Source organism: Phyllostomus hastatus, unplaced genomic scaffold, assembly GCF_019186645.2.
Source record: "Phyllostomus hastatus isolate PE091 unplaced genomic scaffold, TTU_PhHast_1.1 phas_contig_150, whole genome shotgun sequence".
NCBI lineage: Eukaryota > Metazoa > Chordata > Mammalia > Chiroptera > Phyllostomidae > Phyllostomus > Phyllostomus hastatus.
In genome coordinates, this window is record NW_025333611.1 from 3,596,088 (window position 1) to 3,665,102 (window position 69,015).

General features: G+C 62.4%; 1 protein-coding gene across 1 annotated transcript; it reads right to left on the minus strand.

Moving 5' to 3' along the window:
- Positions 1 to 12,366: 12,366 nt before the first annotated feature.
- On the minus strand, positions 12,367 to 46,657 carry HRH2 (histamine receptor H2). Its single transcript, XM_045828958.1, is given in 4 exon segments — positions 12,367 to 14,706; positions 14,708 to 14,785; positions 30,279 to 31,848; positions 46,479 to 46,657. Coding segments are annotated over 3 exon segments (1,245 nt in total). The 5' UTR covers positions 31,355 to 31,848; positions 46,479 to 46,657; the 3' UTR covers positions 12,367 to 14,615.
- Between the last annotated feature and the right edge of the window lie 22,358 nt (positions 46,658 to 69,015).

Genomic DNA, 69,015 nt, shown 5'->3' on the forward strand with positions numbered 1-69,015 from the left:
TTGCGCACCCCAGGCCAGAATGATGATGATGATGGTGATGATGCCCGGGGCCAGTGCCCACCCTCAGTGAGCCCCCAGCGCCACAGGGGGACACCCACGATGCAGGAAGGTGTGGGCACCGCGAGGCCACACGGGGGCACCCTGGGAGCCCTACACAGGACAGGGAAGGGAGCGGCGGGAGGGTCCATGGAAAGGCAGGTCCAGGAGGATGACAGGTGAGGCGGGCGCGGGAGGGCAGCTGGCGCCAGGTGGGTACCGAAGGGAGAGGCGAGTCTGCTGTGAAGTCAATGGCTCAAGGCCCGGGGCTCTCGCTTCCCAGGGCTCTGGGCTTCCGGTTGCACCATCATTGTGGTCTTGCCTTCAGGGAACCGCCCCCCCAAATTGTGTCAGCTTCAGGGGGTCTGCCAGACTCGGCTCTGCCCGGACACAGGAGGAGCCACGGCGGGGGAGGATAAAAGGACAGAGGCAGAGCGGCAGGTTGGCCCCGCTGAGAAGTGTGCACCCTGTGCTGCGGGCAGTGAGGCCCCGTGAAAGGTTTGGAGCAGGAGAATGGCCAGGCCGCTCCTGAGGCAGAAGTCGTCTGCAGAACAAGGAGCTGCCCCAGGGCCACTCCCAGGCCCAGGCGGGGGACCCCTGCCACGGCCCCTGAGCCATGCTGCCCCCCACGCATGGAGACCATGGGCTCAGGATGGTGCGCCCACCTGGAGCCACCCCCACGCCCTCTCCCCTGGGGAATTGGGACCTGAGTCCAGGGTCTTTGCAAGCCCTGCCCCAGCTCCAACCTCCAGAGGGTGCCCGTGCTGAGTGTAGGCATGGTCTGGTCCAAGGAGAGCTCTTCTGGGGCGTGGGGGGAGTCAGAAGATGCCTAACGGTGGGCGGCAGGGCAGCTGGGGCTGCTGACAGGTAGGGGAGGGTGGCTGCCTCTGGGGTCTCCCCTCGACTTTCGTTCTCTCCACAGTGATTTCTGAGCACCCGAATCGTGCTGTGTGCTGGGCTCACCCAGGGCCGGGCCGGGCCGGGCTTCCTGGGCCAGATGTGCTCTGCAGGCCCGGGTGCTGCTGGCGAGAGGTGCCAGGCATGGTTCCCGCAGGCTGGTTGTGGCATCCGGTGGCCAGGGCTGCACACAAGCCAGAGGGGTGTTCTGAGAGGAGGCGGAGCCCCAGGGCTGACCTGCCTGGTGCGGAGACATGTGGGGGAGGGAAGGGCAAGGGAGGGGTGGGGCCCAGACGCTGGCTCGAGGAGCCCACTGCTCCTGTTCCGTGGTGTTTGGTGTGTAGCGCAGGAGCAGGGCCAGAGTCCGGGGCTGGGGCAGGAATGCAAGGGGAGAGGCTGGTTTCAGGGCCGGGAGCATTATCTGGCTGGGGAGGTGGGGGCCCGTCTTTGGCAATCTGGTTTCTGGGACGCAGGCCAGAGCTGTTCCCCCAAGAATGGGATTCCCACCATGTCTACAGCCCCAGGAGGCAGCAGGAGGCTCCCCAAAGGCGGGGAGAAGGCGCTTCTCTGGCCCAGCCTGGTAATTAGACCCTTCAATTGCAATTACTTTTGCAATTAGCTCAGCTGGCAATTGGAACTGGAGGTGGTAATTTCTGTCCTTCACGGGAGTTCCCTCGGAATTGGGCTTCGCTCGTCTGTCCGGGGTGCAGGGCAGCACCCTGGGGAGGCCGAGCTCTTGGGTTGAGTGGTGCCCGCGCAGGTCTGGGCTTGGCTCGAAGCGAAGCTTTCAGCTTCTGCTGGACCCCCAGGGGGGACATTTGGGGCGTGGCAAGGGGGTGCTTTTGCGCTCCCCCCTTGAGTGTGTCCTGGCCTAGCGACTTGCTTGGAACCAATAGAATATGACAGAGGTGAAGGGGGTCGCTTTCACGATTGGTTGTAAAGGACAGCGACTGCTGGTTTCCCGGTGGACTCTCTCTGTTGCCTCCGGCTTGCACACTCTGACTGACGCAGTCAGCTGCCCGGCGGGGGAGGCCCCCACGTCAGGGAACAGCCTGCGAGGAACAGAGCACTGCCCACGACGGCCGCGAGCCTGGCAGCCAGCCCTTCCCTAGTCGGGCCCTCAGATGAGGCCGTGGACCCTGGGCAGGCACCGAGCCTCCTGGGACCGTGTGGCGGAAAGCCCAGCGGGGTGGGGCGGGGCCGGGCTTCCTGCCCCCAGACGCTGTCAGGGAGTCAATGCGTGGTTTTGAAACCGCCAAGGGTCGGGGTAATTCCTCGTATCCCAACAGGCAACCAGTATACACGCTATTAAATTACATGTGTTCTACCTTTGACCTTGACAAAGTATATTTTAAACACTACCTGGAACGTCAGGCTCCAGTCTGGAATCTGTGGACTCTGGAGTTCTGCACCAGAGCATGGTGGGAGGGGGACAGTGGGCACTCGCATGAGGCCACCCCCCGCACTGTTTTCTCTTACCCGGGCTCTGACCCCTGCACCCCAGGTCTTGCACGTGCCCCAGGGTTCAAGTTCCACACACATCCCCTCCCCTGTGCAGACAGCTGCCCCTGCGCTCAGCCAGGCACACACCAGCGACACCATCCGCCCGGGAGAGGTCGAATCTGGGGGAAGGTCCACACAGGCCCTGCAATTGGGCTTTAGCATCCTCTGGCCAAGGAAACCCGGGGTCCCAGCTGAGGTTTAGGAAGGAGAGGCAGGCACATCGTCTTGGCCCTACGGACGGCTGGCGCTATGAGGTGCCACTCTGGGGCCGGGGCAGGACTGTACAAGACACAGGACCCACAGCAGGGGCCCCTCGCCTGGGTGGTCCTGGGAGAGCCCCTTGTGCCACCTTCTTAGGTGGGCAAGCCCCAGCCCTCTAGGGGCATGCCTGAACAAAAGCAACCCCAAGAGGCAGGAAGGCTTATAGAGGCTCAGATGCTACCAGTCTGGGGTTCAGTGGGGCCCCTGCTGGGCCAAGTGCTTGCCAGGCCCTGGCAACCAAGGATTTGGAGGAAACGGCCCCTGTCTCCCCAGTGGGTAGGGGAAGACACACCTCCAACACCCCCAGTCCTTCTCTCCAAGAAGATGGGTTCCTGAAACCCTGCACCCAGCAGAGCTTTCGGTTCCGTGGGCCCTCCATTCGGTTAGAATTCTCTGAGTACTTATTACGTGCCGGGAGCTGGGTATTAAGCGGAAGGTGTTATTTAGCTCAGGGGTGATGAGAGAGCTTACAGATTGGTGGCTGGACTGTGTGGCCGGGGCCTGTGGCTGCGTCACCCGCCAGGCTGGCGCACGGCTGCCTGAGACAGCCCCGTGCTTTCTGCCCGGACCCTGTTTTTAAGTCAGAGGTGCTCGCTGCCTCGGACAGGGCCGTTAAGTCACGTGCGTGCCCTGCCCCCGAAGGGAGAGGAGGCTGGGGACCGCAGACGTCTGCGTTTCATGGGGGGCGGGGGGCCCGCAGGAGGGGCAGCCGCGAGAAAGAGAGAGCGTGCTCCCGGGTTTGGGCAGCCGTGACTGACAGCCGCCTGCCGCCAGGACACACACTGGGGACAGCGAGGTCGGCGGACTGAAGCCAGCGGTGCACTCAGCCGGGTGCAAACGTCAAGTACATTTTCTTCTAACGACGTGTCAGCTGTGTTTTCAGAGACCACTGGTTTGAGGAAGAAGGACGGGTCTGATCTTGCCAGAGAAAGGATTTTCAAGTCCCTTCCAATTTTTGCCAAGTCCCACTCTGTTTACATTTGGGGTAAATATTTAAACAACTCCCGAATGCTCCTGCCACAGAAGTCGTTGCAGTTTATACCGCCCAGCTCAGGGCTCCCTCCGCGCCTCACTGAGCAGTGAGTCCCCCTCCCTGTGTCTGGGCTTGGCCTGCATTTTTTTTTTTAAAGTTGATTCCAGGATATAAAAATAAGACTTCAGAATCAAAACCAATCACTGTTTATATTTAAACATATCCTGCAAGCAGCAGTATTATGCCAGCTGGGGAGCTGCAGTGGGGTTCAACCCCTCAGGCAGAGCCTGACACCTTTCAATGTGCTGCTTCTCTGGGGGTGGGGGGCTGGGGGCCTCCCAGACTAGCGGCTTGTCTGTGCAGGAACGACCTCCTCAAATGCCACATTCCATTTAAAAAAAAAACAAAACCCGTGGAAACCATTCCTATCTTTTTTTTTTTTTTTTGTAGCATGTAAAATAGTTATGGACTTAAAATTGCAGGACTTGCCCTGATTGGTGTGGTGTGGTTGGGCACCATCCCACAAAGCGAAGGGTCGCTGGTTTGATTCCCGGTCAGGGCACGTGCCTGGGTTGCAGGCCAGGTCCCTGGCAGGGGCGCGTTCGAGAAGCAACCAATCGACTTTTCTCTCCCTCTCCTTCTCCCTCCCTTCTCCTCTCGTTAAGGTGAACAAATAAATACATTTTTTAAAGATTTTATTTATTTATTTTTAGAGAGGAAAGAGAGGGAGAAAGAGAGAGAGAAACATCCATGTGGGGTTGCTGGGGGTCATGGCCTGCAACCCAGGCATGTACCCTGACTGGGGATCGAACCTGCGACGCTTTGGTTCGCAGCCCGAGCTCAATCCACAATAAATAAATTTTTAAAAAAATAAAAAATAGATAAAATTGTGGGACTTTCAGAGCATATATTTACCAGGCACTGAATAGGTGCTGGGCACTCAGTATACATCATTTCATTCCGTCCTGACCTGATTTTTACACGGATGGCCGGGCCCATTCTACAGGTGGGGAAACAGAGGTACAAATGAATAAGAAACGGGCCCCAAGGTGCCCTTGGAACTTCAGCTAGAGCCAGAATTTCAGCCTCAGGACTCTGAGGCTGAGAGAGGAATGGGGGTCCTCCTAATAAAGCCCTTGAGACCTGCAGCTCGCGTGTTTGCTATCTTCTGTCCCCTGGGGGCGGGCAGGCTGGAACCCGGCTTTGTCTGCACGGCGGCGGTGGGCGCGGCGGGTCCGAGCGCAGTTTCAGGGCAGTGAGGACAGGGGCCTTCCTCCCTGCCCCACGGCTGGAAGAGAGATTGGGGGGGGGGCGGTGCTGGCCCGGAGTTTCTGGTGCCGGAACAGGCAATGCTGTCTACGGTGGGCCACCTTTGATACTTCTGGATTGTTCAGATCTTCTGAAACACAATTCGTGACCTCGTCAACATGGCGCTGTGACATTCCCCTGTGTGGGCCGGCCTCCTTTGCCCTGAGGGGTTACCATGGATACTAACCGGCGAATGGTCCCCTGGAAGAAGCCCCGACCAAGCCCTTCTTAGCGCCAGGTCTCCGCAGCCTGCAGCTGGGACCCGGTGAGGCCACGCTGCGCCGGTGGGTGACTGTCGTTGTCAGGCAGCGGGAGGAGACTCCGGTCGGTCCGTTTCCCCTCAGTTTGGTGGGGTGGCCAAAAATGCAGGTGGTCTCTGGTTGCTTAGGTGGGCAGCTCACTGGCGTCCAGACCCCAGCCCACCCCAGGGGCCCTGAAGCATGGCGAGGGGCCACAGAGAGATGGAGGAGTGTCTTGGTGACGTGGGAAGTCACGGGAGGGCATGAACCGTGTCCGTCCTCTCTCACCAGATGCGGGGGGCCCAGGTGGGCTCAGCAGGGGACCTGGGTCTCTGTAACCTACAACTGATCTCCCCTCAGAAATGGGGCAGGGAGGACTGCTGGCCCTCCCAGAGAATGTCCCTAGTAACTATTTTAATTTCCATCTCAACATTCAGGGAAACCGACACACAGAATGTTTCTTCTCCCTTTGTCTCGAGGGATCCCCAGCATCCGTTGTGACTGCTGAGACTGTCCCACATTAAAAATAATTTTTAAGTAATTGTGAGCTGAGCTGTGGTTGACAAGTTACACTTCACAGACATTTAAAATACGGTGTTTGGTAGGCATTTATCTAAGCACTTACTCATTTTTAAAAATTTCCTTTTTCTTTTTATATTTTGGAGGCTCTGAATTTTTTTTCAGGCCTCAGATATCTCTGTAGGCCTTGGAAAACCTTGGGCTTGTAGCGTCAGTGAACAGAACGACCCTGCCAGCAGGGGGCACCCTTGCTCACTGGCTGTGGGGAGAAACTCAAGATTCTGTCAAAACGCAATTTTCAAAAGATTGGAAACACGCGCCAGACACATGCGTGGCGGGCACGTGACGGGGACGAAGGTAACCCACTCTCGGGGGAGCGAGCGGGGCGGCAGAGTGTCTGAGCACCGGTTATTCCTCTAGAGAGGAAGAATCTTGGACTAAAGTCGCTAAGTTGGGACACACCGGCCAGGGTCCTGCAGGACAGTCAACTGTGACCTTCGGGGTTATCTTTCCGACTGACTAGAAACCATTTGCATTTCTCCTTTGCCAAAAGAAAACCGTTTGCAACCGGTCGGTCTTCCACAGCTTACCGTGTGACTCTGCAGAGTCCTATCCCTCGCAGTAAACGGTGAATCGGAGACGGGGGGGTGGGGTGTCCCCCTGGAGAAGCAGACAGCACCCCCACATGACACCCAGATGGTGTGCTGCAGCACTTTGGCCTTGTTCCCAAGTTTCGGATTATTTTCTTAACCAAAGGAGAGGGGTTTTCTGAGCAAGTCCTCAGGACTCAGGGGTCAGGGCTGGACCTGGGTGCATGGGTGCCCAGGCAGGCAACCGGTCTGGCGCCCCTCCCGACCCGTGCCTGTCCATCTCTGTGCAACATTTATCCAGCAGGGCCGAGGGGAAACGGGTTTCTGTGTTCGCAAGGACTGTGCACAGAGAGAGACTCACTCGCTCCGGCATGTCGTCCCCGGCCCCAGCTGAGCCAGGGTCCAGCAGAGACCCAGCCAAACACGCCCCATGTTTCGGTGGCTATTGTTCCCTCCCCAGGCCGCCCTCGGGGCACCTCCAAACCAAATGGCTCAGCAGGAGGCGCAGTCAAGAGCTTTAATTTTAGGTAATTCATATTTTGCGGGTGAGCAGCAGGGAGGACTGGGTTCCTGAATTTCAGCAACTGTCACCGGGGCCTCCGAGCTGCCGTGTATGTGGCGAAATGTCTGGAACTCGGGTGAACCGGTGGAGGGCCGAGAGGAGTGGGGTGGCCGCCGGGGGCTGGGGGAGCGCCGGCCCCCGGGCATGGGGTTTCTCTGCGGCACGACGGGAGTGTTCTGTAACCAGGCAGTGGTGATGCCTGCACAGCGTTGTCAGTGTGGGAGAAAAGACTGAACTGCGTACTTTAAAAGCGTAGGTTTTAAGGTATATGAATTATGTATCAATTTTTAAAAAAGAGAAGGGTCAGCACAATAAGAGGTTTTTAAAAAATCCTGTCCCAGCGGTCAGTGTGCACGCTGCCAGCAGAATGGCCCTGGGAAACTGCGGCAGCACATTTGTGGTTTGTCTCTGTGATGTTTCAGGGCTCAGACCCGGGCTGGTTGGCTCAAACGGTAGTTCGGCCTGGGCGGGGCCCACTTTAGGGGCGTGTTTCGGTGGAGACTTTTCTTGAGGTGGTGGTGACCGTGAAGAAAACCCGCCTGGAGTACTTGTGTCCTCAGGCATCCATCAGATGCTTTCCCTCATCTCTCCTTTTCATTCTCCCTGCGGCCTGCACCGTAGATGTCACTAACCCTGTGCAGCCAAAATGACCTCCGAGGCCTCCCACTCTCTGGAGAGCTGGGCAAAGCTGGCTGACCCACCGGTCCCCCAGCCCCTGGGCCAGCCCCGAGACCCTGGTGACTTTCCAAAGGGCCCAGGTCCTCCGGCGCTCCTGGTCTCCTTGCCTCTGAGCACCTGCCTCCTCCAGGGCCCTTCCACTGCGTTCCGTGCGGATCCAGATGTGAAAGTCCACCCCCTCCCCTGACTCCCCCGGAAGCCACTTGTACAAGATATTCACGGTGCAGCGGGCCCCCCTGGAGCTCCTTCTGCAGGAGGAGGGGGTTTGCATCGCCCGGCGCCCCCGGCTCTCTGGCGAACGCCGGGCATGCCCTTCTCCTCAGGGGCTCGTTTCGGGAGTGTGCGTGCTCCCCATCTCGGTGGCCCTCGTCTTGTTCCTCTTTTCCCGTCCCTCCTCCTCGCTGTCTGCTGCCCCGGACTGAGCCTCGGGACCCCCAAATCGTCCTCTATCCAGTACTCGGATGAGCGACTCTTCCCAGACCTCCGGGTGCGCCGCAGAACACAGGGGGCCCGTGAACCATGGAGGGTCCCCTGCTGGAACAGGCCGGGTAGGCTGTAAGTAGCACAGAGATGAGTGGTGCAGCCCCCTGGAGCAGGTGTGCACTGGAGCGCAGTCAGAATGGGCTCCACCCCCAAAGCGATATGGGACGCTGGGTGTCCAGAGCAGCCCCGATTCGCTCTCACGTCCTGGACTGGGCTCAGGATGGGAGACGTTCCCCGGCCTTGAGGGGCGGGTGGCCTGCCGGGGCTTGGCGTTGGGGAGGCTCAGAGCTGACCGGACAGGAACGCACGGCCATTTGGAGCAGGGTGTGTGCCTCTCGTGGCCGGCACCTGCGTCCGCCTGGGAGCATGGGGTGGGGGACAGCGCGGCTCAGGTCGGGCGGGGCGGGGAACGCCAAGCTGAGGAGCCTCGCCTGTGTCCGCAGGTGGTGAAGCCGCACAGTGCCGAGACCTGCGTGTTCGTGGTGACTGGTTGGCATTCACCGAGTGTGGCTGGTGTCCCTGCTCTTCCAGGCGAGGTTCTAAGAACCTTGCAGGCGCGGACTCATGGAGCCCTCCGACAGCCCCGTGCGGTGCTGCGATTGTCCCCTTTGACAGAGGGGGAGACCGGGTGCACCGAGGGGAGGTAACGAGTTCACGCAGCTGCATTTCAAAGCCAGGCAGACACTGTGACTTACCCACACTGGGGGCTCGGTGAGGTGGCAGCATGTTCGGGGAGAAGGGAATGGGGGCTGGGGAGCTAGTCAGGGGCCGAAAGAAGCCCCAACAACGTCCGACTCAGGGTGCTGCCGGAAGGCGGGGGCACACTGAGGACCCTTTCTGAGGACCGGGGGGCTCTTCGAAGCTCTCGAGCACCGCAGGGGACCATGGTGAAGACAAAGCAATTCACGTTCTCTCTGTGCCCTTCTCCTTTGCCCTCCCTCCACCTCGCCCAGGGGAACAGGGAGGGGTGGGAGTATGTGTGTGGGGGGAGTGGGGGCGTCCACAGTGGCATCTGCTCTGGGTGGGAGGCCACCTACCGCCTCCCCGCTCTCTCCTCCAGGGGCTCTCCCAGGGAACAGGGTCCCTTCCTGTGCCCGAGGCTGAGGACTGGCCGCCTTCTGGGCAGTCCCAACCCTTGGCCCACGGGCCGCATGCAGCCCAGGAGGGCTATGAATTTGGCCCCAACACAAAATTGTTCATTTACTTAAAACAGTATGAGATTTTTTTGTGTGTGTGATTACATGTCACGATGTATTTAATGTGTGGCCCAAGACAGCTCTTCCGGTGTGGCCCAGAGACACCAAAAGTCTGGACACCCTTGCTCTGGGGGACGAGCGAAGCCGCAGGCATGGTAGAAGAGACACAGGTGGGCGGTGGGGCTGTGGGGAGGCAGCGCCCCCCCGTGCTGTGGGTGGGAGCCTGAACCAGCCACGCCTCTCAGGAGGGCCCGTCAGCAGCACAACCCCCCCCTCCCACACCCAGAATACTCGTGCTGGCGTGCTGAGCACACATGCCTGCGTGTGCCCACCCCCCCCCCACCACAAAACCCACTCACACAAGGGCACGAGGGAACATTGTCCCATGATCAGCACATTCGTGCTTAGACAGCTGAACATCAGAAATGACTCAGCCGCCTACGGCCGGGGGTGCAGCTAAATGAGCCGTGGGCGGCCAAGGGCCTGGCGCAGCCTCTGGAGGCCCCCGCTGCTGCGGGGGGCCTCTCTGCGCCGGTGTGCGTGACCCCGAAGAGGGTGACTGAGGCCAGTTCCTCAGATGCAGCCGAAGACAAAGGAACCAAGGCCCATTCAGCAAACTGGGGAGTGTGGCTGCCTCTGGGGGGGACCGCCAGGGGTGAGGGAGGGGGTCGCATGGCCGAGGAACTCGGGCTTTCCCTGGCCGGCCATGGTTTTGGAGAGAGGCAGCTGTATCTCTGTGGTGCCTAACCCTTAAAAGTTAACTTCAGAACCTGAATGGTAAAGAAGAGGCAGGACTCTGGAGATAGGAGGTTCGGGGTTGGAACCCTGGCTGTGTCGCTTGGGTGTTGGACTTTGGGCGCCTTGTGTTCAGGCTCCGTCGCTGGGGGTGTGGCCCTCCGCCTGGCAGGAGGTCGGGGCTGCGTTCACTCGGCCCCCAGCCCCCCCCCCCGACCCCCGCGGAGGGGCAGACTCGACGTCTGGGTTCAGGGAGGGGCTCCGAAATGTAAATGTCACTTGAAAGTGAGGGACGGGTTTATCTGGGAGTTGCACAGCCCAGACCTCACGCCAATCCTGGGCCCTGTTTCCCTGGGACGCCTGCCAGGCCCCCGGGGCACATGAGAGCCTCGGCACAGCCCCAGGGAGCCAGGGGTGTGGTCCGGCCCGGCCAGTGCTCGGCATGGTGGCACCTCGGGGGCGTGGGAAGCATGCCGTGCTATGTGACCCTGGCACCGCCATCGGCGATGACCTCCAGCCTAATGAATGAAGAGTCCCCAGGGCTGCTGGCGGGGTGGGGGGGGGGGCGGCCAGGGCCTCCTCCCAGCCACCCCGCAGCCCGCAGCCCGCAGGCGCCAGTGGCTGTTGAAGGCCCCTGAATCACCACCGCAACAATTGGGGTTCTGGTGGGGTTCTGGTGGGAGGGGTGCATCCTCGCTGTCATTTCCTGTGTGGACGACCTGGAAAGGGCTCCCGGGAAAGGACAGTAAAGGTGACAAACCTTCCTCCAAAGCTAGTCGTCCCCAGGACCAGGTGGCGGTGGCTCAGCGAACGTGAGCTGCCAGCCACTTAGCTGAGACGGGACCCCACACAGATCCCCTCGGTCCGGGCTGCCGGGCACCCCCCCCCCCGCCCCGCCCACGCTTCCACCCCGAGGTTAAACACAGCCGGGCTGTGCACACCAGGAACGGCCCCCTTTGGGAGCTCACGGCGGCCGTGGCCCACGTCCTCCCGCCTTCCACACGCTGCGCCTTGTCCTGCCCTTGGCGACTTTGACACTGGCCCCCGAGTCCCCGTCCTTCCCTGCTTCCCAGCTGATGTTCGGGTGCAAGCCCGGGTCTCCGGAGGGCGGCGGGAGCCTGGTCCCCGTGGGTCCCCAGCGCAGAGGGCGAGGTCCGCAGTGGAGTTGGGAGTAGGTCCTCACCAGATGCGGCCGTGGACCCTCCCCTGCGTGGGGCTGCTCACACTCTGCCCCCTGCCCCCCCAGTTCATTTTCTTCATTTCAGCCCCCTCTGGATGGAGACCTTGCAGAGCTCTCCCACTCGCCGCGACTCCTGGGGTGAGCCGCCTTGCCTAACGCCGCTCCTTGCTCCTCGAGGTGGCCCCTCTGCCGCCCCGTGCCCGTCCCCTCCTCCTCCCGCCGCCCCCTTGCTCCTCGGCAGGGCTGGCTTCGCTTCTCCTCCACGTCCCGCGGGTGCGGTCTGAACCTGTCGGGGCGGGAGTCTGGAACTGGACTTCCCAGGCCCCGGTCCTGGCTGGTTCCCTGTAAAGTGCTCCACGTCCCTTGCACCCTGGGTGATGCTTCAGGGCACCCAGGTCTGCCCGACACCATCCATGGGCCCAGCGCGCTGCTTCCCGGCTTCCCTGCTTCCCGGGCCGCCCTGCGCACGGCCTGTCCCTCCTCTGCTGAGCGGCGTTGAAACCCGGGCCGACCGGCTCCCACGGGCCTTCGCCGTGGCGGCGCACAGCCTCTCCGCCGCCTCCCACGCACACTCCTGACCGTGTGTCCTTTATGCCTCTTCCTCAAGGCCCTCCTCCCGCCCCAGGGGGCCCTGCTCACTGCCGACACTGCGCTCATCCCGCCACAACCCTGGCTCTGGTCAGCTCCCTCCCCACGGTTTCCAGACCCTTTCCTTGCTCCCTTTGGGGTTCAGCCCTTGCACAGACACTGCGGGTTCGCCTGGGCCCGATTTCTCCCCTGCACCTCCCCCACCTGCTCTCGACTGAGGACTCCATCTACCGACAGGGCTCCATTCCACAGGTGTCTTTCCCTCCCACCGAACAGAGGCGTCTCTGAGGCTGGCAACTCGGGAGACGTTCCCGTCCACAAACACTGACCGCGCACCCACCGCGCACCTGGCTCCCCGGGTGAGCCCCGCGCAGGCCCGATCCTTCCGACCAGCTCGTCCCTCGTTTCCGGCGGGGCGTTTTCAGATGAAACACAGTTTCCTGAGGATGCCTTCACTTTCCAGGGCAACTTCTGAGCTGGCCTTTACCCCGTAGACACTTTTTCATAGAAAAATTTTATCGTAATTCTTTTTCTAAATCCAGACACAGTGTCTGCTGACCCTTGGGGAGTGTTTCCTCACCAGGAAGTTAAAAATAAAACTGCACGGCAGCATCGGTTTTGCATCTTTATTGGCGTATCGGGGTAACAGGAGCCGTGGATTTGGGGGCCGCCACCGAGGGTCCTCCTCCAGGCGGCCCGTGCCCGGCTTCCGCGGCCAGCACAGGCGGCACCAGGGGGCCTCCGGAAGGGCAGGGCAGCACGGAGACAGGCCCGAAGGAGGCCCCTGGCGTGATGAGCGGTGCACCGCGGGCACCTGGACCGCAGCCCCCACCAGCCGGGTCTAGGAGCAGCCAGACCAGCCTTACGCCTCCCACCGCTTGGCCGAGACTTAGAGACCCACCCGCTTTGGACTCTTGGCAGGACTTCCAAGGGGGAGAGGCAGCCAAGAGACTGAAGAGCTGCCACCCTCAGGGAAAGTCATGCCTTCAGGTGCATTGGCAGGCAAGCTGCATAAAACTCCTACTGTGTGCCACATGGTCTTCTAGGGCTGGACGTAAAGGGGTCAGCAGACCCAGGCAGGGCCCATGACCTCCTGAGTGGACGGGCCAGGAAGTCACCGACACTGTGCGTTACGACCACGCCGACCACTCCTGAAGACAGTTCAGGGCCTACTGGGGAGGGCTGGGGAAGGCTTCCCCAGAAGTGCTTTTTCGGCGGAGATGTTGCGGCTGAAAGGGCAGGAAGAGTGTTTCAAGTTGTGCGAACAGCGCCTGGCCCGGCAGGTGGACCGAGCGGCGGCCGTGCGAGAGACGGTTTCCTCCGCGTGAGCCGCAGCCGGGCCTGCCTTGGCGCCGGCTGTGGGCGGGGCTGGGGCGGGAGGAAGGAGAGCGAGGAGCTCCCAGGGCTGCCGGGAGGCTGTTCCGACGGCCCTGAGAGCGGGGGCAGCAGTGGGACCGGGCGGTGACAGGCCGGGGGGAGGGGATGCCGGGACTGACCCGCAGTCTTTGAAGTCTGAGCCAGGGAACCCCGGGGGAGGAGCAGGTGTGAGGAGAGGGTCAAGGGCAGTGGAGACGCCCAGGTGAAGGTGATGTGGGGGCAGCTCCCAGAGGGCTCCGGGCTCCCGGGACAGGTCTGTGAGCAGTCTGCTAGGAAATAAGTCTCTGGGTCAGTTCAGGTTCAAGGGTGTAAATGAGGCCACAGAGGGAGAGAAATTGCCGTGGGGAGGCTCGGGGAGCAGCCACCCTAATGGCCAGGAGAGGACAAGTGGGCAAGGAGGGGACACCTGGGGGCGTTCTTGGAACGAGGGGAAGAGTGGCTCTGGGAGGGGCAGTGGTCAGTGAGGAGAGTCCGGGGACACCCTCACCTCTCTGGGGCTGTCACCGCCCACCTCCTTGGGTGCCTTCAACACCCAGTGAATAGGACAGGGGAGCAGAGATGCCCAGAGGGTCCCGCCCCGCTCAAGGTCATGCATCCCAGCGGAGGGTGCTGCAGGGTCAGCTGCCCCGCTCACCTCTGTTGCGCCCCCCACCTCCGCCCCTCCCCCTCTGACACCCCGCACGCCTTCCCCCGAGAGCCCCCTCGTGCTGTGGTGTGAGGGCCCCCAGGCTCTGCTCTGAGCCCCGCAGGGTGGGCTCCGTCGAGGAAACACTCCGACCTCCCTCCCGAGAGGCGGTGTGGTGTCGCGTCAAGCACAGGGGCTTGAGGCCGGGCTTTGCGCCCATCGTCCTGTCTGTCTGTTCGTTCACGCGTCCCTTCGACGGCCGTTGCTCCAGGGCCCCCTGTGCGCCAGGTGCATGTCCCAGCTGAGCGGCCTTGGGCGGGCCCCTGCTGCTCTGAGCCTCAGTTTCCACCTCTGCAAGGTAGGGGGGCGGCGACCCTGGTCGCAGGCGGTGAGGGTTACGGGAGCCCGTGCAGGTGAGGTGCGTCACTCACAGCGGGAGCCTCGAAGACTGGTCTCCTCCTCTCCTTCCCTCCATCCTGCAGAGCCCACGGGGAGCGAGAGGCCAGCACTTTGGGCAACGCCCTCTGCTGTGCTCAGAGGGCACAGGCACCTCCACGCACACACGTGCACACACGTGTGCACACGCCCTGCATGTCCCCCGTCTCTGCTCAGAGCTCAGGGCCAGCACCAGCATGAGCGCGGGACCTGGAGGAGCCCCAAACACCTCTCTGAGGAGGCTGAGTGCAGACAGGCTGCTCCGCCCAGGCCCGAGGGGCCCAGCAGCCCCCACCGTGCGCTCCGGGAGTCCCCGGACCCAGGCTGGGGTGCATCCCAGGTGGCTTTGCAGGCTGCTGGCCCCTTCGTGGCTCCAGGAGTTACATCTTGGTGACCGGGGAGCCGTATCATCAGTGTCCTGGGGCCGGGTCTAGACAGGCCGGGAGGGCGGCGTCCTCCTCACCGCTTCCTCGGGTGGTGTCCGCAGCGGCTGCTCCTCCGAGGGGCCTCCCTCGTGCCTGGAGGAACCGGAGGCCCCACAGGCTCTTGCAGCAGCTCAGAAGGTTGCTGGAGCACACGGTGCAGGGCAGCTTGGGCTTCCTGAGGAGACACAAGCACAGGTCAGGGCTGAGGTGACCACTAGTGGGGCCAGTGAGTGGGGCCAGTGGGGCCAGGGCCCAGCCGCTGGCCTCTGCTTTTCCTAAGCCAGGCCCCAGGAAGGGGGCCAACCTCCCATGTTCCCACAGTGGGAATTCTTCCCGCAGCCCACAAAGGGGGTCATTCCGGAGACCTGGGGACCTGCTTTCAAATCCCAAGTCTGCTTCTAACTTGCTGTGTGCCGTTGGTCAAGTGACTTAACCCCTCTGAGCCTAAACGGAGGCATACAAGGTTGACTGTCTTTAAGAGATAATCTTTTGTACATATATATCTTTATACCTATTCTTTAACTGCTTTTCCAATTCTTGAAAAGACTAAGTGTTCTAACGTCTGGCTCATAGTAGGACCCCAGTTAGTGCTTGCCATTTTTGAATTTCAATGAAATGATTCCCGAGCACCTACAGCACGCTGGGCACGAATTGGAAGTGGGGAGGAGTCGACACAAACATTCATTCAGGCCCTTGCGTCGAAATCCGCTGTGAACAACTCTGTCTCTCCACGAGAGTGTGGGCTCCCAAAGGCAAGGCACTCGTCTTCCGAACTCCTGCTGTGTGGCCGGCACTTAGTAGGTCCTCAATTAAGGTCAACCTGATCGAAGGAGAAGGTACTGAAGGTGCACAAGCCAAACGCTCGGTAGGATGGTTTTTTTTCCCACGAAGTATTTGACGTGCATTTTCAGGCAGCGGAGGATTTCCCTCACTTCGGGGCGTACAAAGCTCCTTCGCCCTGTTCCTGCTCAGGTGTGGGTGGCCGGCCCGCTTTCCCTCCAGCTACGTCCACCGAGATTCCTTCCTCGTCTGTGCTGTGAGCCCTACGATGTCGGAGGGAAAGGCTCGGCGAAAGCTCCCGTGTTTGGGGGCCTAGCCCCTGCCTCTCCCTTTGTGGCGAGGGCAGGGCGCAGGCTGAGAGCTGTGTTCCGGCAACCGGATCCGGACGAACTGAGGGCATTATTTTGTGTGATCGTAGCCCATGTTCACGAGAACTCCTGTTTAAGTCATCCTGCATTTTTATTTCCCTTTATGGTGACAATATAAAGGCTTCTTATAAATGTCTTTCAGTGAAAACAGAGGGCTGGTGCAGACGTTTACGTACGGATATAACGCAGGTCAGGGAGCACGCTGAGCTGGACGGGAGAGGGTTTACACGCGCCTCCGGTGTGGGGAGGGCCGCCACAGTGCCCGGCCCGGCCCAGCTCGCCCTGGGCCCAGACGCAGAGATGCTGGGCACCACCTGGCATCCCCAGAGCTGCTGTCAGGCGGACCTGCAGCTCCGGGGCAAGGCGAGATCCAGCCTCGGCTCTAAGGCCGTGAGTGCTGCCCCGTTTCTCCCTTCCCCACGTAGGCTGGAGACGTGGCTTTCCCCATCCGTCCCCTGGTGCTGAGACCCCTCCTGGTGCCTCTGGCTGTCCCATGAGGCTCCCTGTGGCTCACCTCCAGCCACTGTCTCTTAAGCCACCAAGGGAGTCAAACTCCCTATTTCTTCCCCTTCCCAGGTGGAGAGAGGAAGAACGTCCCCGCAGGGTCCCTCAGATGGGAGCTGCAGGTTTGGGCGCCTGACTTCGCAAGGGCTTGCCCCCTGGGACACGGCCGGGGCCCACGCCCCCCGGAACGCTGGGGGCCGCAGCCCTCCCTGGGGCTCGGCCGGGCCCTCCCTCCCCCGAACACCCGGCCTCGCCCTGACCACAAGGTCGTCCTCCTGGCGCTCCAGGGGCTGGCGTCGCTCTCCGTCTTGGCAGTGCACATATTTGACCAGGCAGGCGGGGATCTGCCCTTGCATTAGCAGTCCAGACGGAGCCCGGGGCGCCGATAAGGTGACTTTCACCGAGTGAGTGGAATTACCAAAGACGGTTCACGGTGTCTGGGTTTTCCCTTGTGTGGGGCGTAAAGTGGACCAGTGTTCCTACCACTCTCAATCTCCGCCCCATCTTTAACAGTGCTACCCTTTCACTCTTCATTATCGTTCGTGAGGTTAATGATTCATGTAGTCCAGTCAATCTTACACATTTCTGAAGCCAGTTTACTTGGTACATACAAGTTTAGAATTGTTTCCTTTCTGGAGAGCTGAACCTTTAAGAAGATGACCATCTTTACCCTGAGTAACACTTCTTTGCTTATGGCCCACTTTGTTCAACATGAATGTAGCTACCCATGCTTCCTTTGGTTAGTATTTGCCTAGTTTATCTTATTTTTCCTTCCTTGTACTTTCAACATTTTTTGTTTCCTTATGTCCGTCTCTTGTAAAAAGACGTGTTTGGATATAACATATTCCAATCTGATGATCTTCCTTGTTTTCACTGTCCAGCCTGTTCCACGCGCATGTGCTGTGACCCGCCTCGCCGGCGGGGTCAGGGGCGGTCTCAGCGCTGCTCTGCGCGGGAGGCCTCCTGAACCCTGGTTTTCTCGTCGGGGAATGTCAGCGACAGCGACCTCACGGGACCGCAGGCAGTAAGGACCGCAGACGGTGAACGCCAGGCCCTTCCCGTTGCTCCACAGTGCGACAGTGCAAACGGTCACGCAGACGGTCACGCACGCAGAAGCGCTGTGGCATGTGCTCTTCCTGTTGCTTGAAAGTCCTCCTCCTCTCTCTCTCTCTGTCTCATCAGTAAAAACAAATTTGAAAATAAAAAGAAGCAAAGAGGACCCTGGGCGGGTCTGACAGGCAGGGACACCAGCCAATCGTAAGAGCAGGAGGTGGAGCTGTCCCTCGACGTTCGGCAGCAAGGGCCAGAGCAGGCCCGCCGGGGCACCTCCTGCAGCAGGGGCTCTGTAAACATCATTCATGTTTCACGTTCACGACAAATAAGGCAAGACTTTCTAGAAAAGGGCGCCCCCAGAACTCCCTTCTTATTTTTTCCCTGTGACAGGGGGACTCGAAGGGTCCTGGTGCTGCGGGCCCCTGAAAGGACTTTTGACAGGGGACCGCCCAGGGCACACAGCCCCGAGCACTGGCGGGTCGCCGCCCGGGGCCCTCCCGGGAGCCCGCGGAGGGAGGGGTGGCTGGGACTCTAACAGTCCTCAAGGCCCTCCCCGTAGTTGGCGTCCGTCCGAATGGTGCTGCCGCATGAGCTAACGAGCGGCAGGAACTGGCGTTTACTCCGTGCTCTCGGGCGAGGTCCTGAGCGCGGGCTTTGCCTCCTTGCCCCAGTTAACCTCGATGGCGCTCTAAGGCAGCCCTAGGGGTCCCATTACACAGACCAGGAAACTGAGGCTCCGGCGGGAGAGCGATGCCCCCGAGTCACTCGGTAGCAGAGCTCAGGTTTCAGCCCTCAGCCGGTGGCTCCCAAGGGCGCTCCCTCCCCACGGCGGCACGCCCCTCCCTGCACCAGGGCCGGGCTAAGTAAGGAGTCCGGCAGAATGGGACCACGCGCTAAGCCGAGAGCTGTGGAGCCGGTCAGGGCAGGGTCGCCAGTCTCACGAAATGCGTGGGTGTGAATGGGTGCACCGGTGAGTGTGTGAGTGTGTGGGCACGTGCACGTACAGGAGTGCGTGTGCGTGGGTGTGCATGGGTGTGCATGGGCAGGGCTGTGTGGCACAAAGCCGTTCTTCCCCCGGGGATCGGGGAGGCTCCGTGGAGCAGGTGGCATTTGAGTGGGGTCTGGGGCAGCGGGTGGAAAGTGAACAGGGGTGTTGGAGGGCAGTTTCCGCTCACTGGCAGGGGGGCAGCATGGCTGTGGGCTGTGGCCCGAGAACAGGAGGAGGAGCAGCCGAGGATGCAGAGGGAGGGGGAGCAGGCGGGGAGTCAGGAGCCCGAGGAGGGCGGGCCCCGTGGAAGCGCTGGGGAAGGCTCCGGAACAGGGGAAGGGCAGGAACCGTCTCAGCTTGTGGCCGGGACGGGCCCTTCTCCAAGATGTCACAACTCCGTGGGTCAGTGCGGTTGTACCTGCCTGTGGCAGTGAGTGCCCGGCCCGGGTGGGTGGGGGCGGGGGTGCGACCCTCTGGTGAGGAGTGTGCGCCCCCGCCAACTGAGAGAGCTGAGGCTCAGAGCACCGGCCGGCATCAGCAGGGGTGTCCTCTCTGAGGCCCTCAGGGGGCCGTCAGGTGGAGTACTTGCTGTGTGCTTGCCCGGCGAGGTGGCCGCTGCCACCCACGTCTTCACGGGCAAGGAACCAGCCCGTCATGAGGTTAGGCGACCTGACCAAGGTCGCCCAGCCAGGAGTTGGAGGGGCAGGGCTCCGCGCCGCCCCTGCTGGTTCCACAGCCTGCGAGCTCTGAGCCCGAAGAGCAGCTGGGGACAGCCGCTGTCTGCGGGGCTCCCGCCGCGTGCCCGGCCCGGCGCCGAGCGTTGCGTGAGCACTAGCTCGGTGAGCACACACCTGCTGTCCTCCTGATCCGCTGGGGAAGGGAACGGAGGCACAGAGCGGTTAGGAGACGCGCCCGGGTCCACATGGCCTGCGTTACACGTCGCAGCGCGTTGAGCTTGTCGCTTGACGACGCAGAGGCTGGGGGAGCCCTACTCCCACTCGGCAGCCCTCCCTGATGCTTCCCTGTCACCCCCTTCCTGCTGCTGAACTCCGTCTGCCGCACAATGAGATGACAATGACATGACGACCGTGCCGGTGAGCGGGGCACCGAGGCTGCACTTTGACGGCGCCCATGTGGTGCGTGTCCCGCAGTGGTCGTATTCTTGTCTCTAGCAGACGAGGGGGGCCGGGCCCAGAGAACTGCGGCCGCTCACCCAGGGACGCACAGCAAACACGTGCGGGGTCCTGACAGAGCCCAGCCGGGCTGGGCTGCACAGCCAGAGCCCCCCTGCCCGGCCCCACCCCCCACCCCACCCTCACGGGGAGTCGGGGTCCCGCTCAGATCTGCCCAGCGCTGGTGTGAACCTCCGGCAGCCTCCACTCGGGACCGGCTGGCTTGTCCACAACCCCCCCCTGCCCCCCCAGCTGGCTCCGCATCGCCGGGCCCTCTGTTTGATTCGGGACTTCTCTGTGCTCTCGCCTCTGAGCGGACGTGGGTCTCGCCTCCCTGACGGTTTCTCCTCCGCCCCTTCGGAGACTCTCCCCTGTGCCCTGAGCCCTGTGCCCTGAGCCCATCCTTGAACGTCGGCGGCCCCTTCTCTTCGCCGCCCACACCCTCTGCCCCGTCAGCACCCACCGTGCCCCCAGGACCCAGCCCTTGGTGGCTGAGAGCGCGCGGTGCTTCCCCCCCTGGCGGGCCAGAGGCCGCGGGCAGCCAGTGGCCCGTCTAGACAACAGTGAAGCGACGTGTGGCCGAAGGCCTAAAACACCCCTCCCCTCTGACCGGTGATTCGGTTTCTGGGGGCGCCCTTTCTGGGGAGACCATCCGAGAGACGCACAGTGCTCTCCGCGCGCAGGTGTTCGTCACGGGGTTGCTGCGGGCAGCACAGAACGTGGAGACGGCGGCAAGGCATGAAAATAACTCGCTCAGACAGCTCCGCGGCTCCTCAAGGCTCCTCGGGGCGCCTCACACCCCCGTCCCCTGTCCCCGCCGGCGGCCGGTGTCAGACACCCCTCTCGGGCCTGCACCCGTGACTCTGTGCTCGCCTTCAATCCCGACGGCCACCTAGCGCCTCACTGAAGCAGCTACGAGTAGCACCCCATCTTACAGACGAAGAAACTGAGGCAGAGGGAGGTTCAGTACTGTGCCCAGGGTCAGCCTGCTCCCAGGGCAGTGGCAGCTACTCATCACCAGGGGGCTAGTCATCCGATGGGGCCAGTGTGCCAGGTGCACGCTGTGTCTCAGGTGGGGTGGGCGGGAAAGGACGCTCTTTGGAGATGTGGCGGGGTCACCTCGGCTTCTCACCCGTGCTCACCCCGTTGCCAGGGCTGCCCCCACGCTCGCCCCCTGTCTTCCGTTCAGGTGGCAAAACTGCAGGCGAGGGCCCAGGCGATTTCTTCAGCCTCAAACAGAAACCCTGGTGAGACAGCCCTGGGGCATTTGGTTTTCTAGAACCCAAGAAAGCAGCTCCCCACCACCCAGAGGGGCAGCGGGACCTCCCTCGGGGGCTGCCCGGGGCAGGAGGCTGAGAGGTGCCAGAGTGGGCCCTGCCCCTGCCCCTCTCCTCGGGTGAAAGCCAGACTGGAGATGCGGTTGGGGCCCCTGGAGGGTGCGTGTGTGTGTGGGGGGGTGTGTCTGAAAGCAGGGGAGGCTGTGCCCTTCCCACCTGCTGGGAACCAGGTCAAGGGAGGGGCCCCTGCCGACGCGGCCCTGTGGAGGCTCCGGGCAGCCTCTGTGCCCTCGCCCTTCTCCCACCGGGGTGCAGGAGGCCCCTAAAGTCCCCTGGACCGACAGTGAGCCCCGGGGTGTGGCTAGGCCCTGGGGCCTGCCCGCTGGGGGAGTCCTAGGGGGGCTGGGGGGCCGCAGCAGAGGCTCAGGGCCCTGGGAGGATCTGGTTAGCCCTCCGCAGTGCCAGGGGGAGCCCAGGAGCAGGCCACGCATGTCCCCGGGGCCCAGGGTGGCACGGGCGCTGTGGGTGGGGAAGCCGGCAGGGCAGGTCTAGACGGTGGCCCAGAGGATGCCGCCCTGGGGACGGAGCTAGTCCTGGGGAGATGGGGGCGGCGGGGGCGGAGAGCGTCGTGTACGGACTGGCTTTACAGCTGAGGTAGACTGCGCTCCCCCGACCTGGAAAACGTGCTGTCTGGTCTGTGGGTGCGGGGGCAGACTGAAACAAAGAACCTCGCACCTGGGCGGACTCAGGGACGTGCTGTGGGCGTGTGCCCAGGAGCAGGCCTTGACGTCCTGGGTCCCTCCCCCAGCCCTGGGAGGGAGGGGCCGTAGCCATCGGCCTGACTTTTCAGATGCGGACAGAGTTTTAGAGAAGGAAGCACTTGTCCAAGGTCACCCGGCCAGCAGCATCTTCAGAGCTCCCTCGGCAGACCGGGCACCGACCGGCTCCCTGTTGCCTGGGGCTCCCCTGCACCCCCCCGCCCTGGCCTGCACACGCTGCCCCTTTGCCCGAGTGACACCTCCAGCAAGGGCCCGCGGCCGCCAGGGCCGAGCTCGTCACACATGCCTGCACCTGTCCCTGCGCCCCTGGTGCCCCCGTGAATGTCCCCCTCCCCACGCACACCCCGTGGGAGCGGGCACAAAGCATGAGGGAATGCGGGTCAGTAAGACTCAGCAGCCCCCACGCAGGAGACGTGCGGCCAGCCTAGGGATTCCGTGAGGCTCTTTTCGCTGCCTAGCGAGGGCCCGTCTGTCTGCTCCGAGAAGTCAGGGAGGGAGCCCAGGGCTGTGACTCCGGGGGCTGCGGGGGCTGGCGGCGGGAGCGGGGTCTCTCTTTGGCTTTACGGTGTTCCCGTACTCCGTTTCAACAACAACTCGGTGTCTGCAAGGATTCTGCGTCTCCCAAGTCAGCGTGGGGAGGGCGGGATCCCTCAGTCCCTGGGCACTGAGGACTGCCTGGCCGCCTGCCCTGAACGTCTGGGTGCAGGGAGGGCCGCAAGTGCCCTGCCCCGGGCATGAGGAGGGCCCGAGTCTCTTGCACAGCCAGTGGTGTCCGGAGCCTCCATCCCTCCCTGTGCACGGCAGCCGTCTGCACAGCCGAGCCGACCCACCGATGCTGTGTAGAGCCATCTGCCACTTTTTGGCAGTTGGGACAACTGCCCCCCGCTTTCTATTTCCGGGTAGCAGGGGAAGTGGTCCCCATACCCCAGGAGAGCCTCCGGGGCTGCGGACACCCTGCAGTGCCCAGTGGACCTCAGGCGCACACCGCCCTGCCCCCCACACGGCCACAAACAGCCCTTGTGGGTTCCACACACACCAGCCTCACCACAAAGCGGAGAGCTGCTGTGACTCATCGCTGCTTCTCTGGGAGCAGCGGCTGGCACCCGGAGTCTCGGCTCTTTGACGGGCGGGGAAACCAGGCTCTCAGGGGGGTGTGACGGACGCAAGGCCACGCAGACGGCTGGCCGCGGAGGTGGTGGGAGGCCCAGGCCCTGGTGGCCAGCACCCAGTCCGCCCTCACCTGCCGCCCGCCCCTGCGCTCACAGCTCGGGTCGTGCCAAGGACAGATCTCACTGGATTTGCCTCCACGCTCCGAACGTTTCATTAGTATGAAAAGCATGTTCTTCACTGCTCTTGCCAGAAGATTCTTGACACAAACACAGTTGGGGGTTTGCATAATTTCTCTCGCTTGTTCAGCGTTTGTGTGTAATTAGTGTTGGAACGCTCTCTGGAGACTGGTCCAGCCCCCCATTTTCAGATGAGGGAGACCAGGCTCCGGATCAGGGCCTCGTGCTTTGCTTGAATTGGTGCTAAGCCGCATTGCAGTCCTCACAGAGAGGCAGTTTTATTCCCGTTTTGCAGATGAGCAAGCTGAGGCTCAGAGAAGGTAAGCCACCTGCCCGAAGCCACAGGGCCGGCGAGTGCTGGGCCGGAGCTGGCACCCATTTCTTTCCTTTACATCGGGGGGCCGGCAGACCCCAGGGCCTGTGGGCCAGATCCAGCCCGCCACATTTTTTTTAAACGGTGGGGAGAAAAAGGAATAGAAGAAGAATAATATTTCCTGACTGGTGAAAATGATATGCAACTCAGTTTCCAGTGTCCATGAATCGGGCTGTAACGGAACACAGCCGCCCCCATTTGCTCACGTACTGTCTGCGGCGTCTTCGGTCGTGCAAGGGCCGGGCTCAGTAGGTGCGACAGAGAGCCGCAAGCCTGGCCCCTTGCAGACAAGGTTTGCTGACGCCTGCCCTGCACCGGGCCATCTTCCCTGGGGCCAGGGGCGTCTGCAGCCCGCTCCCTGCGACAAGGGTGTCAGGACTGAAATCCAAGACAAACCGTGTGCCCTGGGGCAGGCTTCCCTGGACAGCCAGCCTTTCCCTAATTTGTTCACCGGGAGTGCACCTTGTTCTTATGGGCGCGTAGCTACTAGCGTGACCTCAAAGCACAGGTCCCCGTCCCTCCCCGTCACAGCCCCTGGGAAGGCAGCCACATCGCAGGTCCCAGCAGGTCCCATCAGAGTCGGAGGGAGCGGGAAGTGTAGGCGGGAAAGGGCAAGGCCCAGAGAGAGGGGGAGGGGCTGGCTTCAAAGGCACCATCACGGTGGTGGGGGGGGAGGGGGCGGGTGGGTAAATGCGGAGTTCTCTACCTTTTAAGTGACTCCTGGGGGGTCATGATTTATTCTCCTTGACTTTTGAGGCTGTCAAAGGCTTCCTGCCTCCTCTCCCTGTGCTCTCCTTCCCTTGACTTCCTCTCCCAGGCGGAGGAGGGGGTCTCACTCCCCAAACTCTCTGAAGAGACAGAAGATGAAAAGGATTAACTCCTGGTTGTAGCAAGGCTGCCGGGCCGCCAGGGCAGGAGGCAGGGACTAGGGCCGCGGGCACCTGATGGACCGGGGCCGGGGGCCGCGTAACGCCCATGCACTTGGTGAAGGAGAAATGGGAGGGGTGAAGCAGAGGAAAAGAAAACACAAAACAGAACAGAGACATGCAGGAAGGAGGGGAAGGAAGGGAAGAAAGAACCTCAAAAACAGCTTGGCACAAAGGAGCCAGGAGCAAAGGGCAGGCGTCACAGCAAACGGCCGGTGTGGGCAGATCTATGGACATGGGAAGCAGGCTGGTGGCTGCTGGGGAAAGCCCCCCAGCTTCTCTGGGGGTGATAGCTGAAGGCCCCCAGCTTCTCTGGGGGTGGTGAGAATGTTCTCAAATGGGCACTGGTGGTGGCTGCACGGCTCTGCCTGTGAATGCACGAAAAGCCGGTGAGCTGTACGCCGGAAACGGCTGAATGGTGCTGCATGGGGAGTGCGTCTCAAAGGCACAGTTTATGTAGAAGGTAGGAAATGAACACACAGAGAGGCAAAACGAGAGGAAAGAGGGGAAGATGGAGGGCGAGGAACGAAATTCGCGTCTGTTTAAGTCCCCGTCGTTGTGCCGGGGACTGTGCCCCGTGCCCGTGTCCCCGGCTCCCTCTTACTCCTAAGGCTCCGAAGAGTCGATTCCCGCTGCCGCACAGGCAAGGAGGCTGCAGCTCCCGCGGCCCAGGGCCTTGCCCAGCGCCACCCGGCTGCTGTGTGGTGGGGCAGGGACTCACATCACGCTCCCTAATTTCCACACTGAGGCAGGAGAGCCCCCCCTCAGCCTCGTGGTGTGATTGCCAGGCCAGGCAGCAAGGGAGGGCACAGGGGACAAGCAGCTGGCAGGGTCTGCTGCAGGGGGGCAGCCGGGCCCCTTTGTTGGCGGGGGGTGGGGAGCAAACTGTTCCAGGCACCTCTGCAAAGAGCACCCCGAGGGCCACGGGGAAGGCTGGAGTCGGTGCGCCGGACGGCCAGACCGTGCTGGAACCCGAGTGACCCCAGCAAACCGAACTGAGCTCCGGCAGGGGTGCGTTACAGGGAAACTTCCTTTCCGAGCGCCCAGAACGGCTGCGGTTTCCCCCTACGGTGCTGTGGCCTCGTCCGCCCGCCCGGCCTGGACTTCCAGCCGAAGAGAAGTCAGCTCCGCCGTCCCCTGGGCCCCCCGCCTCTGGCCCAGCTGGGCGGTGTCTGGGCCCGCCCCAGCTCGCAGCACTTCCTGTGCTTTGGGCACCGTCTCCTCACCCTCCTGGGCTCCTGGGCTCCTCCGCGTCAGAGCGAGGGGCGGGGCCTCTTTCTCCTCCAACACGCTGACCCTCGCAGTCACAGCAGCAGTGGGTTCTGCTGCAGGGCCTGCCCCCTGATGCCAGTAAATTGGAGGGAGGACCATTGTGACATCCAGTTTAAAAAAGGGGAACCGGGAACCTCTGAGCTCCCATTGGGTTCCTGGAACTCCCCTCGGTGAGACTCAGTTTCCTGATCTCTAACGCAGGTGCATTGTTAGGTACTCGTCGGGGCTCTCAAGGACCTAGAACAACGTGCTGTAGTCATGCATTCGTTCATCAAACTAATGTGGCTGGGCTTGTCCCATGCCGGGCGCAGTGCTCGGTGTTGGGGACCCAGCAGTGGACGTCAGATACACGGGCCTACCCCTCAGGGAGCTCACTGTCTGGGGGAGCAGACACTGAACATGCGGGGTGCAGCGAGGGGGTAAGAAGGCCCAGGGCACGTGGGGTGCGGGGCCTCGGTGGTCAGGACGAGACCTTGGTGTTTTATTCCGCGTGCACGGAGAGGGGGCAGGGCACACTCCCCTCCGTGCTCGAAGTGTTCTCTCTGGCTGCGGAGGCAGGGACAGCAGACGGGGGAGGGCTGGCAGAGGGGCGGGCGGGGCACCTTCCCACCCTTTGCACCTCTTTTCCCGAAGTCTTTCCTATGCTCTGATTCCTGGCGCCAGGCATATCGTGGCTGCGGGCACAGGGCTCTGTGGGGATGAGGAGGTGTCACCCCCCTGGGAGACTGCCGCCAGGCCAGGGATCTGTGAGTGGTATCTCCCTGCCCGGGGGACGACCCAGGGCCCGTGAGTACTGGGAGAAGGACTCAAGAGCCCGGGGCAGGGGTCTGGAGATAAGGGTCTACACCCAGCCCCTCCTGAGCTGGCTGTGGGCCTCAGCTAGGTCGCCTGCACCCCCCCCATGCCTTCATTCCCCCATCCGGTAGCCATGCGTCTGGGCCAAGTTCAAGTCTAGGCAGCCTTTCGTCATGGAAGGAGCCCAGGCTTCAGGGTCGGGCCGCCTGGGCTCGAATCCTAGCTCTGCCCCGGGTGAGGCTGTGCGGCCCGATGCAGGCCGCTTCGGCCCTGGAAGCCCGCTGCTGGCTGGGGGCTGCGCTCGGAGAACCCCTGCTCTCGAACGACATCCTTCAGAGACGGGGGCCCCCGTGTTGCTCCCCTCTGTGCCCCAAACAGTGCGGGCACCCAGCAAATCCCTGGTGAGTGCCTGCGAATCACCGGGCTCTGAGTGGTTCGCTTTGGCAGGGGCGGAGGAGGCGGAGGGCTCCTGGGGTCTGCGGGGGGTGGCAGTGCCTGCCGAAGTGGGCAGGGCCTCTGAGGACAGGCTAAGGGGCTGGGGCTTGTGGTAGCTGAACACGCCCCCGGAGAGGCCCACGTGCTCATGGCCGAAACCCGAGGGCGCTACCCTAGTACAGCAACAGGAACTTGGCAGGTGTGATTCCGTGAAGGGCTTTAGGATGGGGGTGTTATCCTGGATTCTCCCAAGAGCCCCACATGTCATCCCAGGTGCCCTACTGTGAGAGGGAGGCGGAGGGAGGGAGACTTGGCCATGGAGGAGGAGGAGGAGGGGATGTGAGGATGGAGGCAGCAGGTCGGGGGGACGTGAGGAAGGGGCCGCGAGCCAAGAAGCGCAGGCAGCGCGCAGAAGCTGGAAAAGGCAAGGGAGCGGACTCTGCTCTGGAGCCTGAGACTCGAGGCCTCCAGAGCTGTGGGAGAAGGAACTTGTGTGTTTTCAGCCCCCAGGTTCACAGCCATCAGTTACAACGGCCCCAGGAAACGAGCACAGCCTCTGTCCTGTGGAAGCTTGGGTTACTGAGCAAGGGGGAGGCCAGGGGCTGGGGACCAGGGAGGAGGCAAGGGAGGCTGTCCAGGGCCGAGGTGGTGGGGAGTGGGGTGAAGGAGGCCAGCTGGGGGTCAGGAAGGGACAGACAGGACATCCTGCGGGGAGGGGGCTGCCGGGTGGCCACTACCACCCCGAGGGCAGGCCCGGATCAGTCCCTTGGGATTCTCAGCTCAAGCAGATGCCCCAGCCCCCTCAGAAGCGACAAGGTTCTTAGGCCAGCACTCGTGTTTGTCCCCAGAAGGACAGCAGGAAGGACGTACTACGGACATCAGGGAAGCTGGGAGCCCCCCTTAATGGAGGGCCATTCAAGGTGGCAACTGCCCTGGAGCCTCGGGGGGGAAAGCCCCCTCTCTCTGTCCTTGGCCTGCTGCACTGCCGCCCCCACGTCCCTCACCTGGTGGGCGGCCCTCCAGTGGTCCCCGTCCCCCTCTGCCAAACCCCTCCGTGCACTGCTTCCCCGGGGTGCTCCACAGCTGCTGTGTGGGGCGCAGGCAGGCCCCGCCTCTTGGCTGGCCTCCCTGGGGGGCGTCTTCCCAGGCCCCCACCCATGGTGGCCGTGAGGACCAGAAGAGCAGGTGGGTGCTCACACCCTGCAGCGTGCCGGGCACCCACAGGACACTCGGGAATGGGGGTGCTACCTCTGTTGTTGCCCAGGCCTCGGCATTGGCTGCCTCACTAGCTTGTGTCACCCGGGCCATTGAATGGACTTCTCCGAGCCTCAGTTTCCCCACCTGTAGGGTGAAGACTAAATAAACACCTACTTCACTGGGTCGCTCGGAGGATGAAAGGGCGCCATGCGTCTGAAGGGTCCGCCCCCGCCCTGGATGGACGGGGCTTCCCTGTGTTCGCTCGAGGCTCAGCCCAGAGGCCTGCTACCCGGGGCGGGCTGCCCGGGGCCTGTGCCGCCTCACCTGGTGCCCGGTGCCCACCTGAGCACCTCACCTGGTGCTCAGTCCTTGGCACGTGCTGCACCGAGCCAAGGCTCCTCAGCTGCCCCCCGAGCAGCTACAGGCGGCGTGGGGCGGGGGTCTTGCCTTACCTCCCTCTGCCCCCTTAGCCTCTGGCACGGGCGGGGATGGGGTGCCCTCACAGAGTGATCCGTGCATAGAAGCAATGGCACAACTGTAAACCTGGCAGCTAGCGGTGCCCGGGGAGCGGTAGCCCTTGTTGAGGATTACTGCGTGTTTCCCCAAGGATTAGGGGGAAGCAGCCCGTTCACCCCGAGGTCACACAGGTCAGAGCGGGAGGAAGTGGTGTGTGGGACCGAGTCGCGCTGGCGCCTTCCCAAGAGTCCGCCTCGCCCGGTTTGCTCTCTGTCTGTTGCAAGAACCGCATTAGCTCCGCCCTGGAGGCTGCTTCCTGAACGAGGGAGGGAGGCCGAACGTGGGTGGGCGTCGTGCCCACCAGGGCCGGGCGGGCGTTGTTGTGGAGAGACCCCCGCAGGCCGCTGTGAGGGTGGGTCTGCAGGGGTCGGTCCAGAGGCTGGGAGGGGGCTGGACGCAGAGGGGTAGCGGTGGGCGGCGGGACCCCCCACACCCGGCTGCTGCAGTGACCAGAGAGGGCACGAGGCCCAGGAGTCTGGTTGGGCGGTTGCCCCCACAGTGACCCTCAGAGACCGGAACCCCAGGGTGTGGGTCTGCGGTGTCCGGCCCAGCTTTTCTTGAGACCGAACACGTGCCCAGGTGGGGGTCGCAGAGCCTGCTGGCGTCCCTTAACGCACACACACTCGGGCGACTCCGGGAGGTGAGCGGGGCAGGCTGCGTGAGGGCAGACCACGTGCTCTGTGAGGTGAGGAAACTGAGGCCCGAGAGAGGCGGGACTTGCTGGAGCCAGAGGGAGCGGGCGCGGAGCTGAGACATGCTCGGAATGTCATTGCTACATGCCTGGTGCCCGGCCCGGTTCTTGGCCTTTGGTGGGAACCTGATGAATGTGAGTGAGTGAGTGAGTGAGTGAGTGAGTGAATGGCTCAGTCACACAGACCAGCATTCTGGGGCGTACAGGCATGGTCTGGGGAAGAGGAGGAAAGGGACGCTCGCTGAGCACGTCCGTGGGCCAGGTGTCCTACCAGCCAGCGTACTGTCCCTCGCTCTCTCCCGGCTCCCCAGCCCTTCCTCCCCACGGACGCGGGGAGTGGGCGTCTCTGTGTCCGTGGTGTGGTTCCCATTGAACACCCTGCGCCGGCTGTGCCGGAAGGAGACTTTGGTGGACACGAGTCTCCTTCCGGTCCTGTTGACTCTTCAGCCGGCACGCCCCCTGCAGATGAGCCTGGGGCATCCCCTCCCTGAAGTCCCCCGCGCCCCTAGCGTCCAGCGACCCCGAGCCTGTTTCTCCACGGCCGGGAGTCCGCTCTGCTCTCTTCTCCTCCCTCCAGGACCACTGCCCCAGGCCGCTTCACCGATGCCCCGTCCCCTCCTCCTCGTCCACATCTTAGGGGGCAACCTGAGCCCTCTTTCCACAGCACGGAGCCGCCTGGGTCACCCCTTCTGGCTTCCAACCCTCCGTCCTCCCCTGCGGCCCATGCATGGCACACTGTCCCAGGCCCCCCTGCCCGACTGGGCCAGTCCCCTTTCCCCTCTGACTTGCGCGCCCCCAGTGTAAGCGCTGGTGCATAGCAGGTGCTGGGAGGACCGGCTGCCTTTCTCGTTCCGCCCCCAGGGACGGGCACTCGTGCACGGCCCCTGAGGGCTGTCCCGCGGGGGTTAGGTGAGCGCCTACGGCAAGGGCTGCCGGCTCAGGGGCAGAGTCGGGCCTCAAACTTAGGACTTCTGGTGGTCAGGACAGTGCAGCTAGAACGAAGGGCCCATGAGTTCTGGATTCGGGGCCCTCGGCCCCGCTCCCAGCTCTGCGGTTCTGGGCGGGCTGTGGTCCTTTGGAAAGAGAGGTGAAGCGTTTCACCCTGAGGGGCTGCGGGTACTGTGTGGCACAGCACGAGGTTCGCAAGTGCTCACGGAGCGCGCCAGCACCTCGTGAGCAGGGCCCGCCTAAACGGTCCCCATCAGCGGGGCCCCTCCCTGTGCCCCTGCCTGGGCACGAGTCGCCGGGGAAGTTACCTGTCTGTGGCTCCACGAGGTGCCGCGGCCTCTCTCCCACTCCACTCCTGGAGCTTCAGCGGCTTCTCCTCCTGCTGCCTGGGTTCCCGGCTCTGCGTCCTGGAGAGCCGGGAGCCGTCGGCCGTCAGAGAAGGGTCGTGGGCGTAGCGGCCGGCCGACCGGCAGCGCAGGAGCTGCTGGTACGCCGTGCAGAAGTCCCTGTTCAGAGCGGCGTACAGGATGGGGTTCAGGGCCGAGTTGGCGTAGCCCAGCCACAGAACCACGGCTTCGAACACCTTGTTGATGGCATCGTCCCCGGTCAGGCCGCGGTAGACGAACACCGTGAAGTAGGGGAACCAGCAGACGATGAAGGCCCCCATCACGGCGGCCAGTGTCACCGTGGCTTTGTGCTCCCTGACGGTGGCCGCCTTCCAGGAGCCGATGTGGTGGATCCGCTTGGCCTGATCCCGCGCGATCTTGAAGATGCGGCAGTAGGTGATGCACATGACCCCCAGGGGCACGTAGAAGGTGACCAGCCCGTCCACCAGGCCGTACACCAAGTTGACCTGGACTTTGCAGGACACGATGGTGGAGTTGACCCCGCTGGTCTTGTTCCTGCTGTTCCACTCCAGGTGGATGGGCAGGAAGGACAAGGTGATGGAGACGGCCCAGATCAACACCAGGGAGACGCCGACCCGGGCCGGGGTGACCAGCACGGGGTAGCGCAGGGGGTCCGTGATGGCGTAGTACCGGTCAAGGCTGATCATGAAGAGGTTGAGGATGGAGGCCGTGCACAGCATCACGTCCAGGCTGGTGTAGATATTGCAGAGGGCCTTGCCGAAGTCCCACCTGCAGGACAGCTGGTAAACGGCCGAGAAGGGCAGCACCAGGAGGCCGAGGAGCAGGTCGGTGATGGCCAAGGACACGATGAAGCAGTTGGTCAGGCTGCGGAGCCGGCGGTTCAGGCCCACGGCCAGGCAGACGACCACGTTGCCGGCAACAGTGATGACAATGAGGACAGCGAGGGCTGCGCTGACCGCGATCTTGAACGCAGTGGAGTCGAGACAAGGGGGAGAGGTCGCATTGTTGGCCTCCATCCCGGGACACCGGAAGCTCCTTCCTCTGCCCGCAGCCCCTGGCCGCTCCTCTCCCCGCAGCCCAGTGTGTCAGCTACGCCGACCACAGGGCTCCAGGCCACCCAGCAGAGCTGAGAGGAGGTGTCCCGGCGTGCGCAGGCCACAGCGACCGGCTCGGTGCTGCCTTTCTACGAGTAAATACAGCGGTCTCCTAGGAGGTGCCGGGCGTGAGCGTGACTGGCCCAGAGGCAACGTGGGTGGCCGAGACTCCGGTCCACAGCTCGCCCCCTGCAGAGCCAGCTACCCCCAGGGACTGCAGCGGCTCTCCTCTCTCCGGGTCGTGCATGGAGACCGAGGCGCCGGAGCCTTCGCCTGGCAGCGGCTTTGGTTTTATGCGGGAGGGGTCATGTGGCGATGCGGCCGCATCCTTCTTCGTAGCTGACGACCGCCCCCATCCATGCGACAGGGGCCAAGGCCGGCCACGCCTGCCTCCTGGGAGCGCTGGGGAGCAGGAGCTGAAAACGCAAAGGGTGAGTGTTGAGCACCTTGAACCCAGACCAAGAGAGTGACCCGATTCACGGTGATTCTCGCTAGACCTTGGCCTCCCTGAGAGATACCAGGAGGCCAGGGTAAGGGCCTCTTCTGAGGAGGCGCCGTGGCCGGCGGGGTGTGCGGTGCGGGAGGGAGTCGGGGTACAAGGGGGTTGACCTCGGGTCACTGCGCGAGGTACGGTTGGAGGAACTGTTTCCACCGGAGAAAGAAAGATCTGGACAGAGGCTCCGGGCTCCAGGAGGCGGGCCGCGTCTGCCCGTTTCGTGCCGGTGCCCCACGGGTAGGCACTAAGACTCTGATGGACAGATCATAAACTGAACGAATGAGTAAACAAACGCAAGGAATTTACTCTGAGGCCGTGCCGAGAGCAGGTGTTGCCCAGAATGCCGTCGTGCCCTCGATCAAGGGCCGACCGCTGTCTCAGGAAGGTGTTCTCTGCTCCGTGTCCCACGTGGTCTCGGCTGCAGGGACTCAGCTCTGGCACCTGGAGGGGACGCCACTGCCACAGGCGGGCACGTGAGCGAGTGGACCTGTGCTCCAAGGAGACCTGACTATAGGCGGTGGGTGACCTTTGAATTTCACATGAACTTCACACGGCACAAAATATGTGTCTTTATATTTTCTCCAACCCTATACAACTACTTCCAAACGATTGGAAAATGTAATAGCCGTTCCTAGTTCGCGGGCAGCACGGACCCAGGCAGAGGGCAGGGCTTACGGCCGTCGAGGTCGGCCAACCGCACCCCAGCCGGCCCCTGCTCTACCCACTGCCCGACATCTTGTCCTGTTCGGCAACCGCGTGGCCCCGCATCCGGGTCGGCTGCCACGGAACTCACGGAACTCACGGAATCTCTCGAATAGCTGCGTAACCAGGGCCGGCCACGGTGCATCATCCTCCTGCCACGAGTATCTGGGTGGTTTCCAATCCCTTCCTCCCCGTCTTCCCATCTGGTCCCACTGAAAGCATCCCTGCAATACAGCAGCGGCACCCGCAATGCCTCCTGGTTGCATCTCAGAGATGACCTCCTAGTGGTGAGTATGCTACCACCCCAATGGATGCGAAACACGCACAAGGCCCTGCTGGACCGCTGGACCCTAGCACGGCAGCTCTTCCTGGTTTCCCCCGGCACTGACAGTCTCCTGGGGTCCGGGAGTGTGCGGAAAGCCGGCTGACCGCAGGACCTCTCGGAAGCAACCTAACCTCCATGTGACATCATTTAAGCCTCTCCCAGGCTCTCGCTTGCGGTGGTTCTGCCCCCGGAACGTGAGAAGCACCATTTAATCATAACCACTGTCGTGGTGCGGGGGTCACGGCTCCTGGATGCCTGCCGCCGCTCCAGCCGGCTCAGCCACTCGGCCCCACGAACTGCGCCTCTGGGTGTTATTTTTAGAAGATCTTTTCATTACATAAAAAGCCCAGATAGCACGGCTCTCACCAGCACACTCAACTCTGGGGACGTAGCAGCAAGGGTAATTTTTTTTTTTTTTTGAGGATCCTTCTTTCTGATCAAAATATTCTCTGAGTTTCCTTAGCAGCGCGGTATAGGTATTTTGGCATTGGCCCGCCGTTTTAGTTAATGTTTGGGGGTTTTCCAAATGGAATGAACTGGTGTCATATATAATTAGAAATTCATCCCTCCCTCTTCCTCCCCCCCCACTTCCTCCTTCCTTCCTTCTTTCTCTCCCTCCCTCTGTTCTATTCAAACGCTTCTCAGAACCTCGGATGTGCCAAATGCTGGTTGCAGGTGCTGGGGGCACAGCAGCGACCGAAATAGCAGTGGTTCCATTTTCCCACGAGCACCACATCTGCTGTGTTTCTGCTCTGCAGCTCAGTACCAGAAGTTTCTGGTGACCGTTTGCATGGATCACAGCCCACCCCAAACCCTGGGGATAGAATGACTGCTGCAGGGGGCCGTGGCCCCTTGACGACCATCGTCATCCTTGTCACCATCACAGCCAACGTAAAAAACCCCTCCCTGACTTTCCTTTCAAACTTGCAAAGCAATGACATGCTTATTGCAGCAAACCAAGTGTCCCGACGTATACAGGAGGGGCCAACTATTTGGGTGTCACACACCCAAGCCCTCACGCCCGGGAGGTGTCTGTTGCCGACTGTGGGGTGTGATGGGTCCCTTGTCTCTCTGTGCCTCTGCGTGGACACAGGCACACCCCGGACACTGTTGCATACACACTGTACACGGTACTCAGCGACTTTCCTTAACCTCTTTACAAATTACCATCATACAGTGGACGCCCTGCCAGGTCACTCAGACCCCACTCGTCCTCCTGGGACAGTAGGCTGCGGCCATGTGACCCCTGCTGGGCAAAGGTGGAAGAAGAAGGACATGGGATGGACACTTGGGTGTCCGTCAGCAGGAGGATGGTTCGGCAAATCACGGCACAGCTGTCCGGGAGGGCGGTCTGGGGCAAGGCGATGTCACGCGCGTTAGGTAAAACGTCATTTCGCCCTCGCCACAGGGAAGTCGCTGCTCCGGGTAGCAGCGGAGGGGAGTGAGGCTCAGGGAGGCCCCGTGGCAGGCAGTGCGCCCTTGGCAGCGGCCGGGGAGCCTGCATCCAGGGCCAGCTCACGCCGCCGCAGGGGGGCCTGCGCTTGGGCCGGACTCCAGCACGTGCCCCAGCTGGGTCTGTGTCCTGACTTCGCCGTCCCGGCAGCCGGCCCCGCCCCGAACACAGCACTTCTCGCTCCTGCCCTCACCCTCTCCTTCACCGGCAGCGCCCTGTTCACTTCCCTCCTCTCCCTTCAAGGCCCAGCTCCAGTGCCTCCGCCCCCTGGATGCCTGGAGGCCGGAGCTCCGCCCCCTGCTGCTCTGTGTACCAGGTCATCCCCTCCGCACCCGCTGCCTCGCCTTGTTAATACGGCTCTGGGTCGGCCCTCGGGCGGGGCCTGGATCTCGGCCACCCCTCTCCACGCCCCATCTACCTGTCCATCCGTCCGTCCGTCCATCTATCTGGACATCCGTCCATGCAGTATTTCCTGTCGGCTACGCAACAGGAGTGTGCACGTGCGTGGGTGCGTGGGTGCGTGGGTGCAGCCTCCTTGGAAGCTGGAGGGTGCGCACCTGAGACGCGGCAGGTCTGGGCAGGACGTCTAACTGGGTAGGAGCAAACGGGCCTGTCTCCTTCCCAACATTGTATAGAGAACATTTTCAAACATACACACGAAAAGTTGGAAAAAACCAACACAATGTACATTCATTCGATCCTGTCCAACTGTCGGTGCAGATTCAGTGACTGTCTGTTCTGTGTGTGGAGGGGGGAGGCAGGGAGAGGGAGAGGAAGGCACGACATTCAGCGCAGCCGGCCTCGGCGCCCCTCCCCCCGCCGCAGGGGCTGACCGCGGGCTGCAGGCGCACACGCCGCGCGGCTTCCTCTCACGTCTTCTCATCCGGGCCCTAGTGGCCTTCGAAAAGGCATTTTTCTGGAGAACTTTCTGCCCCCCCCCGCCCCGGGGAGGCTTCTGACATTTACCGACAGGCATCACCCAGCAAACGGGGCCCTAACGTGGGGCCCCGGCCGACTCAGTGCCTACTCCGTGCCGTGGCTCTCAGAGGCCGCGCCGGCCGGTTGGCCCTCGAGGGCCGCCACAGCTGAGCGGGTTAGATGTGCTGGACGCGCAGGTAGATGCGTGTGAAACCCCCGCGCCGGGCTCGGTGCCGGGGGGCTGCTCCGACCACTGTGCCTTGGGTGTCTCTCAGTATAGAGCTTGGCGTGGCATTCAAGGCTCTCCGTGACCTGGTTCTGTCTCGGTCTTGAGCCTCAGCTCCTGCCTGCTGTGTGCCCTTCGGTGTCCCAGAGCAACACTCTGAGAAACACAGCTCTGGTGGCGTTTAATTCCTCCTGCTTTGGAAAGGACCAGGCCCACCCTGATTCTGTGCCTTTGCACACGCTGTTCCACTGCCTGGAATGCCCTTCCTCCCTTCCACACCTGGTGAGTGCTCACTCTTCCTTAAAGACCTGGCCTCTTCTGTCACCTCCTCCAGGAAGTCTTCCAGAGGTTCTTGCTCCGTCCTCTCTCACTTCCACCTTCCACTCGCACCTCTGACAGAGGCTTGTGCTTTCTGGGGTGCACAGGAAGGAGGGATTCCTTAGCCCCGCTGGATAGAATTTTGAGTTTTCGGGGGCCCAGGAAAACTCTCCTAGTGGGGTCCTTGGCGATTCACCATCAGAATGTATCTCCCCAGGAAGTGGGTTGCTGTGGGTGGTACCTGGGATACCATTTCCCTCCTGGATCTTGCCATCTAGCGGCAACAAAAAGGGGGGCTCGGAGGGTCAGGGGTCACGCACCATCAGAGGTGTCACTCGGAGGCAAACCCAGGTCCGCCCAATGCCCCAACTCCCCTCTCCCGGCTTCTCACGAAATCTCGGACGAAATGCCACTGGCGGAACGCTCTGATCGCCGGCTGCGGGGGTGAGGCCGTCCAGCAAAGAAGCGGTGTGGGGCCGGGGTCTCCTCCGCGTCCGATCCAACGAACACTAAGTCCAGCACTTCCTTTTTTCCTTGCTCACCGGGCGGTGAAGCGAAGTTCCCTCTCTGGTCTGAGTGCGTGAGCCCGGGCACAGCGCTCGGGGAGCTGGCGGTGGTGCACGCAGCCAGCCTTCTCGGGGGAACCAGTTAGGGCTCCTCTGATTGGGATTCTCACGCGGCCCAGAAGATGAATCTGATTTTTCTAGTTAATAACTCAGAGCAGGAAAGTAAACGGTATTCATCAGGCAACCCCGTGCGCGAGGCAGCACTGGGCGGTTGTGAGGAGTGGGGCTTTGGACTCATATTCTGCAGAAACGGCCACTCAGAGAAGCCAGGGGAGCCCCGGGGGCTGGAAGCAAGGACTTTGGCATCGACCAGACCTGGGTTCTAATTCCGGGGCTGTCGTCCAATAGCAGGTGACCTTGGGCGCATCACTGCAGGTTCCTCAAGCCTCCGTTTCCGCATGTGTAAGACGGGAGTGATAACACGTCCTCTTTCACTCGGCGGATGTGGAAATGCAGAGGGCGCAGGTATGGAGAACAGCGCCTGGCCCGTGGCCGGTCATGTCAAGATGGTTGGACAGCGACGCACATTCAGTAGAAATCATTCTCCCAGTTTTGGAGTCTGATCTGCTCCTGCGTTAGCGGGACGTGGTGGGCACTCTCTCCTGGTGCTGGACGGCAGCCACGAGCGTGACCCAGGGTCAGCCCCACGACTACAAGTGAGCAACTTGAGCAACCGACACGCATCTCCAGCGTAGTATCGAATGCGTTTTCTAGCTGCAACATTTTGAACTTAATGATGGTTTATTGGGATGTAACCTTGTGGTAAGTTGAGGAGCATCTGTGTTTCATAGTGACAGAGATGTTACTTTTGTTATTGTCCAAAGCCACCCTCTGTCGTTGTTGAGCGCCTTTCACGCACAGACATTGTGCTGGGTCCTGGGGCCCAGGGGCGAGCATGGCAGACGCCTCTTGGAGCTTCTCTTACGGTGGCAGAGACTGGCGATTGCACAGTGATACGTAATGGGGGACCAGAGCCGGTCTGGGGGATGCTGAGGATTCCTGAGGTGGAGATTTTTGAGGGGCAGGGGGCAACTCAGGGAAGATGGGGACACGCAGGTTTCAGACAGGGAGAATGGTCCCTGCGAGAGCTTGGAGGCGGGGATGGTGGGTTTTAACACTGGGGAGGGGAGTGGGGGCGAGGGTGCACACGGATGGAGGTGATGTGGCTGGAAGGCAGGGAAGGCAGGGAGGGGCTCCGGGTCCCGCCCACCTGCAGTGCACTAGGGGCTGGGGGTGGCAGCCCCGGGGAGGCCTGAGCCGGCCCTGCTGGCCACCCCAGTTATCCCCATGCCCTGGGTCCCGGGGAGGCAGTTTCCCACCTCCATGAGCCATAACTGCTTCCCAGCACTCTCCACCTAGAATTGGCCGGGTCATGCGTTCTGAGCCCCTGGGACTGTGCGTATCGGAGGGCCCCCCAGCAGCAGCCCCCCGGGAGCTCTGTCCCCCGTCAGGAACCCCACACGGGTCCCAGAAGCAGGGACGCGTGTGCCTTTAGCTCGTCCCACGGAGAAAGAAGCCGTCCCCCGGGCTCTCAAGGCAACGGCAGGACTCTCTGCACTCGCAGCAGGAAGCACGCCCTCCTTCGCAACGTCCGTCCGCGCTGCTTTCCTCCCCGCGGCTGCAGACCTGTAGAGCCCTCCCCGCAGTGCGCTGGGTGTCGGGTGCCAGAGCCTTGCGAGACAGGAAAGGGTTGAGGCTGCTCCCGGGAGAGAGAGGCCCAGCCTCCCAGCGGTCTGAGCTTTGGGCCCACCCTTCCATTTCTTCTGAGCCACCTGGGGCCCAAAGCCAGGGGCCGTCCTCAAGGGCACCTCGTTCCGTGCATCGAGGGCCCCTCGGTGAGCCCCTCTGTGCAGCTCAGTGGCAGGCGTTGTCTGGGGTTTGGGGCGGGTTCTGGAACCGCTGCTCTGGGCCTGGGGTGGGAGGAGCCCCACCCACCGCTCCGACGGGCACCCTGGAGCCCTGAGCCGCACAGTCTGGCTGAGGAATGTCGGCGCCGGGGGCCTCGCAGGGAGGCCTGGACCGGAAGCCAGGACCCTGCTGCGCATGCGCGGGTCATTTCGTGTCTCTGTGTGGCAGGGTGATTACTATCCCCACGTGACAGATTGTGAAACTCAGGTCCAGAGAGGGTAAGCCACAGGTCCAAGGCCACACGGCTGCGAAAGAGGCAGGCGGGGCTCTGGAACCAGGCCTGGTTCCCCCAGGCTGTCTGCATCCAGAGCCACCCCCGTACGCCGACTCCACCCTCCACCCCTGAGCACATGCCCCAGGTCCAGTTCATTCCCTGGTGGCGGTGATGACACCTGGTGATGACAGATTCCCTGAGTTATTATTTGCCTGAGACAGTCCGTATCTCCCCGTTGTTTCCTAAAATCAAGGTAGAAGGCACAGATATAGCCGTTTTGAAGTGCACAGCTCAGCAGCGTTCTGTACCTTTACCGTGTGCTGCGGCCACCACCCCTCTGTCTGCTTCCAGAACCCTTTCGTTCCCTGAGAAGGAATCCCATCCACGTGGGGCCATCACCCCCAACCTCCCTGGCCATGCTCCCCGGCCACCACCAGCCTGCTTTATGGCTCCGTGCACCCGCCCCTTCCAGATACGGCGGGCACAGAGTGTGTCCGCACTGGGAAGTGTGGGCCGGGGGAGGTCCCCTGCCTCTCTTTCCTACCCTCTGCCTCCCCTCCACCGCCCCGGGTGCTCAGGCTGAGTGTTGTCCTCAGGCGTCATCCTCGACCACCGCCGTCCCCACCCCCACATCCAGCCCATCAGCAAGGCCGGCGGCCGCTGCCTCGGAAATACACCTCTCTTGGACGGGGCTCCTCTTTTTGGCTGCCGCCACCACGCCAGTCCTGCTCTGAGCCAGCACCACCTCGGGCCCGGGCTGCTGCAACTGCTCTCCACCACCTCCCTGAGCTCCCTCTGCTCGCTCACCCGCCCCCCGCCCCCGCCCCTCTCCAGCCCACGCTGTCCGGTTCCACTTCCCCAGGGCTCACGAGCCCGTTGGGAGATGCACTCCACCTCTCCGACCTCTTGCGTGTCGCCGTGGGCCTCAGCAGGTACCTGGCCGCACCGACCTCGCTGCTGCGCCCTGGACACGCCGGCACCCCGTCTCCGGGCTCTGCTGGACATCCGTGTCCATGCAGCGGCGCAAACGTCAGCCCCACCGAGGGGCCCTCCTCGGCCCCCAAGGCCAACCTGACCACTCTGCCCCATTCCGCCACTGGGCCTTCTGCGTGCACTACTGTCCTCGCCCCGCTGGAAGGTGGGCGCGAGGGGGCCAGGCTCCACCCCGCGGGCGCTGCCTGGGGCTCAGTAAATGTCCACACTCCCTGGTGCGACTAAATGCCATCGGAAACAGCCATCAGAGCAGGGTGCTATTCCATTTGCCAGGCACTCGGAGAGCTCTGGGCAATGTTCTAAGTGCTTTACACGCCGGTACTTCATGCTACTTAATCTCGGCAGCCGCCCCGTGACACAGACACCACTAGTCACTTCCACTTTGTAGGTGAGGAAGTTGAGGTTCATGGCATTTTGCGACTTGGCCGAAGTCCAGTGACAGCAGTGGGTCGTGGGCACCTGTGGGGAACGGCCGGTGTGGGGGAGGTTTCGGGGCAGAGGGCGGACTGGGCCGCGCGAAAGTCCTGCCTTTGCGCTCCTGGGGAAGGTGAGGGTCGGGTTGCCCATGTTTGCGGCGAAGCCCAGATCTCTGCCGCCGGGGGGCAGACCGCCCAGGGTGCAGGGGCCCCCGAGGAACGGGCCCTGGGCTGGCAGTGTGGGCCAGAGCGTGAGTCCCTGCTGTGGCTCTGCGTGTCGGTATTACCTCCAGTAAGTTCTCTGGCCCCTGTTTCCTCAGCAGAAAGGTCAGGAGACGGGCTTGGAACCTCAAAGGTTTCTGCCAGGAACCCCGAGCGTGTGCGTGTAGAGCGGGTAGGAGGGAAGGGGTCACAGGCTCCCGAAATAACAACATGGGAGGGGGAGATCTGGGGGGAACCAGGACGCGCTGGCCACCCGGTGTCCGGGGACCCTTCTGCAGCATCCCAGAGAGGGGGCCCCCTCTCCTTGCACCGCTCCGGTGACTGGGGGGGCGGGGGCTCAGGGGGCCTTCCTGTCTTACAAGGTGATCGCCGGTCAGCCACGCCACTTCCAGACAGTACAGAGCCACGCACGCTCTTCCTCTCGGAGTCCTTGCCCGGCCGCCCAGCGAGCACCCTGTGATGCAGGCACGCCCCACAGAAGAGACAAATCGCATGTAGCTGTTCAGTGGGAAGAGCCGCCGCCGCTGACGAGCAGTCACAGTGCTACCTTTGGACGCCCAGTGAAACATGTGTCACTTGTCTTTTGTGGTTTTCCTCTAGCTCTGGCACATGTGCGCGTAGGTCTGTGTGAGTTTGCAGAGATTTTTGTAGGTTTCCCAGGAGCCCCGAGGCCAGAGAACCAGCCCGGTTTCTGGGCAGCCCCGCAGCTCCCCAGGTGTCTGCTTCTCCAGGGCAACAGCCCTCACCCTCCACCGAACCCTCCCCACCCCCATCTGCCCCCATCACCAGGGCCACGCCCGCTGCTCCCGCCGGGCTCTGTGCTCTCCGTGATTACTGCCTCACCACCACTAAGATTACTGATTACTGATGACTGCCCTAACCGCCGCCACCACCACCACCGGCAGCCCCACCTCCATCTCCGCCACCACTTCCAGCGGCAGCGGCAGCAGCAGCAGCGGCAGCCACAGGAGCTGCCCCGCCACCCTGCGCTTCCCTTCCCCTGTCCCTCTCCCTCCCAGCCTCCCCTCAGGAGGTGGTGCCCTTCCAGCAAGGCCCAGCTCGGCTCTTCCAGACAAAAGTCCCGCCGCCGCTAGGTCACCTTGCCGCCTGCACGCTATCGGCTGCAAACAGCTAACGCTTGCCAGGAACGTGTTTACGCACGTCGGGTCCACCGTCCTCCCTGCCCTCCCCACCCACATCTGTGGTGGCCCTTCCCCACGCTCACTCCGAGTCCCGCGGGAGGGCCCTGGGGAGCAGTCAGAGTGGAACCCAGGTAGCTGGTCCTGGAAGTGTCTTGCTCTGAAGGGGAACTGGCCTCAGAGCAAACGTGGCACGGAGAGGGTGGTGCCTGGGCTGGGCCCGCGCAGCCGGGGGTGCAGCTTGCCTGCCCCACCCCGTTTCCCAGACCTCACTCCTGCCAGCCCCACCTCCACGAGTTTTGCCAAATGCACAAGATACCAGCTCTATTTTTTTTTACTTCGCATTTTTTAAAGCGATCGAATGTATTGCAAAGGGAATTGTTTTATGGTTACAGGAACTACCGGGGTCGCTTTCCCTCGGGTATGTCACCCTGAAAATGCAGGCCGTGGGAACACAACCATCGTTGGTGAATTCCTTGTAGCTGCCGCTGCCCCGAGAGCCCGGCCTCTCCCTCTCCTCGGGAGGAAGGCGGGCTGGCCTGTGCTCGAGGGGCTGTGCAGGACCACCTGAGCCCTCCTCAGGACCCCAGGGCTACCTGCCCCACGCTCACCCCAGGGGCCAGCTCTGTGTAGTGCGCAGGAGCCAGGAAACCGTCCAGGCTCAGTTTTCCCGCCTGTGAAATGGGAAGATGACGTGGGCCGGTGCAGTGATGGTGCTGAGTGTAGTGGCCCCTCAGAGCGTCGCTCCCGTCCCCACGGCCGTTCCCCGGTCTGCCCTTCGGTGAGAGAAGGCGCCGGAGGCTGCCGCCGTGGGGGCGTCGTGAGCACTGACACCGAGCCCGGGCCTCCCTCCGGGAGAGCGAGCAGGGCCGGCTTGTGGGCGGCCCCGACGGTCTGCAAGGCCAGGCGGGGCTGTGCTCCGTCGGAAGGCCAGGCCCCCCGACCTGCCCCGCGCCCCACCCTCATCTCAGCCTCCGGCCCCCTGTGGGGAAGGACTCTCGCAGCAGCTGGGGGTCCCGCTCCCAGCTCTGCTCTCACCGTGAGGCCCTGCTGGCCAGGCTACTTCGCTTTCAGCCCAGTTTCTCTTCCTGTGAAACGGGGGCGATAATCCCAACCACACAGGGCCAGGTGGGGGGCGGGGCGGTCCAGGGGCCCGTGGGGCTGAAGGGCAAGAAGCTCCCAGAACTGGCCACCGGGGTTGCATTCTGGCCCCACGGCTTCTCCCTGCAGGGCGATAGGGAGCGGCAGCTCGGTATCTCCGCCTCAGATGCCTCAGCTGGCGGAAGGAAGCAGCTGGAGACCCGGTTATCTGGCCGCTGGGAGGAGTGAATGGCCGGGCACTCACAGAGCTCGGTGGGTGTGAGCTCACGTGGTGCACGAGCGGTTGGCACAACGCTGGGCCGGGCCTGGCCCTGCCTTCCTCCAGCGCCCCAGGGAGCTTCCTCCCCTCCTGCCATCACACCGCCTGTGCCCCAGGCCCCCAGAGGGCCTCGCGCATGCTCAGGGAGGGTTTGGAGGTGAGAAGACTACTCTCCCGGGGAAACCAAGCCATTCCGGAGCCGAACGTGGCCGGGGTGTCCGGTCCTTCCTAGAGCTGTTGACAGTCCCCTCTGCTGTTCCTGGAGTCCGGGCACCAAGTCAAAGCAGCCTGTCCCCACGTGGAGACTGTCCCCACGGGGCTGGCAGCAACCAGCCACTCCGCCAGCTCTGATCCGGGACCAACTTGGCTCCAGCCACCTTGCTCTCACGGACACGGTGCTGGGCCCGTGCCTCCCCCGGCAGTGCCGTCGCGCAGAAGCCAGGACCCGAGAGGGGCCGGGTCAGCAGAGCCCGGGGACACCAGCCAGGGTGCCCCTGCTAGTCTCAGGTGGCGCGGGGGCTCGCCCAGGTTCACACGGTGACGAGGGGCATCGTCATGTCTGCACCCGGTTCCTCCAGCTCTTATCAGATAGTAAAAAATGTGTGTGTGCGTGTGTGTGTGCGTGTGTGTGTGAAAAGAAGCTTTGAAACGTGCTAGAAAGGGCCTGGGAGGCGCTAGCCCCCGAGACAGAGAGGGCAGGGACGGCCCCGCCGAGGCTGACCCAAGACAGGCTTTGCCAGTGGCGGTTGGGCAGGGGAGACGGCCCACGGAAAGGGCTCGAGTGGGGGGCCCGGGGGGCGCCCAGCGCGCCGCCCGGAGGCCCGTGCGGCCAGGGCGGACGGAGCGCGGGAGGAGCGGTGCGGCCCACACGGGCGAGCACAGCCCCGCGGCCAGGCCTCTGTCGGGTCTGCATTTGCGTCCCAGTGAGGGAAGACACGGCGAGGTTTTAAGAGACGACTCCGGCCTGCACAGACGGTTCTGCCGACCAGGCACACCGGTGGCCGAGGAGCACGGGAAAGGGTGCCCACGCTCATCAGCCACCGGGGGGTGCGGACCAACGCCACAATGCGGCGGCACACAGGCCTATCAAGAGCACACAGTAAGAACACAGTGGATGTCAGACATTAATCATTTAGTATTTCAGCCCTGGCTGGTGTGGCTCAACGGATTGAGTGCTGGCCTGCGAACCAAAGGGTCACCGGTTCGACTCCCAGTCAGGGCACACGCCTGGGCTGCGGGCCAGGTCCCCAGTGAGGGGCACGCTAGAGGCAACCGCACATTGATGTTTCTCCTCCTCTCTATCCCCCTCCCTTCCCCTCTCTACAAATAAATAAATAAAATCTTTTAAAAAAATTTTAGTATTTCTTTCCCTTCCAAAGGGCCAGCCAGACCCCAACGCAGAGGCTGCCCTATCATTGACAAGTGTCCACGTGCCAGCCCTGTCTCGGGTGCCGACCAGGAGGAGGTGGGAGTGGTTCTCTTGTCACCAGAAGCCGGACAGTTCCATGCCTGCTCATTGCTGACATGCGTGCTCCCTGCATAGACTGTGGGAAGTTCGGGAATGACGGGGTCAGGGGGCAGGCCCCCCACAGTGCTGCCACCCACTGGTGAACCCTGCTCACGCCCTTGGGCTCCTTTCCTTCCAGTCTTTTTTTCACAAGTGCCTGCCCCAGATCTGGGATCTCGCCATATACATGCACACGCATAACCACGTCTCCACTCATTAACAACTCTCCATCTTTAGCGGCAACATGGTGTCTCAGAGCTTGATTGATCCCTCTTGTCGGACATCCAGGCACTCGCTGGCTGTCGATGAGTATGTTCGCTTTTGGAAGGGCCCTTGATCACTTCCCATCATCCGGTGTGGGTGTCCACGTCTTATTTTAAAACACTTTTTGGCAAAGAAACCTCTCTAGCCTGCCTGAACTGTATTTTCCCACCAGCAGGAAGTTCCTCCCAGGGACTGAGCCAAATTCTCGTAACTGGGTCTTAATCCCGTTTCCCCTTCCCTGGGGCGCTGGTGCAGATGGGCCGCAGCCTCCTCGTGTCCCCCTCAGAGGCCTCCGCTGGGGGGGTCGGCGGAGCTAGCCCTCGGCGGAGGAGGGGGCACAGAGAGCGCTCGTGAGGCCGGGAGACGCAGCCTGGGCCCGGGGTTAGCGGAGACGAGGTTCCTGTGGACAGCAGACGGAGCGGTGCAGGAAGGAAGGAGGAGCAGGTGGGACGGGCGTCACCCTGCTCTCTGCCTCCCATGCGGTGTTGACAGTGAACTTCCTTCCTTCTAGGCCCCTTGAGAAATCACTTGGCAAAGGCACCCCAGCCCCACCGCCAGCGTCCAGGCTCACCCTCCTGGGGATTAGGTAGCAGCCCTTCCTATTACACACGGGACCAGGGAAAATCCATGCAGATCGGGCTGCCACCTGCCAGGTGCCTGGCCTGGTGCCACTCGCCCTTCACAGCCCACCGTGGGGCTGGCGTGGGGCTGTGGGCGGCCGTCCGGAGCCAGGCAGGCCCGGGGCCAGTGCCAGCACGGGTGGCCCTGTGGCCATCACAGACCCCCAGCAGCCTGGTTTCCCTCATCTGCAGAGCAGGGTCTAGCGGCACCGCCTCCCGGGATCGCCGAGATGACTGGAGCCACTGCTGTGCAGGCTGCGCGGGGCAGCTGCCGGAGAAGTGTTGTCTTCTCGTTCTGCTCAGTTCTCGCCCCGCCTCAGGGTCAGAGGGGACAATCAGTGTGTCCATCTAGTTGTCGCTCATAACCTACAGGGAACTCGTCCGTAGGTAAGAGTGTATAACTTCCTATCCTATTGCAAACAGGAGACTGAGGTTCTGAGATAAAACCAGGAATCTCTACGGGGCATAAAGTGTCATCTCACAGATTTCATGTCCTAGAGAACCATCGGGATGTGTGTCTGGGCTGGGCGGGGGGGTGGTGGTGGGGTCTCCTGCCCTGCCTCCATTCCCCGGGCCCTGCTTCGTGCCGGGATGGACCACTAACCCTCTCCAGTAAAGGAGACCAGAGAGGACCTGGTGATGACAGATGAGTTCCAGGGGGGCACAGGGGATGGGGTGCCCTGGACTCTGGGCCCCCAGGTTAGGGCAGGACAGATGCCTGGTAGAGGGACCCCCCAGCGTGCAGGTGCTTCCCTGCCCCCCTCCTGATCCCTACTCCATCTCGAAGCCAGCGTCAGCGTGACCCTTCATGGGGGGGAAACTGAGGCACTCTCGCTGAAGGCCAGCGGCATTGTTTAAGCAGGCGAACCAGGGTTCTAGCCGAGGCCACTTGCCCGGCTCACCCCAGGGGTGACCCTCTCTCCAGATGCCCCTGAAGGACAACGCCCGCCGGGCTGATGGCTGTGCATCCTCGCCCCCAGCGTGGGGCCGCAGCCCTGGAGGACCGAGCCCCCTCCTCGCCGCCCGGGCCCTCTGCCGGCCTCCCTCCGGCAGAAAGCGGCTTCGTGCTCCAGTGCCTCCACCCAGACCCGGGGTCGGACCGGACACTGTTTCTGCACACGCGGACTTTGCAAGTCCAACCCCACGTGGGCAGAGGGGGCGCACGCCGAACCCCAACCCCGGGCAGACCGGCACTGCATCCCGTGCTCGAGGCACCCCACCCCGGGGAGGAGTGCGTACGACCCCGAGGGCCACAGAGAAGAAAGTGAAGCTGCCAGGCTGGGGGACTCGCCCAAGGTCACGCACAGCCAGGGAGCAGCAGTGCGGCTCCGACCTGAGCAGGCACAGCCTGGGACCCCACCCAAGCCCGGGCCCCTCAGGGAGGGGGCGCCTGAGTTACCTGGGGCCGCTGCTGCCCGGCGTGGGGCCGGCTCTCCCTGGTCCCGCGCCGCCCGCGCCAGCTCCGACGGCTCCGGCTGGGATGCAGAGGACAGCCCGTGCCCCGAGCCCAGCCTCGTACTCACTTCCTGGTCTCCGCCTCCAACTCGCTCCTCCTCGCGCTCCACTGCCTTCCTCTCCTTTCTCTCCAAGTCTCCCTCCCTCCCGTCCCCTCCTCCCCTGGCCGCCGCCGCTGCAGGCACAGCGCCCCTGCTCCTCTCCCTGTCCCCCTCGCTCACCACTCTCTTTTCCTCTTTCCTGCACCCTCTTCCCTCCCCTCTCTGGCTCTGACACCACCCCCTCCCTCTTCCTTTCCGTCAGCTGCCTGCTCTTTCTCTCACATCATCGTTCCCCAGTTCCCTAGCCCCTTGCCCACACCCCCTGCGGCCAGGCCAGGCACCCAGCGTCCAGCTGTGCGGTAATTGGCTGAGTGGAAGGGGACCTCCCACTGTGGCCCAGCACCAGCCTCCACCCACAGCTGGAGGGTCTGCCCAGGGAGGGCCAGGTCTCTGGATCGGGGGCGGGGTGTGGGGGCACGCCAGCGGGCAAGCAGGCTAGAAAAGAAAGGAAGGACTCATTTCCAGGGAAAAGCTTTGATCATTCTGGGGTCAGCGGAACTTCAGAAAATAGGGCAGGTTTGTCCTAGCTGAAGGAAGGGATGGGGAGAGAGAAGAGGCAGGGGAGAGGGTCTCGGGAAAGGGGCTTTTCGGGTGGGGGAAAGGGCCCCCATCTTCCAGGTGAGAAAGTGGAGGCTCAGATGGGAGGACCTGGCTCCCAAGCACCGAGCCGTCTGGGCTGCTGTGGGAGCCCCCCCGGCCTCAGCGGTGCGAACCTGGCGGGCAGGACGACCACAGGTGTGGTGTGAAGCCTGGGGTGGCCCACCTAGCAGAGGGGCAGATGGGCCGCCCCCAGTTGCTTGGGAAACGTGATCCCTGCAGGGGGGTTTCTGGACAAGCTTAGCAAACGTGAGTGAGAGCGGCTCGTGAGAGGCTGGTCCGGGTAACTGTACGTTTCGGCCATGTGCACGTTGACAGACCCGCCTAAGCCACTCCGTCACGGTGGACCCAGTCCTGTGCACAGAGGCCAAGGCCGTGGTGCCCTAGAGCTGAGGGCTCACAGCTTCTAGGCGAGGCCCCTGGAGTCTGTGTATCCAGGTCACCAGCATCTCGGAGTGACATCGAGAGCCTCCCGGCTGGTTTCCCAGACGCCCCTCTTGCTCACCTGCAAAATGCACGAAGCGGTGTCCGCTGCTGGGGACGGTCCCCCGACGTCCTGCCGGCGTCAGAAAGAGTCAGGACACTCTGTGCGTGTCACCATCAGCACGGCCCGGCCACAGCCCCCCTCCCTGAGTCCCCGTCCCAGCACTCCCCGCCTCCCTCTGCGTGCCGCCTCCGCCGGGGTGACGTTCCCCAACCCCCGTGCCCCGAACAGGCCGGGCTGGGACCCCATCACCCCATGGCTGCCCCACCCTCCTCTCCCCATAGGCCTCCTCGGCCACAGTGCTTTTCGGACCATCCCGTTCTATTGTAATGAAAACACGGACCGCCATCTAACACTACCGCGTTCACACACTAATGGCCTGCCACGCCGCACCAGAATGCGGCGGGGGGAAGGGGAAGGAGTCTTGCTTGGATGGTTCCCTGCGTCTGTCTCCCTAGAGTCTGGACCAGCACCCGGCACGTAGTAATACATGCCCGGGACACGTGCTGCACGAGTGAACGCACGCGTGACGCTGTGACGAGAGGGTGAGAAAAAGAAAAAAGTGGATTGACCTGCCAGGGGGAAAGGTGCTTCCTCAGAGAGGAGTGATTTGGAGCCAGACACGACAGAGAAGCCACGTTTCACGTGGTGGGGAAGGAGGGGAGGGCCTGGAGGTGGAGAAGTGGCCCAGAGACACGCACAGAGCCGGAGACAGCCCGGGCCGAGCGGGGACGGATGAGGCCAGCAGCCCACAGGACTCTGCCAGTGGGGGGCTGGGGCGGGGTGCTTTAAGGACACGGCAGGGGTGGGAGTCTGGGCCCGGTCCTGTGAGTAGTGAGGCCTCTGGCAGGTGTCAGGCTGGGCTTCTGGGAAGGCTGGGAGGTGTATCCTGGGAGGGGGGAGCCTGCAGCGACCTTGTCTCCGCGGAGGGCGTTCTGGGCCGCGGGGCAGGTGAGACGGCAGCCCTGGGAACAATGGTGGGAACAGGGTGAGTCACTTGGGCTCTGCAGAGAATGCTTTTGTTCTTGTTTTCTCAGGACTGGAGAGGAAAACGGACTCCCGTGTGTGGGGGGTCACTGTCCACTTCCACTCGGTGCCCCTCCCAGAGAGAGGATGATGTGTCGGTGACCCGCAGGCCGCTGGCGTGTGGGTGGGGGTGGCCAGTGTCCCTTCCGTGAAGGGGCTCTGGGCCAGTCTGTGCCTCCCTGTCCCTTTCCTGTCCGTCACGGGCCTGGCTCTGTTCGGGCGCTGTCTCAGGAGGGCCGTTCTGCCGCCTCGGGCCCCAGAGTGAAGTCCTCCCAGAGCCCACGCCGGCCCCCGGGGGACACGGAATAGGGGTGAAAGATGAGTTTGCTGTAAGCCGTTCGGATCCCTGGAGGCACTGGGTGTCGGATAATGAGGACCCCTCGCTTTTCCTTCCCGAGTCAGGGGTCTGGTCAGGCCGGGTCCAACACGGACCCGCTGTGACGGGTTCTCAGCGGTGGCCACGCAGCGTGGCTCCAGCTCTTTTGCAATGTGACAGCGCCTGCCAGCCGGAGGGGCATCTGTGGCCCTTCGGCCGGTCTGGGCTGGCCTTGCGGCTTCTCTGGCCGACGGAACCTGGTGGAAGGGATGCTGTGCCACTTCCGGGGCTGTGGGGCCTCAGCTTCCGCCCTCTGGGAATCATGCTCCGACACCAGCAGGCTGTGAGGACAGCTGGCAGGAGGGGCCACGTGGGGGAAGGTATGGCCTGTGTCCCACCTGTCCCAGCCACATGTGTGAGCACAGGCAAAACCGGCGGAAGAAGCATCCAGGGACCCAATGCAACTGAGAGAAGTGGTGTGTCCTTGCTATTATTCTAAGGCAGTGACTCTGGCGGGTGGCTCGCTGCAAAGCCATGAACAACCAGATAAGGGGCCTCCGGGGGTGGCGGTTCCCATCTCTGAGCCCATCGCCTTGACCAGGAAATGGGCATCACGGTGAGGTCCACCCCAGAGAGTTTGGACGGGACTCAAGCGAAAAAAGAAAAGGGGGATATCACATTCACTTATCCCTCGACAGTGTCTGCCGGACCTGCTGTTTGTCAGATGGAGGGTTTCCTCCAGGGTACAGGGACGCACGGGACAGGATCTGACGTGCCGGTGGGGCGAGAAGGGGGACGGCTGCGAGAACCCCAGCAGGGCCGCGCAGCCGGGAGGGGCCGGGGGCCGGACGTGCAGGCGGCTGGAAAAGGCTTTTCCGGGCGGGCGGGCGGGCGGGCGGCTCTGAGCTGAGTCAGGCGTGTGGAGAGAAGGGGGAGCAGCCACACTCGTGGAAGGAGCGGCGAGTGCGGATGCCCCGACACGGACACTAGCGTGGCCCCGGCGGGGACCGGGAGCGGGTCGGCGTGGCCGAGTGTGTGAGGGAGACGGGCGATGGTTGGCGTTGGTGCCAGGCCGTGGGGGAGGCAGGCGGGTGTCCCCCACAACCAAACGGAGCCGTCGGGAGTTTCGGTGGGACGTGACCACGGCAGGGCAGGCTATTGCTGCCGGCCGTTCGCAGTCAGTCACCTGACGGACTGGGACGGCGTTGGTGACCCACTGCTGGCTCTAAACGATTCCACTTCTGCGCTACATTTGTTGGAATAAGAAGCCTCCCTGGCTAATAATAGGCCCCCCACCCGGCCGGGGGCTTTGGGGCCCGATGGCCACAGAGTCCTCCTCGCTCTTAACGTGCCTCAGGAACTATTTGAAAGGAAGCCAGAAGCAGCTTTGCATTCTAAGGAAACCCAAACCACTCTTTGATCAAAATAGAAAAAAAAAAAGTGCTTTCTTCGGATGAGTAATCGTGGCCAAGTATGACGGTTTAAGATTGAAAAAAAAACACACCAAACCCAACGAGATCACAACGATTAAGATAATGGTATGTGGGATAGCGATAGCATTTACTGAAGAGGTGTGTGGAAAATTCCAAAGAAACCCACAGTGTTTTATTAATCATCGGCTCTTTCCCGTCGATGCCCAGGGCTCTGGGGTGGCCCTGGGTCTGCGGCGGGGCACAGGAGATGTGGCTGGAGTGTGTCGGGTGCAGGATTTCCTGGCCATCGCATGCTCTGAGTCTTCAGAGAGACGCTGGAGAGCCCCCGGGTACGGGCCTCCCTCCCAGCTTGTTGCGTCAGGTTCGTGCCCCCTCCCTCCCCGGGGCTGCTCTGCAAAGCCGGGACGTGGCTGTTTCCCCTGGGGTCTCCAAGGTGACACGATGCCCAGTTCCCGCTCCCAAGACAGGAAGGAGCACAAGTTATTGAACAGCTGCCGTCTTCTGTGTGCTGTGCTGGGTTCTTTGTATACATCAAATCATTCTCACCCAGCCCTGTGAGGCGAATACTATTGTTTCCCCCCAGGTTACAGATGAGGAAACTGAGGCCCAGAAAGTCAGGATTTTCTCCAAGTCCTCACGGCTCCTTGGGGGATTCACTCGACCAGCTCCCGAGCCCCTGCTTTTGAGCACGGTGCTGTCCTGGCCCCTCTGGTGACAGCTCCTTTGGAACCCGGGTTCAGGAAAGATGCACCCAGCCTGGGTCTGCGGCCAGGCTGCGGAGTTCAGACTCGTCAGCCTGCTTGGGGGCATGAGCCAGCTCCTTAAAAGAAATCGCTTCCGCTCTGTGCACACACCCCATCGGCTCTGTGTCTCTGGAGAAGGCCGGGGCCCAGGACGGGAACTAGGAGCACCTCCTAACGCAAGGACGGGAGAGATGATTCAGAGCGGCCGGAGGACGCATTGACCAACACCCGCAGCCCAGGCTGGGACTCCGCACGACACCAAAAGCCCAGAATAGAGGAGGAGCCAGGTCCAGGAGCCATGCTGGGCTGGGCCTCTGGGAGCCTGGCTGGGGGTCCTTGGGGGGGGGGTTTCAGGAGGCAAGGTGTTTGGACGGGCCAGGAGGTGAGCCTGGGACCCAGAAAGAGACGCGGACAGCTGGGCGGGACAGATAGGACTGCTGCTGTCTCCCGCCGTGATTTCCGACCGCCTTTCCGCCCGCCTCTTACCCACTGTAAGGGCTGGGAAGTCAGATATTAGCTTTCCTAACCCCCTCAACGGATGGAATTATCATGTGACCCAGACCGGCCAATGAGGTGATGGGGAAGTCTTCAGGGCGCGTGGGAAACTTCCCTCCTCCAATAATAGGTGGGGGGCGTGGCCAGATGCTCCCTGCCGCCCCGCCTGTCTGTCTCGCTCCTTCCTTCCTGCGATCCCGCAGCCGAGGCAGCCGTGTTGTGCCCGCGAGGGAAAGGCACGGGAACTGCAGAGAAACCCGGCGTCCAAACGTGGTGGGGCTGCTGGACTAACCCTGGGAGGGCGCCTGCTTCCCAGCCTCGCAGCGCGGGAGACAGCGAGACACCCGCTGTGCGACGGGGCTGCCTCGGCTTCCTGCCGAATACGTCCTGCTTCGAACAGGCAATGTGCGAGCGTGCAGACAGTACGGCCCGTCCCCACTTCGCGACCTGATTTTCCTCTGCTGGGACACTCTTCCTTCGCAGTGTCCACCTGCTCTCCTGCCAGGCGTAGGTAATACTTCCTCTGGAAGCTCAGCGTCACGGTCCCCAGCGGGTGACGCGTCCCTCTTCAGAGCCTTCTGGGATGACTGTGCCTTCACTTGCGTGCCCAGCACCGCCCAGGCCAGTAACGGCCTCTGCCTACCGGGTGGGCGCCCTGTGGGCAAATGGCCAGGGGGAAGAAAGGAAACCCTCGCAGGTTTCTGCTGGTGTCTCAGGTGTGCGGACCTACCATGGGGCCACCTCTCGTCACAAAGGAGGCCGGCCAAGGGACAACGGCGCCCCACCGGCCTCCGCAGCGGAAGGCAGGCCACGGAGACGGGGGCTGGGAATGGACGTGTTGGGCTGGTCACTAAGTGGCGTCTACCACAAATGGCGAGATAATTCTGTTAGGATCTTACATTGTTTAACTGTATTATTTTAATTCTTTTCTAAATAAAATATTGTTTTACTGATTCTGAAAGTAATAACACTTGCTCTGACTGGCGTGGTACAGTGGCTTGGACATCATCCAGCAAAGGGAAAGGTCACCAGTGTGATTCCAGTTTGGTCAGGGCTCACACCTGGGCTGTGGGCCCCCTCCCCAGTTGGAGTGTGTGCAACAGGCAACCGATCAATGTTTCTCTTGCACATTGATGATTCTCTCCCTCCATTTCTCCCTCCCCTCCCCTTCTCTCTGAAAATAAAGTCTTTTTTTTAAAAAAGGAATAAAGCTTCTTGTAAAAATTCAAGCTATATGGAGTAAGTTTCCCAAAATCTTATTTATCCAGAGATAAGCTTGTGAATAGTTTGATCTGCATTTCATTCAATGCCTAAAAATATTTTAGGCACTTATTTGTAAAAATAGGATTATATCACACATACTATTCTGCCGACTACCCTTTTTTTTTTTTAAAGACAAAAGCATAAGGGCAGCAGGGACGTTTCCCTGTGTTTAGACAGGTAGGGGTCTCACTTAACCCTCTGAGTGGTGGCACTGTTGACACATTTGTTCTCCCCAGGTCAGTGGCCGGAATCCACGCACGTTCATGGTCTCAGCGTTTCTGTGACTCGGGAGCCGGGGCTGGACCCTTGGCTCGAGGTCTCCCACGAACTGGGCTGCAGCCCAGAGGTGAGCAGGGCTGCTTTCTCTTCCGAAGTCTCGACGAGGAAGCACCACTTCCAGGTTCACTCAGTCCTTGCCAGGGTTCAGTTCCTCCTGGGTTGGGAGTTCCTCTGTCGGGCCGTGGGCTCACATCCTTGCACGGCAGGTTGCAACGCGGCAGCCTGCTCCCTCTCAGCCAGCAAGGCAGAAGGCAGGAGCTCCTGTCACCTAACCCCAACACCGATAGCCACTCAACAGCCAGGTATTCCATTGGCTACAAGCGGGTTATAGGCCCCACCCACACTCCAGGGGAGGGCCCGACCGAGCGGGATGAGCACCAGGAGCCAGGGGTCACGGGGCTGCTGCCTGACACGGTGTCCCACGTACCGACGGTTCTGCTGACGAATGAACACTGAGGTTATTTCCAGTTCCTCGGCAACATAAACAGTGTCATCATCCTTGGGACTTGCATCTTCATGCGCTGGTCTCGAGGGCAAACAGATTCGCAGATAAGTGCCCTCCCGGGGTGTGAGTAAGTGTGTACATGCGGCGCAAGTGCGTGAGTGCTCGCTCTTCCCACCCCTTCCCGGCACCGAGCATCTGCAGTCTGCGAAGTGTCTTCCTGTGTGACCTGTGAACAGGCAGACCCCTCCGTTCCGGTCTGCGATTCCTCGTTTCTCCATAGAACTGAGTCTTTCGTCTTGTGTCATCAGCTCCTTGTTTAGGTCAGGATTAGTTCAGTTACCAGGAACATGAACCCATTTGAACTCGCTTCATTTTTTTTTTCTTTTAAAGGAAGAGTGTTTTTTAATCCTTTTTGGTGCTGTTTTGTAAGAACATAGAGCAACTCTTTTCGCCTTATTCCGTTTCCTAAACATTTTCTTGGCTCCCCTTACACATTTTTTTTTTCTTCCTGATTCATTTTAATTCATTTGTTCAGCTGTTCTCCAAGCACTGGTGGGGCTTCTGCGGGCATTCCGGCAGATGAGCAGAGCACGCCGGGCAGCATTCGCCTTGCAGCCCCAGGAACGTTGTCTGTGCCCCCCTCACCAACACCCTCCTTCGCTGCGCTTTACCAAGCCGCGCCCTCTCCTTGCGCTCGGCCGTCCCTGCTTGCCGGCAGGTGTATTCTGGGCACGCTGCTGTTTCGCTCGCTCTTTTCCCGGTACAGGGACTGAGCCCTCGGGTCTCGGGTCGGGTTCCCTCTTGCTGGCATCTGTGGCAGAGGGCGCTGGCTTCGGAGCCCTGGGGTCTGGGTGTGAGTCTGCTTAGGTGTGTGACCTTGAGCAAGCCCCCCACCCACCCACCCCGGGTCTCGGGGTCCTGGACTGAGACTGAGAAAGAGTAGTGTCTGCCCCTGGGCTTACCCTGAACGTTGAGCAGGATATTTTAGTTAAAGCCTTTAGGGTGTTGCCTGTACCGTGTGAATGTGCAAAAAATGTCTGCCGGCATGAGACCTGAGCGCCATCGCTGGCACAAGTGTTTTATAACTCTAAGCGATGTACTATCATGGTGGATATTTTACGATTGCTCCAGACGAAACATGTTTCTGACCCCCTTCCCCGTGCCCCATCTCTTCGGTAGCTGGGGGGGCCTTTCTGCTCTCTAAACACATGTGTTGAGTACTCAGTGTCTACAGACCTGTCACATTCTTGGAGCCTCTGCCTAAGGCCAGGCAGAGCCTGGAGCTGGGGCGGGGTGCAGGAAATCTGGGGAGGGACTGGAGGGGTCTAGGGGAGTGTCCTGGGGGAGAGAGAGAGACCAGGGACAGGAGAGGAGGGGAGAGTGGAAGTGTCGAGTGTCATGGGGACGTGGGGGGAAGTCCCACCCCTCCCTAGCTCCCCCACTGTTTCTCTCACGGCTGCCACGCGTTTTCCCCACACCACCAGGTAAGTCTCTGACACCAGCTGGGGGTCCTGCAGTTCAACACAACTCTTACACTACAGCTGCCTGGACACGGGGTCAGACCCCACTCAGTCCTCGGAGACTGCGCCCCCCCCCCCCCACTTCAGATGCCAGTGGTAATTCAGACGGTCACCCCTGCCTCTGACTGACCTGGCTACAGATCTGAGGTTCCCGTGACCCCCGCATCCAGTTCAATTAATTTGCTAGAGCGCCTCGCAAAGCTCAGAGACGTTGTCCTTCCCAGATCACTGGTTTATCACCGAGGAGCAGCCAGATGGAAGAGGCACATCGGGCCAGGCATGGGGAGAGGCGTGGGGCTTCCGTGCTCGCTCCCCTAATCTCCTTGTGTTTCCAGCCCAGGGCTCCCCAAACCCTGTCCTTCTGGGTTCCGTGCGGTCACAGCCCATGAAGTCATTGCCCACTGACAGCTGATTCAGCCCCCAGCCCCTCTCCCCCACCCACAGGCCAGGCAGTGGGGCCGAGAGTTCCAGCCCTCTAAATCATATGGTTGACCCTCCCAGTGACCAGCCCCCACTCTCAGGGGCTTTCTGAACATCACTCTATCAATGTGAATGCTTTGTGGTTGAAAAGGGCTTATTGTGATACCTTCTGCTCTTAGCACTTACATTCCCAGGGCTTCAGATGCTGAGTCAGAAACAGGGGCGAAGACCGAAAGTGTATTTCTCACTGTAAATCACAATATCACAAGAGCCAAGCAAGGACGTTGTGGGCCTCCCCCTCCCTGGCCAGACCCCCTGCCTGGGTCTCTCCCCGGGTCCCTTGACGCCCCTCAGAGCCGCACCTGCCTGCTCTCTGCCCGGGTCTCTGAGGCCTGAGCCCCCCAGGAAGCCTGGCAGCTCCCTCCCGTTCCCGGGGGGCACTGGCAGAGGGGGCGGGGCCTGGTCTGGTGGCGGAGTCCCTGGGGTTACTCAGAGCCCTGCAGGCCTGAGCCCGGGGGCAGAGACCAGCACCCCGACCTCCCCAGCCGGCTGCCCTGGCAGGCTCGGCACCACCTCCCCAGCTCCGGCACGCTCACACAGGCCTGGGGGAGTTTAGACCCCTCTCTCCGCCACTCGGCCCCCAGGCCCTCTGGTGGCACAGCTCATCACCTACCGCCCCACGCATTAATAAGCGTTCTCCCTCGCTGTCGGCCCCCGAGTGAGTTTCCTGACTGCCCCCGCAGGGCGGGGCGCACTCGTTAGGAAGTGTCCCAGAAGGAAGCAGATGGTGCCCTCCAGCTGGGCTGCTAGAGGGGTGTGGCGGGGGACTCCCCAGAGGAGCGGCTGGGCAGGGGGAGCAGCAGAGGGTGGTGTGGCGCCCTCCGCTGGCCCCGGCTGGGCACCCGTGCCGCTGGGGCGGGAGGGCCGGGAGGGCCAGCAGCTCCCGGCACCGGCACACAGAGGGCTGGGTGGAAAGAGCTGCCTGGAAGGACCTGCGACCTTCTGGGGAGGGGGGCAGCCACTCCCCAGAGAAGGCGGGGGGACAGACCCAAGCCCGCCGTCCCCTGCCTTCCTGGCAGCGCTGCTCACGGACTGAGCATGACAGGAAGCCAGAAGGCGAGGGAGCTCTTTGCTACAGTGGGCCTTTGGGTGGAGACAAGGTCTGGAGGGACAGGGAGAGGTCCGCACCACAGCGGGGGGGGGGGGGGGCCGGGACCGCAGGGCAGTCTGTGGGAGAGTGATGGCTGGTGACAAACACAGAGACTGGCCACCTGCCAGGCTCTTTGTGACTCTTCGCTTATAATCCCTTATTCGACCCCACCACGGCCCTCCGAGGTAGGTGCTGTCACCGTCGGCATTCTTGTTTTCCTCAGAGGGAAACTGAGGCCCAGAGAGGTTAGGCCCTTGCTCCGGGTCACCCGGCGGGGACCTGGATCATCATCGGGCAGCCCGTCCCGGAGGCTAAGGCCTGGGGCACCCCCTGCTCTGCCCCCCCCCCACCACCACCAGGGCCCCCAGGGGAGCGGCCTGGCTTCCGACATGGCTCTGCACTGCAATGCACTGAGAGGGCTTCTGGGAGGGACCCAAACACCACGCAGGAGTCCTAGCGGGGTAGGGGCGCACTCATCCACCCCACTCGGGGGCGAGCCGGTGGGTGACAAGTGTCCTGCCCGCATGAATGAAAAGTGCAGTCAGGGCGCCTGCCTTGGCTGACGGCCGAGGGCCCCTGAGTGTGCCCCGGGCAGCATTCCAGCTCCCGGGGTCCCCGAGAGAGCCGCGCACCCCCAGCTGTGCAGTCGTCCTGTGTCCCCGCAGGGCCAGGCGGGTGGCTGCTCCCCGGGATGTGAGTCTCAGCCCCGTCGTTGACCAGCAGGCCCGGCCGCCGTGAGAAACTGCCAGGCCTTGCGTCTCCCGGCCTTGGGGGCCGGTGCCGGCTCGGTCAGGCTCTCTCTTCCTGGCTTGATCAGGAAGCTTAAAAAGAAAAAATAAAACAGACTTTCAAACGCGTTCCAAATTGATTCTCCTAATGAATTCTTTAAAGAGTTCTCTCAAAACCCGGACCCGCTGCCCAGGTTTCATCAAACCTCTTCTCCCGCATGTTCGTCCTGGCTCACGTCTCGCCGGGAGCAGCGTGAGCTCCCCCGCCGCCCCGGCGTCCGGTTCTACGCCAGCCCAGCGCCGGAGCATGGGGTCTGCCCTTCCACACTCAGCGCGGAGGACGCCTGTCCCCAGGGAGTCCCCAGGGAGTCCCCAGGTCCAGCTGCACACGAGCGTCTGCAGCTGCCAAGCTGTGGGCGACCTTCCTCGCGAGTTCCGTTTCCGCGCAGAGTCGGGCTCTCTCTCTGGGCTTCCGGAGCTGCATGTGGCCAGCGTGGAAGGCGGGGCGCCCTGGCATGTCTCATCTCCCTTCCGTCCCTGAGCCCCAAGACGGGAGGCCGGCTCAGCCTACTTCAGGGCAGCGGCCAGGGCTGTGCAGGAGACGCTCAGTCCCCGGGCTGGGCGTGGCCCCCGGCCCAGGCCCATTGCTGTCCCCTTTGGCAGATTGTGGCTTCTGGCCCCGGGACCTCGAGCGCTACTGGGCTGCCCTGAGTGAAGGCCACTCGTAGACCTCAGCGGTCCCTGCTCGCAGGCAGGCAGTCACAGCCCGCAGTGCCCTTCCTCCTTGCAGGGGCCTCAGCGTCCCTCCAGAGGCGGCCTCCCTGACTTCACTGTGACCCAGGAGAGCTCCAGATCGCAACGTGCGCCGTTCTCCTTCTCTTCCCTCTGCTGACAGAGGGTCTCCGAGTCCCCGTCTGACCTGCGCACGGACCCCCCGAGCTGTCAGGCCTTGGGCTGTGGCGGTGGGGCCCCTCACAGAACTCACAGTCCCGTGGGGGGAGACAGGAGACCAGGGAAGAGTTACAACACGGCAAACAGATAAGGCATCGGATGCAACAACTCGGACTAGTCACACAGAGTGTGCTGGGGTACTGTGACAAGAAAACCCGTGACGTGGCCATGGGAAAAAGTAGCGGAGACGTTGCCGTGCAGACAGTGCACTGTAGGCAGCCGCCCAGATGGGGTCGATGTCCCTGCCGACTCCTCCCTCACCTGTGCAGCGGGGATGTTGACCTCTGCCTCACAGGACCGCCGTGAGGATGACAGCAAGGAGGTGTTGCCGCCCCTGGCAGTTGTCGCTAGAGCTGCCACCTCGTGCAGGGCCCTGGCCGTGGGCCCCGACTGAGACCCTCCAGCGTGGGCGGGAAGCCCACCGCCCCCTGCGAGGACCCACCCCCTCCTCTCCCGTAGTTCTGTATTCCTTAGGTGTGGGTTTGTGGTTCCCCGAACGTCCCTGCCTCCTGGCCTTGGCGTACACTGTTCCTCCCCCCAGCTGGGCCTTCCCTCCATATTTATTCACCAACCCATTCGACACTCGTGTATCAGTTTTCTGCCCCCGATTTTGGTCAGGGCCCTGAGGACACAGCTATGAAAAAACAGGTCAAACCTCTGCTCCCAGGTCGTTTGCATTGGAGTTGGGAGAGAAGTAAAGACACCTTTAACGAGATAACTTAAGTGATGGGACAGGCTCTAAAGGGTGTGCCCCGCGGTCACCGGACGGCGTGACTGGCGGAGCTGGGCAGGGGCTGGCTGCTCGGGGCAGGGAAGTGAGGGGTGGTCGCCCGGCGCAGGGAGCAGCCCGGCTAGCAAATGCCGAGCAGGGGCTGAGCGTGGGCCTCTGGGGAGCTGTGTCCTGGAAGAGGAGCGGCTCACCCACGGGAGCGGACAGGGGGGCTGGGGAAGGAGGCCGGACCCCAGTGAGACCTCAGCCGGACCGGCCACTGGACAGCCAGCCCAGGAAGCGGCCGCCCCAGTCCGGCATGCTCTCCGCTGCCCTGCTGGACCTTGGCCACGATTGTTCTCACCGCTGGGGATAATTTCTGATCGTCCCATCGGAGTGGCCAAGGGTAGATGATGTGTTTGCCTCATAATTCCCAGGGGGCGAGAAAGAGGAAGAAATTGAATAGCTAACCCTTCTTTGACCTCCCTGATACAAAGGCTGGTCTGAGGCTGAGCAGCCGAGAAATGATGCATGTCTGGGGAGGTGACATCCGCCAGGAGGCCCAGATGACAAGAAACCGGTGGTGGAGGAACGGAGGGAGGGCGGGGGGCATTCCAGCCCAAGGAGCACCAGCGCCAAGGCCCCGGGGCAGGCGTGCCCTGGAGCAGCCCCGGAAACAGGAGGAAGGCCCGTGGTGGGAGCGAGGGAGGGAGAGCCGGGGAGGCGAGGTGGGCCGGGAGCTGCCTTGCCTTGCCATGGGGCTGCTGCGGAAAGCCCCCAGCCCCAGTCTCCCACCTCCCCAAATTCAGGAGGGACTTGTTGGCTCTCATCCCTCCGCAGCTGGGCCGCACTGTCTCTCACGAACACCCCATGCCCTCCGTCTGGCTGGGCAGCCCCTACGGGCACTGCGAGAGCCCCCGGAGGCCAGGGACTGCGCTGTTTTCTCATCTCTGGGTCTCGGGCCCGCTGAGGTGCGGTGCAGTGCGGGAAAGGGCTCACCGACGTAAGGAGCCGCCGCAGCAGCAGGGGCGGAGCCGGCGAGTGAGGCGGGGCCTGGGCCGCGGAGCACCGGGGTCTCCAGCTCCCCCGTGAGTCTCGTCGCGCCCACCCCGCCATCGCCCTGTGACTCTGCCTTTGTGGGTCTGGGCAGTTCTCCGGCCGCGTCCCTGTGGCCCAGGCCGTGAGCCCCGAGCGGGCAGCGGGCAGCGGGCAGCGCGTGTGGCCCAGTGGTTAGAGGGACTCCGACCGAGATCCCCCCCCACCTGCTGCTCCCTGTGGCCCCATCACATGGGCACGTGCTGTGGCTTCCTCCGGGCTTCTGGTTGTCGCCCTCCTCCACGAATGGGGGGGGCAGGGTGATGCGAGAGCGCACCTCCCTGGGGTGCCGTGAAAACCGAAAGACAAACATCCAGGTGACGTTATTGGGGCCGGGCCTGGGTGATAGTCAGTGCTCAGTGGACACGAGTGACGCGTTTCTCCTGTTCTGTGAGCCAGGGCCGGGGCACCCCCAGTCCGCGCTCGGGAAGGGCCTGCGGGTTGAGGAGAGAATGGGTAGTCCCCCTGCTCCCCGTCATACTGCATGTGGCTCCGTGAGACGGGAAAGCCGGGTTCTTGTCCCCATTTTGCCAAGAAGGAGACGGAGGCCCAGAGAGGGAGAGCAGCGCCCCTGGGGCACACAGCAAGTCGGGACAGAAGCAGGAGTTGAGCTCCAGGCTCTCGACCCCTGGTCAGATCTCTGTGCGCATCCGTTCAGGGGACGGGGAGACCCCCCCTGTCTGTCGGCAGCGAGGGACTCTGGCGTCTCCTCCTCCCAGGTCAACGCTGCAGTTTTAATGCTTATCAAGATGTCCCTTCCCTACGGCCCCTGCTGGGCACACAGTCAGCTGAGCGATCAGAAGGTGTCCAGCCCCGTTACAGGTGCCCTTGGGGACAGGAAGCCCGGGAGGGGTGCGGGCCCCAGGTCAGGAAGCACGCCATGCGGAGACCCAGGTCTCTCGTGCTCCCCGAGTGCCCACCGTGTGCCCTGCGCGGGCTGTGGTGCCAGCGCCCCCCCCCCGCATGGGGGGGGTCTTCTGCAGGACAGATCTAACCGCGTCTCTCCTCTGCCCACGGCACCTCTGGGCTCCCTACCACCACCCTAGGGCCCTGGGCCTGGCGTTCGAGGCCCCTGTCCTCACTCCCATCTCCCTGAAGCTCTCTTTACGTGTCCGTTGTTTCTCGTCTGTCTCCCTTCTCCACACTGTTAGTGCGCGTCTCGCCCACTCCTGCAGCCGCAGCGCCTCGCGCAGCACTTGCGGTCTCCATGCTCGACACCTGTTCCTGGAGTGAATGAATGAATGAATGATGGGATGAGCTGGCTGACCCTGGTCCCCTCTCCAGGCACAGCTCCTGGCAGTGTCCCTGCTCCGCCCCCACCCAGACTTTATGCCCCGACAGTCCCGGGCCCCTCGCAGCTTCCCCAACACCCTCGAGTGCCTCGAGGCACCTCTGCGTGTGCCGCCCTCTGCCTGGGGCACCCTTTGCAGGCTTCCCGACGCTCTCCAGTTCGTCAGTCCGTCAGGCCTCGGCTCCGCCCACCTGACCTCTCCGCGCCTCGCCTGCAGCTCAGGCTCCTCCCTCTGCGGCCGCGCAGCCCCCTCCTCCCTGCTGTGGGAACTGACGGCATCCTGACGCCCCAGCCCCGTCGTGGGGCCCCTGTCCTGTCCGTCTCCTGGGCCCCAGCACCTTGCTGGGTCCTCCGACACAGCCAACACCTAGACAGCACTTTCTGAAAGGCGAGTTGATTTAATCCCCGCACACCCTAAGGGGTAGGGGTCCTTCGTGTTTGGGAAATGTGCTCGCCGAGCAGCAGAGGTGCTGAGCGGTCCCAGGCGTGGATCCAGAGCTTAGGCCACGGAGCCCAGCAGACCTGGGTGTGGGTCTCAGCCCCGACACCTGCCGACCGTGACACGGGGTCGGGTCTCCCTGTTTGCACTTGTAAGATGGGGGTAATAATCGGATCCCCTTCCCAGCGACACTGAGGCACTTCGACCAGACGAGTCTTACAGAACCCCTGAGAAGCAAGCCTGGCATGCAGTAGGTGCTCAATAAACGCTGCTGTTGCTGTTGTAGTCTTGACTCCGTGTCTTGTGCTGCGTGGAGGAAGCTTTGCCAGGGAATGGACAGCGATGGCCCAAAGTCAGATAGACCGTTTTTGACCTTCGGCTGCAAACGTGAAGGTCAGTGACATCCGTGAGAAGCTCTGCCTATGGCTGTGGTCTAAGGGCTGGCGAGTCGGACGCTCCGACCGTGGGAGGAAGTCGGGGAAGTGAAGCGTCGCCGCCGGGCTTCCCTCCGTCTGGTCTGAGCGCCCGGCCCCAGCAGCCGGACTGCAGCAAGGAGGCCCCCGCCCCGCCCCGTGCAGCAGCAACTCGGACCCGCCTCCCTCACCGAGACCAGCGGGCTCACGGAGCCCGAACAGCGGCCTTCTGTGCACTCGGGGAAGTCTGCGTGGGGGTCACCGCGCTGTGGCCGCAGTTTCACACACAGGGGCTTTCGTGACTCGCCCAGCCTCCCAGTGGCCGAGGCTGCCGGCTCTCGCCATGCACGCAGCACACACCCAGGCTCCCCAGCATTTCACCAGGCGCGCGGCGGCCTTCTGTCAACGGGGGGCAAAGAGCTTGTGAGGGGAGGTGCTGCTGTGGGTCACTTCTGGGCCAAGGCAGCTGAGGGCCAGGGTGCCTCCCGAGTTCCTCTCGTTCCCCGGTCCTGGTGACCCCGGGGGCACGTGCGTAGGTGACATAGTTGCAGGACGCAGCCGTGCCGTGAGTGAGGGGGTGCTGTCACTGCGGCGGGGCCTCGCCGACACCCGGCAAGTGGAGGGTGTTCTCTTCTCCAGATCCACACACACACACGTGTGGACTGGAGGTGGCCTGCTCAGGGGCATCCAGCCAGGGCCCGGCAGAGCGTGGAATGCGCTGCCGGCAGTCGGACTTGTGTGTTTTTTAGGGCTCCTTCCAGGCCGGAGCTCTGGGCTTCTCTGGAGGGCCAGGCAGGCTCAGGGTCTGAAGCTGGGACGAGCGGGGAAAGCGCTTCCAGAGGCCTGGGGCGGTGGCCCGGCGGCACGCGGGATCGGGGCGGGTCCGTGAGGTCATGTGCGCAAGCGAGAGGCCCCGGCCTTAGCCTGGAAAGTGGGGCTCGGGCCGGACGCCCAGGAGCCAGGTGAGAAGGAGGTTCGGGGAGAGTCCGTGGCACCTAGAGGTGAGCAGAACGGGTTCACGTGTGGCTGAAGGACGGGCCCAGCCCCTCTCTCTCCTGGACAAGGAAGAGGTCGCGGGCTCACCCAGTGGCAGGGTGGCGGACGCAAGCCGGGGACAGAGGCCTCGCCGGAACCTGACCGCACTGGCCCCTCGTCTCAGGAGTCCAGCCTCCAGGACCGCAAGCAGCTAAGTTTCTGTGGTGGGAGTCGCCTGGTCTCCGATGTCCTGTTCCAGCCGCCCGAGCGGACTGAGTGCCCAGCAGAGGGAAGGGAGCGGAGCGGGATGTCCCGTCCACTGAGCTCCCGCTGTCTGCTGCGCGCCGACCCACCCGCCAGGCCCACGGGCTCTGCGCCTAGGGCCCACAGGACTTTTAGGGACCTGGAAAAATATCTTAGTGTCCTTTGAAATCATAAAGTAACAAAGTGAAAAAAATTTTTTCACATAAACAAAGGAAATTTCTAGGGCCCGCGCAATTCTATTACGGTGGGGGGGACCCACAAAAGCAAAGGCCCCCGTGGCCCATGGAAGTCCCACGCAGCACTGTGGGTGACCCTCCGTGTCGGGGTCAGCAGACCAGGGCCCGTGGGCCAAACTGACACGCCGCCTGGTTTTGTAAAGCCGCACCGTCTAGACCCCTTGCGCACTCCAAAGGTGAATGAGAAGGTGTGGCAGAGACCTCGTGGCTCACAAAGCAGAAACTTTCATTATCTGGCCCTGTGCCGGAAAAAAAAATTGCTACTTCTGGCTCTAGGGCCGTCCGCTGAGTTAATCCATGCCCTGGGAGACAGGATTTTATCCTCTGGGTGTGGCTACGGGGCTTGCTCGAGATCCCATAGGTTTCCAGCCAGTACCCGGTGACTTCCCTGAAAGTCTACGTTCGTTCCACTGCTGACACCAGCCCCAGCCGCGGGTGCTGGGCGTGACTCCTTTCCTCTGCTGCCCCTGCGTGTACCAAGTGAACTGGCAACATTGAAGCAAAACTTGTTACCATGTTCAATTCAACTAGCGTTTTCTGTGCCAAGCCTCCCCTGGGCTCCGTGGTGTTGGTATAAAGATGCACGGGGAGCACACAGTCCATGGGGGTCACTGGGCAGGAGCGTGAATGAGCTGGAGTGACCCTGGGCACCCGGGGTCCACTCTCTGAGCCTCGGTTTGGTCGGCCGTGCTTAGGAGTGGGACCCTGGAGGCAGCGGATCTGACTCTGAATCCTGTCCGGCAGAGAAATCTCTTTGCCTAGGTCCTCGTCTGTGAACTTGGGAACCTAACAGGTCCTCTGTCGCAGGGTTGCTGTGAGAAGCCAGAACGTTAAACGTGTACATGCCACAGGACAGTGCCTGGCGCAGAGGGGAAGCTTCGTGGCCGTGGGCTGTTGATGTTGCCGCTGTTGTTGCCGAGTGCCAGGACCACCCATTACCGGGGTTGGTGAGCCAGCCGCACACTGGGGCTGCTGGAGACCCAGATCATACTCCCGGCGGCTTCCCACTTGCCCCATGACCTTGGACAAGTCGCTTTCTCTTTCCAGCCTCCGTGTACCCAGCATTAATTTCCCCCTTTTCCGGAGCTTTCTGGCTGCTTTCTCCTCCCTAGACGTTGTTTCCTTCAAGGCCTGCCCAGGGAGGCGCCCGCCCTGGCTTCGCTGCCCCGGAGGCAAATACCACCCTCGCCTGCCTGCCAGGGGCTCCGATAGCGAGGTCCTGGGAAAGGTCAGAATCCAGGGGTGGAGCCTACCGGCCTGGACAGGCGAGACAGGAAATGAGAAGAACGTGTTGTCGCCCGAGGTGTGTCCGTTTGCCGCGTGGAGACAGGCCTGTGAGGGGGAAAGCAGAGCCCCGGGGATGAACTTCCTTCCTGACGTGGACGGGGCCCAGGAGCGCAGGTGCTCGCAGGTGCGCCCGGTCTCCCAGGCGCGAGGCCCTCCAGAGCTTGCAGGGCCCGTCAGCGGTCTGTGCGGTGACACGGAAAAGGCCCCTTTGCCTGCACACACCCAAGTCCCATCCAACGGGCACGGGAGTTTGCAGCCGAGAGGGTGAGGGGTTTGTTAGTGGGGGAAATGGCCCCAGGCCTGGAGTCACGGGTAAGCCAGTGCTCAGAGACCCGGCTCCCCGGGGGCCCCCGGGGACCCGTTTTCTACATGGGAAACACCATCAGTTGTGGTGGCTGAGGCAGCTGGGGCTGGGGCAGCTGGCGGTCATGGCTGGCCGTCGTACCAGGCCCTGACTGACGTCAGCCAGCCCCGGGGGCGCTGCTCCGCCCGGGTGGTGAGGGTGTGGTCCGGAGGCGGGGCCTTTACAGGCTTCGGGCCTGGGGCTGAAACACAGCTGAACGGAAGATGTTATCAATAGCCGGATGGAAACTGTCTCTGTGGTCAGAGGCTCCTGTCCGAGGCTGGCCAGGCCCTCATGTCCGGAGGGCCCAGGGAGGGGGGGCGTGGAATGCGAGGAGGCAGGAGGCAGGGGAGCCGAGGTGGCGGGTGAGGCCGTTTTGAATCAAGAGGAAAGAAAGGAGGAAAGGTCATGGTAAAGAAATGCAGTTTCTGCGTGGTAACAGCGGACACCCCCCTCCCAAATCCTCCAAGGACCCTCCCCCTCAGCTGGAACAAACCGCAGCCCCCGCTCCCTGGCTCCGGTCCCTGGTCCCTCGGTGCCGCTCCCGCCGCCTCCCCCCGCCGTCTCCTTCCCACAGGCCTCGCTCCCCGCCCCCTGCCACTCTGGCCTCCGGCTGTTGTCCTCAAATGTCAAGTTCGTTCCCACCACCTTCGCGCTGTTATTCCTGCCTGGAATTCTCTCCACTGTGCTTACAATGCTGGCTCTAGGTCACCCTCTAGATTCTCATCGGGAAAGTCCCCTTTGTGGGAAGCTGCCTTTTGGGACAGATGCCCCTGACCTTGTCCTTTGGGGTGCTTTTACTCTGCGAGTCCCCTCTGTGTTTCCGTGTTTATCGTCTGTGAGATCCGTGAGGCCAGAGGCCTGTCCATCCGTCTGGTCATGGCTGCGCCCGCAGAGCCAGGGCGGCGCCTGGCGTGCTGGGGTCCCTCGGTGACGCCGGCCGAAGGGCTGTGTGGTGACACTCTCAGACACTAAGAACTGCACCTTCCGTTTCTTATGAAGAGAGGCTGAAGGCCTGGGAGGAAAAACAGTGTGGGGAACTGCTTGCATGTTTGTGCGTGCGTGCATGTGTGTGCATGCATGTATGTGCATGTGTGCATGCGTGTGCATGCGTGTGCACCCAGAGCTTCAAGCAGAGCAGACCGGAGACCCGCAGGCTCCTAGCTCACAGGAGATTCCGAGTGGGAAGACAGGGGATTCTGAGGGGCCGTGCAGACTGTCGGGGAAGGAAGGAAAGGGGCAGGAGAAGCAGTCGGTAACCGAGCGTCTGAAGGTCAGTGTGGCCAGTGGGAGGTCCCCGTGGTGGGGCTTTGGGGTAGTTTTCCCGTGGAAGCCGCTGCCGGTGCTGTTCTGAGGGCAGGAGCCGCCCTCCACTGCCCGGGGCCGTCAGGGACAGTCGCCTACACGCAGGGCCCAGGGCGTGTGGTCATGTGGGGGAGAGAGGTCGCCGGGCGGGTGCGCCGGGGAGGCCTGGGCAGCCGAGATAACCGGGAGGGCAAGAACTCGGAGGAAGAGAGCGATAAGAGCAAAGGCTGGCTAGGGGAACCGTGGACATCCAGAACGGAGCGTGAGCTGTTTTTATTTAAACGTCGGAGAACAGGCCTACGTCCACAGCCCGGAGGCCCGAGAGTCTCCAGAGGTGGCCGTCTGACTTTATTTGGGGGTGCATTGGGGGTCACGTCAGACTCCGTGGAGGACCCTTTACAGCCCGGGCTCACCACTGACCTGTGCGGAGACAGGATGGCATCCTTGCCGCCTTGCGGGGGACAGTCTCGGGCGGGGCAGACCCTCAGAACGCCCCCCAAAGCTGCAGATCGCCGTGCAAAAAAGTCTGAGGTATAGCCCGACAACTTCTGGGGCGCGAGGTCTCTCACTCTGAGGCTGGGTGTTGGTTGCCGAGGGTCAGGCCCTTGCTGCACTGAGAGACCTTTATAGGGACTTCCAGCCGAGGCAGGGTGGGACTTCCAGCCGAGGCCGGGGCTCGCCTCCACGCTCACGCGTGTTAGGGTGCGGTGTGCTGGGCCGGGAAGGGGGGCACACCTGTGACAGGCTGCGGAAGGGCCAAAGCCGTGCCCCGTGCCTCGGGGCCTCCCGAGCAGCTCTGCAGAAGACTCCTCCTTGCAGCTGGGCCTTGGAGGAGGAGGGGAGTTCTTTTGGTGACAAAGGGGAGGGTGGGGTTCTCAGGCAGAAGGCAGTACGTGAGGTGGAATTTAGAGAAGGGCGACACAGAATTTTACTGGTTACATGGAGTTTTTCATCTCTTTTCTCCCGTGTTTCTATTTCCTCTTAAAAAATGGGAAATGTATTCAAATGTATGCTAATTGCACACTCTGCACTCAGAATAGGAAAAGTCGTGGGCGGAGGCTGCAGAATTGTCGCTCCTGTGGGAGCTCCTTGCCGGGGGGGATGAGCCTGGCTTCCACGCATGGTGTCCGGACCCTGGCCGCTGAGGCCACTCCTGGGGCGGCCGCGCCGTCACACGGGCTGTGGGTCAGGGCCTGGCTCTGGCACTTGGGGGCGGTACGGCCTCGGGCACCTCATCTTCCGTCTCTGAGCTTTCGTTTCCAAAATCTAAAACAGGGCTGCAGATTTGTCTTCCCGTCGCTTTGTCTCCCCCGGGGCCGAGTGTTGGAACCGTGTCCCCCGTTGTTTGCTGCCTGGCCCCCCAAGGCACCGTCTCACTTGTTCTAGAAGCTGCCGGGCCAGCTGGCCGAAAGCACAAGGTCCCTCTGATCCCCCTTTCGCTGAGTCGCTAGAAAGTCCGTTGAAGAAGAAAGAGCAGCAGGCACACCCGTCTCCCTGCCTCTGCACTTAAATTAGCTTCCCTGTGACTCCTCGGCCGCCCGGGGTCAGCAGCCCCCGCTGCGCCAGCCGGCGGTTCCCAGGACCCCCGGCTCCAGGGTGGTGCCCGGAGTGGAGCTGACCCCCCCCCCCCATGCCGAGCAGGCTGAGCCAGCCCTGTTTTGGATCCGGCAAGCTCTGAACCGCCCAGAACCGGTGTGGGAACCCTGGCGTGCCTGCGACACCTCGGGCAAGGCCGCTAGCCTCTCTGAGCCTCAGGGTCCGAGTCATTTGAACGGGGGGCGACAGCACGGACCTCACAGAGCCACGGTGAGGAAGACGTGAAGTAAGACAGTAAATACATAGTGGCAGGTTGTGACAGCTGTGTGTCTGGTCCTTGTCCCTGGTGCTCCTGGACCCCTTGGAATCTCTGGGAGTGGTAAGAGCGTCTTTTGTTTGCTAATAACATAACTGGTAGCTGGGGGTCCCTAACTAGCTTCAGATGGGGGCTGGCTGCCGGAGAGACCCAGCCGTCTTTGGAGAATGGGAACTTTCAGCCACACCCCCATCCTCTGGCAGAGCCACGGGGCTGGAGATGGGGTTAGTCACTAACAGCCAATGATGTTATGCCTAAGGCACAAAATCTCCATGGAAACTCCCAGGCAGTGGGGTGCAGAGAGCTCCTGGGCTGGTACGT